Here is a 72,089-nt window from a genome sequence, read left to right as displayed (position 1 = left end):
AATTTCATACAGGAATTTCCTTGTCGTTCCACAGCTTGCATGCCCACAGATAAAGTGACCATTGCAGCATTCCAACTTCCTACACGACTTTTCATGCAAATCATCTAGTTCAACTTTATTACAGGTTTAAGATGACAACAAATCTGATGCAATCAACATTCTAAAAATTCCTTCAACCTCTATATTTCGCTACCTATATTTGAACAGTCTCCTTCTTTATTTGATATAATGCTTCACCGAAACAAGATTATGACTTTCACAAACTTCTCAGACTTTTTAGTTTTTGCTAGACGTCGAGAGTTACTAAAATGGCTTCCGCCCTATAGTTCAGCACTAAGATAGGGCTACAACTGCAGAGCAATGTTAATATGATATAAAACCCAATTGGCGCCGGCTTGGGCAGCAGCGGTCAGTGGCTTCTGAAATTATATAAAAAGTTGCTACACTAACTTTTTTTTATTTCAGTTTAAGTGTCAAAATCGCCGTTCTATACGAAGTTGCATTGCCAATGAGCATTGAGCATGTGTCGCTTGATCATCGAAAGCAAAGACCCTCGTACGAAGTTCGCTGTAACTTCACTGGCTTGGCATTTTAACGGTAAGGTAGACCAGTATGTTAAATTAAGGAGCAGAAGACGATGTAGGCTAAGTTGCTTTAACGTTAATGCTTCCCCTTCTGTTTTCTCCAAGCTGATTCTAACAAAAAATCCTCCAAGTGAAAGAACAATGTATAAACTCTGTACATCTGTAACGCATCTTAAAACTAACTCTCTGATACTGCTGTGTAGTGTGCACTGAATACCTAACGTAATGGATATAACAGTATCACGCAACCAAACTTCAATAGTGACGTGAGCAGAGGTTCATGCTTGGGAGACAAACCTGCTATAAATGAGAAACAACAAAATGAGATGATTGCTGTGGAGTCTTGTAGCCCTGCTATCCACAGACATGCGGTATTCTAAATACCCATTCAGGCATGTTTTAAACCCTTCAAGTCCTTTCACGTTCTTTGACGTGTTGGTTTAATTATCGCTTATTGCAGCTGGTACTATCTTTTTCGTCCGGAACATGTTAACGACGAAAAATAAAATTATATGATGAAAAATCTGTAGGATATTTAGACTTTAGACAAAATATATAAATAAAGTCGGGTCTATATTTACCGGGAATATTTTGTTTAACAGGGGCTGTAGTTCTATCTACCTATCTATCAGGTTAGTCGCAAACAATAAGATAAAACCTGGCAACCCAGATCAGTGACTTCTATTTAACTAATACGGTTTTGACAAACTCAATTTTACAGTACGTTGCTTTTTGAGTTTTAACATGTTTTTGCGTTTTACTTCAAGTAGCGCTCAACGAAAAAACTCGACTGGGATTTCCACAATCCACCAAGACAAAGGAATTTTGTGTTTTGAAACAAAACTTCGTTTCAAGAACTTTTTGAAGTATTTTTCTTGCAATATCTTTTCCTGATCAAATGTTGTACACGCCTAAACTACCGAATAACTTAAACTATTTTTTACAGGTCATCATAAGCCACTGCAGCTACCATCGCCAATGGAAAAATACAAGTAGGGTTGCGTAAAACCGGAATAGCAGCTGTGAAGTCGTGATAGAAAGAGTGTGCGCAGTTGAGTAGAACAAATCTATAGCCTATGCAACGATTATTTGTATATCGTATGTTTCCTAACCTACATTGTGGCTGCTGATTTAACCACCACAGTTTGACGTCCTTTATTGTTATGCAGGGGCTCCGGACACTTCCTGAGAGTGGGGGGGTAATTTAAGCAGGTGCGGGAACGATGTTTTGACATCGACAGGGGCTTATTGGATTATCGCATCACATATACTTCTGGAAGGTCGCTCACCAGACCTCGTTCGCATTACTGAAAGCTTCAGTTTCTTATACAGTGTCTTAGGCCGCATGTTTCGCGCCGAAGGCGCAAAATTTTTGCCTTTCAGCACGTTAAAGTTGAAAAATTCTTTTAACGAATCTGAAATCACGAACAAACGCTTTTTAACATTTGCCACATTTTTTTGAGGTTTTGAGACAATTTTGACTGGAAGAGGGGACTAACGCAAAATCCCTCTCTGTATTCTTCCTTGGCTCAAGTCCTCCAAATTTTGCACTTCAGTCGCTAAAAGATTAGATTTAAAAGGCCAAAAGCGTTGAGGTCAAAGCTGGAATCTATAAAACTTAATTTACAATTACATGAGTACAGCACCACAACCTGTGCCATATCATTCACAGTGAAATGAAACGTTTCAGCATCTAGGGTTAGGCCTACATTCAACTCAGAAAAAAAGAAGAAGCTAAAATGCATTAACTTTTACAAAAACTGAAAATAAGGAGACTCTTGATCGATACTACAGGAGGGCCTACCATTTGCGCCGTATAAGAAATAACAGAACTGTCAGAAGTCGCCAAAGACTTTCAATCTTTGTGCATTGTTGAAAAAAAAATTCTTTGCAGATTTCATCTACACTTAGTTCATCCAAATACACTTAATGGGCATGGCCCATGGCAATGAAATTGAGTCTTGAAGGTTGAAGCAGTCATTGTGCTTCGGAGCCATGTTTTTAAGCGGCGTAGCGAGCTAACCGATCTTTCAGCTTCTGCAGAAGAAGGGCAATTGACCAATAGCAATTTTACAAGTTTTTTCACACTGGCATAAAACTCTTTTACAATAATAGGCCTAAGTCCTATTAACTTGTTTTGAACATCGCACACATACTTGATCGGCCCAAATTTCTGATGGAAGTGGCTTAAATCTTGGCCCAAAATTTTCACGTCCAAGCCATATCGTTCCAACGCTGTAACAGCACTGTCGTTGACTGTGCCAGATACTAAAACTTCAAGCATTTGGTGAGTTTTAATTGCTTTGCCATTGAAGCGGTGGGTGAGGCCTTGCACTATGCTGTCAATAGATGCATAGAACTGCCTTCTGTAATGAAAAGCGAGGTCATGGGAAGCACTTTGCTCACAGCGCTTTCTTGAAATTTGGACTTTAGCTAAGCCTAAGCTATTTACTTGCTGCTGAAATTCCTTGTATAACTGCATAAATTGTTTTTCATTTTTAAGACTCTGGTAATTAACTTTTGAGTTTTCAACCAGCTCCATCATGTCGCTGATGGTATAAGACTTGATCTGCAACAGGCCAGTTATCTTTTCAAGTGGTTTGAATAAAACTTGGCAAAACTGCAATGCAAAGTATGTGTTGCCTTGCAATAATTGGGAATAAAGGCCTAATGATTTCACATTGTTGAAATTTTGAAGTGTGTTTAGCAAGGCTCGTAGTTTGACAACACTGAAGAAATGGCCGGTACACGTGTCAGCCATCTTGTTTGGCACAAAGTGTGCAAGCCATGGTGGGATTCTTCCTGCAGAGCGATTTTGAACTTGCCAGACTGATTTTGCAAACTACTTAGCTCCTGAACAATTCCCATAGCATTATGCAGGTCTCTATTGCATATTTGCGTTGTCTTGCGAGTCGGAGTTTCCAAGCACACAACTAAAATGTTGTGCAACAAAATAAAAAAATGGAAATAAACCATAAAAGTAGAAAAAATATAAATATTGAATTTTTATCTCTACATTAGTGGGGGGGGGGGGGTAATTTTGCATTAGTTACCCCCCCCCCCCACTCCATTTGGTGGGGGGGTAATCACCCCCGCGGCCCCCCCCTCTAACGGAGCCCATGGCTATAACTGTACTACCAAACTCCAGAGTTTCGTTATTCAACTCTACAAAACGTACATCGTATTGTCGCAAAAATAATGACAAGCATTTTCACAAGCGGGCAGTTTTAATCTTGATTTGATTGATTGAATCTTTATCTTCGGACTGGGAAAGCTTCTTTGAGAGTTTAATCCTGGCAGCTTTGCATACTTGTAGAGGCTTTGAACCACTGACGCAGGCATGGTCACGGAGTTTTGAGAGAGAAAAGTTTTCGATTGTTGAAGTGTTGTTGTCTGTGAATTATTTCATCGCAGTCCTTGAAATGCGTTGCTCAAGCGCATACCCCGAGATTCGAACCAGCTTTATTTACACGTGTGTTTGAAATGAACTATTCTTTACCCTTTGATGGAAACGCGACCGGGCTGTTTCGAAACAAAAATAGTTCGTTTTGCTTTGACTCAAAACCTTTTGGCTTTGTTTTGTTTCGAATTGTGAATTCGAAACAGAGTCATTGCAAATTATTCAAGCTAGCCTAACTAGAGTTCAGCACAAAACATTACGGAAATGAATAAAAAGTGTCTAAATTTTTTGTTTCACAAATCTTATTGTTTATATTTCGTTTTTAAGTAATGACAATTGCGAAGAATTTTGTTTAGATAAAAAAGTTGCTTTGAACTCCTAAAAAAACAGTTTTTGGTATAATTAATTCCGAAACATTTTTGAAATGGCCTATTGTTTGGCAGTTTTTTTTCTGGGTTTGGCATCATTGTTGGTCTGGACATCATTTGGAAAAATGTTCAAATTTTATTTGGCAACTCTAACTACATCTTTTGGACAGCTGCACTAAACCTGGTCTAGCAGGCTGCCTAATGCCTATATGTACCTATTAAGTCTTAATGAATAGCTATGGGTGATGGGTTTTCTTAGTGATTAAGAAATCAAAAATTATGCAGATTTTCCAGCCGATTAAACATAGATAAATAGCAACATCTTACTTTTTCAAAATTTGACAGAAATACAAAACAAGCTGCTGAGATTTTTCAGAACAAATTCTGTATCAATCTTTCGACAGTCTTGCTAACAAAAAGATTCATGGTGTATGTTAAACACGTTAGAAAAATCGAGACATTAAAATTTTGGAACAAAGTTCATATTCGTAGGTGGATAATAAGCATGTCATAGGCTTTCACTTCTTTTAAATAACACTAAATAGGCAACTTCTAATAATCCTAACATTTTGCTTTCACTGCTGATTTTTGGACTATTTGCAAAAAACTGCGCTTCCCTCCAAACGAAACGTGTTGGCTATAAACGCTACTGCCCTCAAGCTCATGCTGTCAACGCCTCAGGCACACTACAGCTCGTATGCAAGTGCGGTAGCTCTTTTGACTCTTTAAAACTATTGTTTTCTCCAACATATCTGTTGATCGGTTTCAAACGAAAACTTCCTTCTGTGTGAACTCAACAAATGAAATTTTTTGTGACGTCACAAAAAGTAATTTCCCCAAAGAAAAACTTTCCAATAACATCAGGGATTCAGGGTGGCCAATTCGCCAATCAAGAGGTTTTCCTGCGGAATGGAACTTGTTTTGTTTCGGAGTTGTGAAAACACTTTAGCAGTTACTATTTTTTGCGGATTTATTTCATTTGGTGTCGTCTAAGTTGTAATTGAAAGGAATTAGCTTACAATAGAGAAATGAATGATGGGAATGAAGTGAATGATCACTTATTTAAAACCAAATTTCACAAGGCATATATGAGATGTAGCTAAAAGTTTCTTTTTTTAACTTTAATTTGTGCAAGGTATAAGTTTTGGGCTACTTTTTAGTAGCGATTGGGATGAAAATACCTGGCAATCTTGAATAACATTCAAACGACTTGTAGGCTTAATCAGGGATGGGATGGAATAAAATATGTTTATTTCATCTTCCATCTCCATTTCATCATAGAAATCTTTCAATCCATCTTAAAAATTTCTTCCATCTGCAAATTTTGTAGGTAAATTTCAGCTAAAAATTTCGCCGCAATATTTTTCTGAGGATTGCGTTCCGTTTGGTGTTAGAAGTTAGCTTACAACTACAAGAAGAATCCAAAGCTGTGGAGTCGGGCAAAATATATAGGCTACGACTTCGACTTCTTCACAACTCTGCCGACTTCACAACTCTGACTGCACAAGTGGAACAGCCTTGGAAGAATTTATGGTCCTGTTTCTGCGCAATACCAACACTTGTTATGCATGGAGCACAGCGAGGTGGATGCGTTCTAGTGGCTCTTATTCGTGTTAATTTGTGTCAATTTATGTGAAACATCGGGTCAGGGGTATAGGTATCACGTACAGAATTGTTTGTGTTTTCGATGCTTGCAGGTGTATCGTCAATATCACATAATGTTATTGTTCCTCACTCTTTGATTAACTGTTCAAGTGTTCACAGAAATAGAATCATTCAAGACTCAAGAGCGATGTTCTTCAATGGAGTGGATTTAAATGTCTACTGTAAACTAAAGTGAATTTATGCCATTGTATTTGTCATACTCACAAAGTGTGAATATTGCCAACTTCACTTCCTTGAACAATCGTCCGCCAACAGCCGCGCTGGTTCAATACAAAAAAAAATCGACATGTTTCTGTTTAAAAAAAGTAATCAGATGGAAGCTTTTACTCAATTTACTTTACAAGGTTTGCATGTCTTGATATGGCGGTGCAAAGTTGATGATGGAATGAAGGAAGATTATTATCCTTCTCATCAACCAAATCTTCCATCCCTTTCCATCCTTGATATTTACCATTTTTCATCTCAAAATTTCCATCCCATCGCACTCCCTGCTTGTAACACGTCAAGGCCTCAGAGCACCCTAGTCGTCTAGCACGTAAAAAGTCCTTTTTAGATAAAACAAAGTTTAAATGCTCAAAAATATAACTAAGTTGAGACCAATTACTGCCTGCTGCAATAATAATACAATGGTTTAATACTGAGATTGTACTATACAGTAACTGCTGCTGCCTGTCGCGTCATTTATTTCCGTTTGCATAAATGAATAAGATCTAACATTTATACATAAACAGGTAAATCTGAAGATTTAATTTAAAACCATGCAATTTTGAGTGACGTAGGCTATGTCATGGTACGCAACATTTCCTCAAAGCGTTCACTTGTATGCCAGCTTCTTACAATGCAAATGAAAGAAAAGAAAACAACTGAGCACAAGAAATTAGTCATTCTACAAATATCTGACTCTATAGTCTGGCTCACACTGTTTCGAGCATACTCGCCACCAAATGTGTTGTTGTTTCACTTAGGCTACCGTACCACAGCACCGTAGGAGGCAAACTATAAACAGTTTGATATTGATACCCAGGCAGAAAATCTGTCCTTTTGTGGGACATTGATTCAACGTCTTCAGACGTTAAATTAAAATGTAATAAGGACTGATTTGCTGGCTGGGGTATCGGCTATGGGTGTCTTTCACTGTGTAACATCAACATGAACCTATCATTGATGGAGACATGGAAGGACCAAAAATCATTACGGATGAAATCAAAAGTGCAATCCAAAAGATGAACAGAAGAAAACTGAATGGCCCAGACGATGCTACCATAGAGATGGATGATGTAATTGAAGATGAAGTCACAGATATATAACTTTCCACAAAGTATTTATGACAATCGAAAACTACCTGACGACTTCCTAGAATCCGTTTTTTCCTTTGCCAAAGAAATCGGGTGCTTCAGCATGCAAAGACCGTCGAACTATCATTATTATGAGTCACAATGTCAGTCACAATGTTATAATTCTACTTAGAATTATCTCAGTGATATTCTACTTAGAATTATCACTGAGCAAATACGAAACTGTATCCAAAAATATTAGAGGGGCAGTTTGAATTAAATGCCAGACGAGGTAACACAAAATGCTATATTTGTTTTACATAAGTTTTACATTGTGCCTTTGTGAAGGAGCTATAGCCTAGCCTGCAACATTAACAAGAAGTTTTCTAAAAGAAGAACATAAAGATATTGTTCAGAACACGATGATATAGATATTTTTTATGTAATATGTGCTCCAGTTATAGCTTATTGAAATAAGAATTTGATATTTTCTGAACGCACTTAACAGCTTTCAAGTTTCCACTACTTATCTAGGCGTTATTGGATTGCAGGTTGTCTAAAACGAAATTGAGTATTTTGGAATTTGACGTTCCTAAAGAAACTGGTAAAGGTATACTGGAAATCACTATAAATAACTTTTCAAATAATACCCTTGATAAAATGTGTTTTAATATTTGCAGAAATCTCTATTGCTATTACTTTTAGCAGTGTTTCAGAACCACATTTACTTTTCGAACACCCCCCAAAAATACTTCGACTGTCTGCGTTGTGGAAATGTGGAAAGCAGCACATAGCTGAGGTATATACAAGGCATTATTAAAACGTGCATTCTTATTACATCAGATGATCAAGCGAGCTAAGTGTTAAAGTCGGTCCATCTCGCTCTGCGAACGACTTATCGCGACTTTTCGAGATAATTCATGGAAGAGAATATAAAACTCTCTCATATTGCAACCCTAGAAAGGAGTGCAACTACAGCAAGGTATTTTATTTCAGTTTTTTAATTTGTTTCCTGTTGCTGTTGGTACCCAAATTTCTATTTTTAATTAACTTCAAAAACAAGTGGGCCGTGCGCATTCGAATCTCCTGCTAGAAACGACTAACTCTTTCAGGTGTTGCGAAACACTTCCTTTTGTTCAGGTGGAGAGAATGCAAAACAATAAGTTGGACGATTGTTGATTCAAACCGAACTTAGACTACTACATGACGACTAAGAAGGTACTTCTAAACTATTGAAAAACTTTCTATTTCAAGGAAATTGTTTTTGGTTAAAACAAAAAACTTTTCCATGAAAGGCGATTCGAAATACAACAAAAGGAAGCTCAAAGGAAGAAACTCAATTCGAGACGAAATCAAAAGAAAAGAATTTCAGAGTATTGAGATGAAATTTTTTTTCGGTTTGAAAAAATCGAAATACTTCTACTTCAAACTCTCGTAACCCCAAATATTCCATAAATAAATTTAAATCTTCAAACAACATGACGACACACACTTTTAACCTTGTGGCGCATTTTTTGTTCCGATTGTTGTTTTTTCGAAATACTTCAACCCGCAAAAGTAGTTGGTATTTTCAAATAAAACTGAATAAAATTCATCATTTGTAAATTTGCATTGGAAATAAAAAGTTCAAAAATTTGAAAGATTTTTCCAGACCCTTCTACTCAAAAAGCACACTTTGGACGTATTTCTATTCAAAACCTCTTGGAAAGTATTTCTGTTTTTAAACTGCTCTCACGTTTTCCTCATTAGTTTCAAAATTCTAAGATCTTTCACCAAGCTCAAACCGCTTCGAAACCTGAACGTTGATCAATCAGAATCCCTGATCATATGCCAACAAACAGCGCAAAACGTGCTTTACCATTCTATCCCATTTAACGGCAGAAAGCCAAACACTTTTCTTTAAATGGCGGGTACTGCCAGTTAATTTATGCTTAACGTTTTTCACTCTTACATTCTAGAATCTACTGGTAGCCTAAAATGAATTACGATACTCTTCAGTTATGAAGCCTTTTAGTGAAAAGGTTTATCTTCTAGTCAAACGTTTTCGTTGTTTCGACGAAACCGCTGCCTATGCAACTTTAGTCAACCCAACCAAAAGGATTAGTTTCGCTTGCTGGTATATAATAATAGTGTTCCAAACGTAGCCTACATGTTGTTTTCTAACATAGCAACATCTGGCCCAGAAGAAATTTGAACTAAAAAACGGTCTTTGAGTAAGCCTGGCAATTCTACTGTATTCATACGGCTAAAACTTTATCACCCCATCGGTCAGACACCAGCCACAAAAGCCACCTCTGAAAACATGATGCACATACTGAGGCAGTGTCCAGGAAAAATAAAGGTTCGGCTAAAATTATCACCAATGACGCAAACCTTCTTTCTTTCGTTGCGAACACGCCCACAAAGCATCAGCGTTTGAAACTAGAACGTTTTGGATTGGTCAAATTGCGCTTTGAAAAGTAGGCGTCGCTAAAACGGGAATTTTTGTTTACAGGATTTTAAGGTTTACATTTTTGTAGATTTACAGCTTCATTGATGACGCACAATTGCGTGTTGTGGTGAGTGGTGGACACACTGGTGGATGGTAGACAGTCACAGATTGGATTTTTAATTCGTCCATTCAGGCCTAAGTTAAGCCGAAAACGTTTGATTGTTAAAACTATTTGTAAATATGTAAAATATATTGTTATAATGTTCAGCTCTGTTGTGTTGTTGTTCTTAGCCTGTCTGTACGGGTACAAGAACGAGAACTCTCCCAAAACTATATTAATAAGATTAATCTAAGCCGCTTCCTGGTTCTGATGAGATCTGTTACAGAAAGGCAAATGACGTTTATTAGGCATGTCCAATTGTCCATTGTCCATCGCGAGCGTGAAATAGAAAGCTTAGTAATGATGGCATTTCCAGATTATAGGTGTTAGGCCTAAAGGTTAAATCACTTGTGGGCCGACTTTACGGTGATTTTTCTCGCTTTTTCGTTTGCAAATCGTGAAATGTCACATATTTAACCTTTTCATGAGTAACTTTTTTGTTTATGGTAGGCCTATTGGTGGGCCAAATTTTTGTGAACCTAAAGCTTCAGCTTTATGGATAATCCAGCACTGAATGATGGGACGAATTCCTAGTCAGAGGAACAAGCAGCCCCCACGCCAAAATTTTTAAAAAACTTGGATACATGGTTGAGAACTTTGTAAATTTGGTGAGAGCAATGAGCGATCAATTGTCGAGGAGAATCATGGTAGCCGACGCTTTATCGTGGCAGGGCCGATGACGATGATGAATCTAAGTGTTGGATGCACTGAGGTGAATCATCTACAGATTGAGCAACTATTTCCCTGTGTTTTTTTGTGTTTATGTTTTTTTTTTATGTTGTATATAATATATATTTGCGTTAAAGTCCGACATCGTTCCATGTCATATAAGCTACGACACCACACGGGTGTGGCAGACTTGATGACCAGTTTAGTCCTTCTGCCAACTCCCATCATCATCAGCAAACAACCTAACTCACATTGTAATCTTGTATTGCTTTTTTTTTCACATGTGCTGATGATGCAAAAATATAAGAACTTCTTCCCGGACTATTGTTTCGTATGCATTAACCGTAATCCGCTGATGATTGAATTTCCAATTACTGATCCACCGATCAACTTTATCAAAATGATGTACGATTATATTATCTAATCAGACGGTTTGCTTAATCACTGCTTAAAAGATTCGTTTTTGGTCCAAATTTATCTCATTTTCTCCACACATTTGGTACGATGTACAAAAGCAGGAATACCGGTAGCTACAAATGCCTCATACGTATGGTAACTCTGCAGAAGTGTGAGTGGGGCGGTATTTGATTGCGGGTAGTCGAAAACTACTATTTTCCCTCGTTTGAGAAGTTTCTTGTTTGTTTTTTTAATGTTTTGCTGCCAATGCCCTGAGATCATCCAATGATTGGCACTGTTTTTATTTGTCGTATCCAGGCTTGCACCCGGTGGTTGAAGATTTAGATTAAGTGGACGGGAAGGCAAGGAAGGCAATCTTCTATTGATTAGCACTGAGAACCGGAAATTAGCACTGGGAACATTTCAACAACTATCGGAAACTTCATTCTGTCAATCTCGGTAACCTTTCTGCTGTCATAACCTTTCTGCTGTCATTTTCTGCTGGTAACCATTCTGCGTCAGTGAATCAAAGCCTCTACAGTCTACAAGCATGCGAAACTGCCAGGATTAATATTTCAGAGGCTTTGCCACCGCGCCGCTCAAATGGCGTGACGTCATAGCCACCACGGAAATGACGTGAGAAGTTTAGAATCTAAATTAAACGAGACAAAAGAGTCAAGCTAAGTTAAAACAAATACTCTAACTAACGTGTAGGATATTCGAAACGTCTAGTCTAAATATGAAATAAAAAGATATTATATAAAAATAAAAAGATATTCTAAATATGGAAGCTTTCTACGACAGATGTGTCTCAGATGGTAGTGCTATTTGCAAGCACGAAACACTACTATGCCATGCAGTGTGTGACGGTTATTTTTCTTTGCTTTTGCGTTGTTTTTGCGTTTCATAATGTTGACTTCTGTAATTACATCATCGTCTGAGCGTATCTTGTTTTTGTTAATGGTTTTATTGCAGGGGTTGTTAACCTTTTTGTCTCGTTTACCTCTTGCCGAATGAAAAAAGTAAAATTTACCCCACCGTTTTGGTGGCCCCTTGTGATGTCATCGTGTCCAGTCAACCATGCGAAGAAATGCAAAACATCCTTTTTTGTCTGGATTTACCTTGGCAAATATCAAAAACAAGCTGTTTATTTGCCATCCACATTTGCAATCCACTTTGTAGTTGAAGCAGTGGCGTAGCAGCCACTTGGCGGTTCTGGCTCTGCGCCAGGGGCGGCAGGCTGCAAGGGGGAGGCAAAATGAGGCAGCACAGTGCACACAGCACGAGAAATGAAGTAATGCAAAAATAAATAAAGACGACAAGGTGGACTTTTTGGAGTTAGCTGTGGAAATTGACAGATTTAAGAGGCTGGGGCGAAGCAGTGAAACCACGTTTGATTGTAATGCAACAGCGTTTGATGTTTTACAGTGGTTAGCTAAATCACACCTACTTGATTCGACACCATATTTATGCTTGGTGTCTGAAACTTTATCTTACCATTGGTGTTTCAATTGCGAGATGTGAGAGGAGTTTCTCAAAGCTCAAAATGATAAAGTCGTATTTACGTTCTACCATGAATGATGATCGGCGCTCTATCGATTCGTTCTATAGAAAGAGACTAGGCTATACGATACGTTCAAAAACTTGATTTTGAAGATATTATCGCTGATTTTGCTTCGGCAAAAGCTCGAAAAGTTCAATTTTGAGGCGGCTATTGATCTTTTATTTGCCTAATACATTTGTTGTCCATTTTTTGTCTTTTAGTTTTGGCCTTAACGCTGAGACAGTGGGGCTTCTTTCTCAAACCATATAGAACTTCTGAGACACGGCACATTATTTGTAATTATTTTTATTGAAAAGATTGCTTGAACATGAAATATTTTCAAAATTTGCTGCAGTCTACTTAGGGTGGCATTTTCAACGAAAGCCAGAGGCGGCAGCATATGCTCCTACGCCACTGGGTTGAAGTCCTAATTAGGTTGTGTACAGTAAAAACGTAGCACACATACGCTGCTGAAATGAAATCGGTAGTCTAATTGTGTGGAGATAAAAGAAAAAGACGAAAACTTACATTAAGCATAAATTTAAATCAAAATCGAGTGCAACCACTCCTGGTTTTTTAATAACTGAAAAAATGAAGTTTGCTTTTATTTATGATTCAGTAAATTTACCCCCTCGGTAGGTGAAATTTACCCCGAGGAGGTAAATTTACCCCCGGTTAAGAACCCCTGTTTTATTGGTTTTTCATTCCAGGTGTTCTTTTTCTGGTGTTCTTGTGAGCTACCTATAAGTTCATTAGAGAATCGTCAGCTGAGTGTTCATCGCTTTGGACTGCGGTAGATCTGAGATCGCTTCCAGGTCGGGTCATACCGAAGACTTTAAAAGCGGTACCGATTGTATTCTTTCTTGCGTATCGCAGTAAGGATAAGTCGGGTAATAATGCGGTGATATCATAAACAACGACGACTATCAACTAATTCGGTATTTCAACCAACCTCGGTTACCCTGTTTGTTTGAGGAGACGGTTTTCTTATTAGAACTACAATTTGGGTAGAGAGGTAACTTTTTTAAACCGTAAACAGACTTAACCCAGCAACAACACTACATTTAACATTATAAAACAAAAACAATAAGCTAACGTTTTCGGTTTTCGGCTAGTCATACAGCTCTTTTCAAGCCTATAAGAAAAATATTAAAACGTTGACTTTAAACCGAAATCGTTAGCTTATTGTTTTTGTTTTTTATAATGTCAAATGTAGTGTTGTTGCTGGGTTATGTCTGCTTATTAGAACTGGGCATAAATTATTCTCTCGACGAACAATCTTGCATGAAATCGAATCAAGTGCTCTTGGATGCATTGCATGAGAACAGCGTAAGTGGATACGAATGACTTCTCAACGCGTTGTATGGCCACTGGTAGGCTAAGTGAAAAAAACAAACAAGCTTGGTTGAGCTAAAGGCGACATTCAGTAGCTACGTGGCACAAATCAATCTGTATAGCCTACCATTAATTTATTTAATCGCTGTTTTGAAAGCTAACTAGGCTACGATAGCTTACGAATTAGGATGGAATAAAGAAAGCATGTTTCGATGCCAGCATGAATTGTAGAAGGGCAATTTATATTTACGATATAAAGAAAGAAACACTGCAAAGTGCAGCACTATACAGTCAAACAACTTCTATAAACTTAAAACATGTCGCAGATACAGATAGTTAAATTGAATATAACCTACTTCAATGATTATAGTTGCAGATGCATTTATGAGGGTAAACGTAGCGTACGTGATTAGATCACAAACGGAAAACTTCGAAAGAAACGCAAACTAGGTAATTAAGTATTTTTATAAGTTAGTGATGGAGGCCACAGCTGGTGTTGAGTTGCTGCTGACAAGCAGTTATTGCTTCGAACTGCTGCTTGCCCAAGTCTTGTTCTCGGTAATAGATTTTATTAGATTTGCTTTTGGAAACATGTGTGCAATGCCAGTTTTCCCAGCATCTGTGAAACAATTTGTCCAATAAAGAGAATCGCTTTCATTACTTACCAATTATATGGCTAATCTCGGTATCCGGTCCTGTGTCAAGAGCCTCTACAAGTATGCGAAATTACCAGGAATAACAAATTAAGGTTTTGTCAGTCCGAGGATAAAGATTCAAAACCAATCAACACAAATTTAAGACATGAATACTGAAAGGGTTGCACACAGAAAAAGTGTATGCTGTAGATTTTGTTCAAAATGCCAACAAGATGCAACAGTATGGAGCCTCTAATGGACCTACAAGAAAATAAATTGAGTTGCATGATCGCAGTGCAGCCAAAAGCGTTAGCAAGGTGGATTCAGAGGGTACCTTTAGAGACTCTGGGTGATTGTAGTGGGCTAGGATTTTTCCAAAAGTTTTGAAAACTAAAATTAAACACCGCGTATTACTGTAATGTACGCCTACGTGATTGCATTTATTTTGGACTTGTTTTTAGAAAAAGGGTTTTCATTTTTGTTGAAAACTACCTCTTTCTTTGATAATCCACTCAACCTTTGTTTTTGAAGATATCTTTGTTAGGGCCCGGGTTTTTTATTGGTTGTTTATTGCATAAATTATAATATCTTCAAATATCTTCAAAAACAAAGGTTGAGTGGATTATCAATCTCAACGGCCCAGGGTGTAGCGTTGAAAACGACCACACTTTGGGAACCACAGCGTTCTGGAGAGGATAGGCTTTAGCTACCAGTCGTCGTGCAACGAACCACTGTCGGTTGCGCAGCCAAGTGGTGAAAACGTCTGTGCGACGTTCGAAAGGACGGGGATTCGACACCGCTCCAGAGCACGTGGCTGTGTCTCGGATACAGATACATCTCGGCAAAGACACTTAATGGCAAGCCAAAATAAATGGAGAAGCTGACTCGAAGACTTAAGTCACTTCGCTGCTTCCTGTCGTCTGTTGTATCGCATCTGTGATCGCACTCGCAGTGTAGGCTACTGTATGTTATCGCAATAGGCTCAAATAGAAAAAACACGATTATTATTCATGAAAGTCAAAAAAACACTATTAACATTGTGTTTTGCATTTTTACAGAAAATGTGAGTCACTCTTGATTTTTGCAACATCAAAAAAAAGCAATTTTTCACTCACAAGCGGATGGATGGACACTTGTACTCGTATAAGCAACTGTATTTTTAGGCTCACCAAATGTTCCTTAAACATAACTGTGGTGCTTATCGTGACTATACTATTGTGTTTTTCCTCTGTCGTGTTCCTGCATATCTTGATTTTCGGTGCCAACAAAAAAGCGCTGTCCTTCGTTATTACACTTTTTGGGGCTCTTCTTGTCTTGTCAACTTTCTACATTGTATTCAAGTGGACAAGAAGCAAAGTTTCAAGACCTTTCCAAAAAGAAAAAAACTTTGCCTCCTCACAACTTCAAGCAGTCTACGTAGTCAGTAAATAACTCGCTGGACCTAGGCTACATCATTCCAGATATTTTTAAATATTATTCTGAGTAGGCTTCTATAAATATAATTGCCAAGAATAAAATCAAACTTTGGTAAGAATATGTTTCAATGGAGTATTACTACGGAGTGAAATACCGTACCAAAAAAACTAAAAGAAACACAGTACTTTTGAATTTAAATCTAATTTTTTAAGAAGCATTATGCTTCTTGGGATGGCGCAACGGATAAGGCGTTGGCTTTCCAATTATGTAAGCCTGGTTCGACTCCCGGCTTATGCTGGTTGTTGACAAACACCGCTCACCTCTACCCAGGGTGTAATAAATTGGGTGGGCATAGTTGCTGAAGGAAAGGCGGCCGAGAGAAAGGAACTGGCCACCCTACTCTCGTTAGTGCCGAAGGCTTAGTTAGTACAATGAGAACCTTATCTTCTCATCCCCCGATGCTTGAATCAAGTATGGGACCCACCTTTTTTTATGCTTCTTAAAAACTACGTAATCATTATCATGCTTCTTAAAAAATGTGTAGACCTACAGTAATCACTCCTAAAATGTATCATCTACTTATCTCTTGCATGTAGTCTTTATGTTGCTTTGTTTTTCCTGTTTTACTTTATTATATTAACTACAGGTGTTGTTCCTAAATTATTTTTGTTTTGCTAATATGTTCGGGTGGCAGCTGATTTTGGTTTTTCACTGCCATCTTTGCTGTGCGAATTATTTTTGTTTATTCGCCAGAAGAAAAAATGAATAAACTGAACTTTTATAGTCTGTCGGCTACAATGCACATGCAGGAGTGAAGTTTTTCATTTGTTGTTCAAAACTTTATTTTAGCGGCCGGAGCTTTCGACATAACACTTTTAACTTGCAATGTCTAATTCACTAAGGTTTACCTTCTGGTGACACCTAGTGGGTACAAAACGGATATGGAATACCTCACCAACTGCCATTGACTGATTGAATCTTTATCTTCGGACTGGGAAAGCTTCTTGCAGAGCTTAATCCTGGCAGTTTCGCATACTTGTAACCAAGATATATTCATTAACCCTTATTGCCAGACTGAAAAATCTTCCTTGGAGAAGTTAATCCTAGCAGTTTCGCATCCTTGTAAAGGCTTTGAACCTCACTTTGCTTCTAGCCAAACGACTCGTTTAAAATGCTGCATAGTCTGTCAAGTTGTGAGCGCATGGGAGCACCAAATTAATTCTTAGACCATCGCTTTTTAACGTTTTCTCAAGAACATATTCTTTATACAGCGTTGTATTTACCCCGGCAACAATTTGCCAATTTGAATTTTTTTACGCTTTGCTTCTGGCTTGTTTTCAACTAAAAACCTTATATTACTTTAAAACCAACTTCACTCTTCCTATATAACCCATAAAAAGTACATTATTCTGTAAATTAGAAAAAAACTTAATCCTTCTAATATTGCGGATACGCCAAAAGCGGATGTAATTTCGCATCCCTATGATCTACAATCCCTAGTTTACCATGAGGAAATTTTGACTGCAATAAGATTGTAATAGTGGCGCAATAGAGCTCCCGGAATACTAAAAATATGATAAATTAAACGAATTGACAAATCATACAATGGCGAATTAAACAAACTAGAAATTACACAAACACAGTCAGAAGATTTCTTTATGAACCTATGGAAATGCCACAAACCAGACAAGTTGTAGCCTACTGTATCACAAAAATTGTATAGACACTTGCAAAGGTATGGTTTCAGTGAGTTAGCCGCTAGGCTATTCGTTCACCATCTCAAGACTGATGGTGTTTATCTGGACGAGAATGTTAGGATATTTAACTACTATACCTCATACCATACTACTATACCATATAAAGCCTCAGAAGTTACCCAAACCAATCGGTACAAACAGATAGTCATTAAGTCGATGCGATTGCAATACATAATGTCAGAATAACGCAGAGAAAGTTAGTCCCATGTAGGTCCAGTAAGAGAACACAGTTAACCCCGTATAATAAACGACAAAAATTACACAAACAAGAAACAAACTTGATAAAATTGTTCTAATTACGCGCATTTTGGACTTAGGCACAATTATTATGCATCATCTCAGCAATGAAACGTAAAAACTTGAATAATTTAATGATAAAGCTTTCGCCACTGTGAAGGAAGCCTCTTCAAATTGCGGTAGTGAACTGGGTGCCAGTGTGGCATGTCGTGTAGGTTACCAAAGCTTATCTTAGAACTTGTGATATACATTTGAGTTTTGACTATAACCCTGTTCATTTAAGATCTTACGAATGCATGGGTCACATATTAAACTAGTATCAAAACTTGTCCTTGAAAAACTACCTAAACCTGACACTAAATGAAGACACCTCTGAAATATAGATGTGGACGGCCTCAATATGATTATAGTTAATACCCAATTAAATTTCACAGCCCTATCTGTACAGCATCCGGTATTCATCACAAGAACGCAAATATAATATAGATGCTTTTGTCGACGACAACGTCAAAATATAAATAGCAAAGACACGAACCTTGAAAATTCTAGCACAAAATGAAAAAAAACTTGGCGATTTACGGCTACATCTCCATAGCAAAATACAAGTTCATAAGTAATGAGGCGAGTGAAATAAAAACTAAACAAGCAACGGTGCTGTTTCGATTGATATACTGGTATACAAGAGTCGCTTATATTCTGCAAAGAAAATCATATTAGTCTCACCTAAAACAAATGGAATTTAACTGAAACACTTCGTGCAAATCAATGCATAGGGTACAACATTTATAAGTTAAGCCAACGATTCAAGCTGGCGGTTTGGCGTTAACAAGAAAAAGGTTATCAGAGATAAATAGTTAAATAAAGAACTTTGCAGGAACATTTCGAAGTAGAATCCTATATGAATGAAATTGGACACAAACGAAATTTGCTTCCGAATTTGGCTGCGGACAACTACGTGTTGATTAATGACACGACAGTTGACATCAGTGGACAATATAAGGATCAAAATCGACTGGAATTGCGGGGAAAAAAAAACAACGTACAATCGATCAGCAAAAAAGTGCGACCAAACTATTACAGAACTGGTAACATTTATATCGTATTTGTTTATTGCGGAATGGCCCGTTTCGGTGAGTCCGATCCCTTAACGAGGGATTTTTTCATTTTTTTTTTTTAAATTATCGGGTACCGTAGCCTAATTATCATTGCCGTTTTAGGGTTAGGGGTTAGAGGTTAGGAACTCACCAAATCGGACTCACCGAATAGTAGCAGACCCTGTTTATTGACACACAAGGCTTCAAGTTCAAATTTATAGCTTTGAGTTGATTGAAAAAATAGTACAATTTTGCATAAAACAGTTCAAAAGTAAATAAAAAAGACAAGCGCAGAGTTCACCTGATCTTCCATTCAAAAGTGTTCGCCCCGGTAGCTCAGGAAGTTAAGCTTTCGAATCATTCGTAAACGAAAAACCGCAAGATTAAGCGGACTTGGTTCGGCTATCGAGGTGTGCGTTTGAGCAAGCGCATTTCAAGGACAGCTCTCTGGCACAGCGTGGATGGAAAAATTTAAAAAAACAACACTTCAACAAAAAGGGGAAACTTTACTCTGCCAATCTCGCTGATCGGGTGTGCGTCAGTGGTTCAAAGCCTCTACAAGTGTGCAAAACTGCCAGAAATACGCTCTCAAAGAACCTTTCTCAACCCGATGATAGATCCCAACAAGCAACCATACATCAACTCATTATGGAGGAACGGCGATCATTATAACTGTCATTTGGGAATGTAAATCACTCTATTTGTCAACTAACTTTTATTCTGCAAGAAGATTTTCGTTTTGTTTCTTCACTTTCTTGTCAAGGTTGTTTTTCTGGTGTATAAGAAGAAGTTTTTTGACAGCAGTTAGTAGCCGAAGACGATATTGTTCGTCAGTTACATCAGGGGATTTTGCGGGTACCTCTTTCTCGCTTCTTTTCAAACAAGTTTCCAATTCGTTGACGTTGAAGACAGTCGCCGGGTCTAGATGATTGTTGTTTATTAGGTTGACCAGATATTCTTTATAGTGCACGTCGCACAAATCCGCGTTGTCTTTGTGAACTTCCCGACCACAAACGTCATCGTGTAATTTTTTGCCGTCTGGACCAGTCGACGTTTCCTTTTGTTCAGGAACTTGGCAAAAATTGTCGCCACGAATTGGTTTAGTGTCAAAAAGAATCTCAGCGTGAGAAAGAATTTGCTGTAAACGCTCAATCTCGAGATCTCGCAAATAAAATAAACAATCGCGGGGGTGATGGGCATGGAAGCCTTTCTTGAAGCAATCTTTGTGCACAGTGCACACTTGTCCTTGCTTGAACGGGCTCTTGCAACCGCTGCAGAACTGGAAAGAGCAGGTCAGACACTTAAAATGCATGCATCCACCTTTAGCCAACGCATAGCGATAATTACACGCAGGGCAATCGATGCCATTTTCTCTTAAATGAGCTGCAAGACCTTCAGCTTGAAAATCTGTGTCATTCATTTGTTTCCATTCAAGGAAGGCCTGACATGACAATCCCTCATGTTGAGGTTCCCAGGGTTTTTTACAATTATAGCAAGTCGCTTTTCGACATGCAGAGCAAACCATTTTTAAATTATTTTGATCGCGTTCATACACAAAACCATTCTCACAATGCGAACACCAGCGAAAGTTTGGCATTTTCATCAAAGTCTGATCGCGCAGTTTTTTCTGGAACAATGCATAAGCTTGCTCATCCAACCTCGCTTTGACAATGACGTCAATGTAGTTAAAATGGTTGATAGCGGTTTCTTCATCAACATCTATGTCAGGTAATTTGCACACCGGGCACACTAGATCCCGAACATTTCCTTCTCTGATTTCAATTTCCAGATATTTAGCAAGACAGTCGCGACAGTAAGCACACCCATTGTCACCACACGTAGTCATGCATTCGACCTTGTTCTTAGAATGCAGCTCAAGACACAAAGTACATTTATTACTGAGATACTTTAAGGTCCAATCTATGTTTTTGGGAAACGACTGTGCTGCTTCGAGGACATCTTTTATTTCAAAATCACCTAGCGCATGGAGAAACTCTTCTGAAATGTTTGATGTTGGGAGTTCCTGAAATAAAATGGTACACATCATACGAGTTACAGCAGGGTCTTCTATGTGGAGAACAGAGACCAAACAGTCGCGAATATGATCACGGTTTCCCAAAGCAAGAAAATCTTTCACTAAAACTTTATCATTGCATGGTTTGTCTATGCGGCCAAGGAAATCTTGCATAAAAGGACGCTGTATTTCAATAAGAGCTTTACCATAGTTGTGATTTGCTTTAACAAGACCATTAACGAAAGCTGTTTCATCAAAAAATTGGGAGTGTATTAATGATGCTTTTCTGGACGCAAGTTTCTTTATGACAACTTTTTCAGTTTGCTCAAAATTTCCATCACAATCACAAAAAATGGAAGTAACTTCTTTGAGGGATATTCCAGGATTTTGCTCCAAAATTGGTTGAATGTTCTGGTCAAAACTTTTAGACAACCAATCCAAAGGAGAGTCCTTCAGATTGTTTGCTCGCTCAAGCTCTTGAATTGCAATTTGCACATGATTCGGGGATAACTCTTTTGCCGCTGCAGCTCTAAGCTGATTAACAGTCTCCAAACAACTGGTACGAAACTCTTCTTGCATGATCTGATGTTTCATTTTGTCTTGTTTCACAGCAAAATCAAAGGGGGAAGTTGTTTCTATTGGTGTAGAATAGGTGGGTAAGGATGTTTTCGTTTGGACAACTGTTGGTTTTTCTGGAATCAACTCTGGACGAGCTCTGAAAGGTCCCGCATGCAATGATTGACTTTCAAAAGCATTGTGGGAATCAAGAGGATTATTGTGTTCATTGTTGAATGTGTTATCAGTATTTGTCTGAGGGAAGTCTAAAATATTCACTATAGAACTACCAGGGTCTGTACTGTCGCTTGTAGGAAGCGTTGAGCTTGGCATTGCAACATCCGTGGATGCCGCTTCATCAGATGGATGTTGCACAGTTGGTATTGAATAAAATGGAGGTACACTGCTCATTGGAAACAACTTTTGCAGCTTTTCTTTCTCTTTCTGAAGGAATTCACTTCTTTCTAACAAATGGCCTTGAATCAACGAGGAATTGCTAAATTCTTTAGCTCTATTTCTAAATCTATTGATATCATCATCTACTTCTGAACAAAACTTGCTGAGGATTCGCATGCGATGGTCAAGACTAGTGATAGAAGCAAGCTCTTGCTTTTTGAACAAAAACCTATCTTCCCACTTAACAGTTTGCTGAAGAGTTGGCATGTCCACTGATGAAGCACTTGTGACTGGCATAGCAGATGAATAAGAAGTAGGATCAAAAACAAAGCGGGGAGCATCACCACTTCCCTGCATTACTGGCTTTCTAGAAATAGAAGTAAGCAATGGTGCAGAAATAGATTCAGTTAAAACACCTGTGGAAGAATGAAGCGTTGCAGTGCCAGAAAAGTCACCATATGCGACAGGATTTTGATGAGGCATGTTTTCATTTATTGAAGAAGTATTAGTCAAAGGTCGAATGCGAGTTCTTTGGTGATCTACACGGCTGCGGTTTGAATGCCACATTTTATCACATGAATCACATCGCTGCGTTTTACAAATATGACAATGAAATTCAACTGGTTTCAGGCCACAAACCACACAAAGGTCATCCATTGATGAATGTGAAGTTTGTCTACTTGTGCTTGGTTGTGGTGTTGAAACCACAGGAGGCTTTTTAATTGGTGGTTTTGCGACTGCTGGAGGTGAGAATGTAATAGGATTATGATGATGTTTCAACAAAGACAAAACCTGTTCTGGTGAAGGATGCTGATTTTTCTGAAACATAGCCAGTTCAAACTTTAATAAGATTATTTCTGATGTAACAATGGTAACAAGTTCTCTGTTAGGAGCATTAACAGTTGGAGGAAATGCAAACCCATCATTAATTCTTTCAGTGTATCCCATCTGCACTAATATCCTTCTGCTGCCTCTGATATTATCAACCTTGGTATGGAAGATAGCATTAGATAGACGCACAATTTTCCACTGATAAGGCCGATCATGACGAATTAAATTTTTTCCATATTTTTCAAGAATTCTCAAAGCAGTTATCAGTGCAGAAGCTTCTTGAACAATATTGCTGCAACAGTTGTCTTGCACAAGCGCAACAGCATTGATGGTTCGATATCTAGAAGCAAAATTTGATGAACAGATAATTGCTTCAATATATGGAAGTAATACTTCACTTTCAGTAATTCCATTTTTGACAGAATGTGTCAGTCTTGCAAAATATTCAGGGTGAAGCATAGTTCAACACAGTATCAAAATATCTGTAAATTAAAGTTTCTTATTATGATCATAAAGAAATCATTTCAACTATAAGGTACTTTTAAAAGAACGTTTGACCTACTTTATCTTAAAAAATACAAAGTGGCTAACTTTACCCACTGGTTATGATCAAAAAGCATTGTTTTGTGGCAGCTATTGCCAGGGTTAAGGTTTTGTTCTTTGGCCAGGACTTCAAAATTTTATAAATCACAAGTTTTTGTTCTTGACAGCTTTAAACTTTTCTCAAATTAGAGCAGAATTCTTAATCTGGCAAGTGGCAACATCAATGTGGAAAATATAGTCATGTCCTTAAAAACAAATATAAAAAAGCTTGATATTGCAAAAATTATACTATTGATTGAACCTGTAAGCAATAAATCAAAGCATAAATGTGTAGTTTTTCCTGACTGTTTCAACACTTGGATGGCTTGCATCACATTAATTCTTACATCTCACCATTAAACTAAAGTCAAACAGTTTTTTCCCCAAGAACTAACATTACTTAAGATAAAAAATCTGTAGGCTAGCCTTCAAATGTTGTCTGGTATTTGAAATCACCATTGTAAGGTTACCTGGGCATTTAAAGTTTTTAAAATACAGTACGCCCCGTTTGCTGAGTGGTTACTGGTTACGCGCCGGGCTCAAGATCATGCTGCGCAAGTTTGACTCTCGGGTGTGCGCTTGAGCAACGCATTTCAAGACTGTTCTCCATTCAGCGGCACCTAGTGAATGGAATAAAATCCTGGCAACAACCGGAAAACTTCACTAGAGCTGTCAATCTCGGCAACCGGCCCTGTGTCAAGAGCCTCTACCTACAAGTATGCGAAACTACCAGGAATAACCATCAAGGCTTTGTCAGTCCGAGGATAAAGATTCAAAACCAACCAACCATATAATAGATTTGAACTCAAACTATGATTCAATTCAACCTTGGAAATAAAAGAATTTAATTACATCTTTCATGTGCACATCATAGGCTACTTAGTTTATTTGTTAAGCGGTTAAAACTATCATAATAAATAAGAAAAATTTAGCCTAGACGTGCAGGCTCTCAAAACTAAAATTAACTAACTTCCTCAACCAGTTGTCTTGCCACTTTAGTTCTCTTTTTTTAGTGCTTGGCTGCTTGCTGGAAACTGGAATTTGGAATGCTGGTTCACAATTGCCACCAGTGTTGCCAGATTTCTACCAGTGGTTTATCGAATTCTCAGCAGGCTTTGAACTATCCAAAATTTTATGCAATTTTTATACTGTAACTCACCATGCTATAAACAAAACCATTTGCTAACCTCACTTGTTTAATTTGATGGTATTTTTGTTGCGGAAGACTCATCAGTTTATCCACTAACTATACTTCAAACCTTTTAATCAGTCCAGTTGTTTTTATTTCTAATTGTCTTTTTTCATTGTTCGTGTGCTGTGTCCAGTTAGTATGTTAACTTTGTCGTTTTTACATTTTCACACCAGTAATACAAGTAAACTTGAATTAATTCTAAATGCTTAATTCTAAAAAAATAATTTAAATACTTAATTCTAAATGCTTAAATTTTACTTTCCTTGCTGCTTTGAATTTCGCCCATTTGGAAAACTCCCTATCTGGTAACAACAATTCTCATTTCTAATCAAAATTCAAAATCACTCTTTGTGCAAGGGCAAAGGGTAATTACATTTGACATGTATTATTATTATTTGATTAACGAAAAACGGAAAATTATTGAAGTTAGGGTCTTACCGATAAGCTTATTCTATTAATTCTTATTGTAATCAAGGTGAATAAGTTTTGAATAAGGTGATTAAGTGTTTAAGTTTATTAAATTTTTTAAAAGTTTAAGTTTAAAAATGTCTGGAAAAACTGCAACAAAGGACGATATCAAGCAACTAATGAATCAAATGGAAAGGCAAATATCTGAAGCAGTATCGAAGGCATTAAATAACCACCTCGGAAAATTTGAAACCAAATTAGATACAATCATGGAAAAACTAAAACAGCAGGATTCTGAAATTGAAGAAATTAAACAAAGCCAAATTTTCATTAATGATGAATTTGAAAAAATTAAACGAGAAGGAGTGGAAGACAAAAAGAACAATCAACTTAACAAATCTTTGATAGAGTCTCTGGAAATCAATAACAAAAAACTTGAGGAGCAAGTGGTAAAAACAGAAGAATCTTTAGATGAGCTAGACCAATATGGAAGAAGACAAAATTTGGAATTTCATGGAATTCCAGTCCTATCAAATGAACAACCAATTTCAGTAATCCAAGATTTATTGAGGCTCATTGGAATCGAAGTTGCCCATGAATCGATTAGCACTGCACATCGACTTCAATCAAAATACTCAGATCATCCGCCTCCGATTATTGTACGCTTCATCAATCGAAATGTACGAAACAACATCTATTCACAACGAACAAAATTTTCAACGGTCAAAAACTTTAACATAACAGGAATGTCAGGACTCTTCATTAACGAAAATCTCACACCCAAGAGGAAAGATTTGTTTGCCAAAGCTCGAAAAGCAAAACAAGAATTTCGTTATCGATATGTTTGGACCAACAATGGAGAAATTTTCTTGAGGAAAGATGGAAACTCACCACGGGTCAAAATATCCAAGCACTTAGACATGTCAAAATTAAGCTAATTTCACATTTTGTGGGATTTGTATTTTGTTTAAGATTTAATGTTTTGAAATAATGGTTCGAAATTACAAATACCCATGCTCAAATTGTAACAATGCCTGTAAAACAAACCAAAACTGCATCTGCTGTGATTTATGCAACAGGTGGTCTCATTTAAATTGCATAAGTATGACTGTCCAGCAGTTTCAAAGCCTTTCTAAATCTGCCAGTCCTTACTTTTGTATAACATGTTTGAATGAAAGCCTTCCGTTTGTTAATATATGCCCCAAGAATTTTTCTGATGAATTTGCTGTACCACTTGAAATGCACAACTGTTTTGTTGCTGATGACGGTGATGATTATTTATCAATCTCTAAAATAAAAAATATTTTTCAAAATTGTAAACTTCAAGACCTAACAATCATTCATTTCAATACCAGAAGCCTTGGCAAAAATAAAGATCGTATCGAAGAGTTCATGCTTGAAAGTAACTTTAATCCCTCAATTATAGCCATTTCAGAAACAAAAATAAGTACTAACTCAGTTGACAATCTCCATCTCCCTGATTATAACTTTCTTCATAGTGACTCAACAACGAAAGCTGGTGGGGTTGCCTTTTACATAAAAAAGAACATTCCATATGCATTGCGTATTGACCTCAACCTTAAATTGCCAGAATGTGAAGATTTGTGGATAGAAATTCCTCAAAAAACAGGTAAAGCATTTGTTATATGTGTCATGTATCGCCATCCAAACTACAGCTTCAATCAGTTTCAAGAAACACTATGTAATTCCATATCAGCCATAGAAAACTCTAAACAAGACTACTTAATTTGTGGTGACATGAACATCAATCTTCTTCTAAAAAATAACAATATAACAATCTATAAAGAGTCATTGAATTCGCTTGGGTGTAATTGTCTCATCCAAAATGCAACCAGATTTCTTGTTAACAACACTCCTTCTCTTCTTAACCATATATACTCAAACAACTGCAAACAAAACATTTCTAGTGGAATTTGTAAATATGACATATCTGACCATTTACCTGTTTTTGCAATCATAAAGAATTCTACTGTATGCTTCTCTAATGTACATACTCAATACAAAAGGTCATGGAAAAATTTTGTTCTTGAAGATTTTTTGCTAGAATTGCAAGATGGTATGCAAAATATTGAAAACAACATAGCGCTAACTGATGTTGATGTAAACAGTAACTTTTACCAATTTATTTCTCACCTACAACTTATGATCAACAAACATGCACCTCTAAGACAATTAACCAGGCGTGAAAAAAAACTAACACTTAAACCCTGGATAACTAAAGGCATTTACAAATCAATCAAAACAAAAAATAAACTTTTCAGATTGTGTTACAGGCATGATGATTCTAAACAGATTCTTTCCTACAAAGCATACTCTAATAAACTGTCACACTTAAAAAGAATTGCAAAAAAACAATATTACTACAATCTGTTTAACGTTAACAAAAATGATTCTGGAAAAATGTGGAAAGTGATTAATGATCTAACTACATACAAAAACTCTTCCTCAAAAAATAATTTACCTCAACATATAATCATTGATGACACAACGTATGAAACTGATTCTATGAATTTTACAAATCTAATCAACAAACATTTCACTGAAATAGGAACAAAAATGGCAGCTAAAATACCATCAGTACATCCACGTAGTGACATAAAAAGTCAATTAAAATCATTTGCTTTTGAAGATATTGATGAAAGCGAAATCTCTGATTGTATCAATGGCATGAAGACAAAAACAGCTCCTGGTTTGGATGGTGTCTCCACTAAAACTGTTAAATTAGCTAAATGTGTCATTACTCCTGTCCTGGTCAAACTATTCAACAAATGCATTGCTCAAGAAGTTTATCCAGATTGTCTAAAACTATCACAAATCACTCCAGTACCAAAACACCCTCATCCCAAAGCCTTAACTGATTTTCGACCAATTTCTTTACTGTCGACATTCTCTAAAATCTTTGAAAAAATTCTATATCAAAGAATTAATAAATTTCTCAACAAACATAACATTTTGTCTACATGCCAGCATGGCTTTAAAAGTAATGACTCCACTTCACTAGCCACAACAAGAATATATGATGAACTGTTATCTGCCATGAATCAAAAGGAATTCACATGCTCAATTTTTCTGGATTTAAGCAAAGCCTTTGATACTGTAGATCATAAAATCTTACTAAGCAAACTTTACAATTATGGCCTTCGAGGTAAAGTTCTGAGTCTTTTAAATTCCTACTTATCTAATAGACAACAATGTACTAAAATACTTGGAAATACATCTGACTTTGAACAGGTAAAATGTGGTGTCCCTCAAGGCTCTGTTTTAGGGCCATTACTCTTTCTGTTATATGTGAATGACTTACCAAATGCAACAAATTTTAAAACAACATTATTTGCTGATGACACCAATTTACATATGACAGATAAAGACTTAACTTGCCTTCAAAAAAGAGTAAATAAAGAAATGAAATTTGTCGATATTTGGATGAGACAAAATAAGCTGTCAATTAACTATTCAAAAACTGCATACATGATAATATGTAAAAATCCTTTCAAAGCCAAATCCTTTCAATTAAGTATTAATGGAAATCCTATTCAACAAGTAGATTCAATTAAATATCTTGGTGTTACCCTTGACAACAAGCTATCATGGAAATCACATTTAACTTGTCTTCGCACAAAGCTAAATAAAACTTGTGGAATTTTATATAAGCTCAGACATTTTGTACCACTTAGTACATTGCGTGTTGTTTATTTTGCTCTTTTTCAATCTCATTTACAATATTCATTAATAAATTGGGGTAGGGCTGATAAATCTATTTTACATCCCATAGAAGTTATTCAAAATAAAGCTCTTAGAGCATGTTTATTTTACCCTAGACATGCCTCTGTAAATTTATTATATGTTAAATTTGATGTTCCCAAGCTTAATGACTTAATTGAAATTGAGTATGCCAATTTCATGCACAAATATAAAAATGGACTTCTACCTGATTGTTTTAGTGCTTATTTTAATGATTTAAATAATATCCATCAACATAATACTCGCCACAAGATAAAATCTCAATATTTCTTACCCAGAACTAATAATAACTCCGGGCAAAAAATGCTACAGTACTTGGGACCCCAAGCATGGGGTAAGGTTCCTTCAGAAATTAAATGTTTGTCTCCCTTTTCATTCAAAAAGCAATATCAAACGCACTTGGTCGGTTGTTACTCTTGCTAAATGCAACTCTGTTGTGTATTTTTCAGTGAAATTGATCTGACATGTCTGACAACTTTTGGGATCTAATTTGTGTTTTGTTTGATTTCTCTGTTTTTGTTTTGTTTTTTTATGTTATGTTCATATACAATCTTCTCATGTTTTGGCTTGCATTTACTAACCCCCACATTGCGATTGTAACCTTATTCAACGTTTCATTATTTTCTCTAAGTGTTTTCAGTATAATTTTCATTGGTAGTATCTTTTTGTAAAATACGGTACTGCCGCCGGGGTGGAAGCTGACTTGGTGACCTCATAAGGTCTTTCGCTTCCTGCCTCTCTCACTTCTATGTAATGTACCAATGTATTTGTCGTGATAATTTGAGAAAAAAATAAACCAGTGATTGATTGATTATTGCATATTCTATAAACATCTTTCTTATAAAGAACATGACTAGAGAACTGTGTTCGGAAAGGTAGCGCAAACTGCTACTACCAAAGCGAATCCTCAGCATCAGGCTAAAACAGGTCGTTGGTATTGGTTTTATATGGATTATTTGATAGGTTGCACTTATATTGACCGTTGTATGTGTGTTTGTGCTATGCAAACATTTGTGATAAGTTGTAGTTGAATTGGTGATTTTTTGAAAGGATGGTAGAGACAGTAGTTGTTTCACGTCCTGCGTTAAGTGAAGAAAGATTTCATGATACTTATGCTGATAAACTTTCTGGAGAAGGTACATCTTTGTTTTCTCAAGTTAACAGATGGAGAAGAAGACAGTTTTCTTGCTCCCCGGCCAGGTATACCGTATAATAGCCTACTGTATTTGAAGAAATTTATCTTTTTCATGCTATTGAGTACGGTATTGACCAATGGCATATGCCTCATACCTAATGTGGTCTTAGTTGAATGAAATACCCAGTTGGAAAATCTCTCTTATGCTTTTGGTTACTTTATTCTTTTGCCCATGAAACTACATTATAAAGTTGTTTGTTGTCTGCCATAGGTATATACAATTTTAGAAAATGCTTTTAGTTAGACATGACTGCTATGTTTCATAGTTCTGCTGTCTGATGTGTCTAGATAAGTTTAAGTTTGTTTTTTTTGGCATAGCCTATACAGTATCATAATTTCTTGATCTGAATTATTTGTTTGGTTCAAAGTTTACTTCTGTATCAGTCTGGAAGCAAACTCTTCTTATCTTTTACACCCATTAAAGTTGTAAATAGGCCTACGTGTATGCTAGGACTTAGAAAAATATTCACTTTCTTGTGACAAGAATAGTTTTAAAATTACATGCAGCCATCTTGAAATTGTTACAGGTTTTGGAAGTTTGTGCTTAATTTTTTTCCTGTCCTTTATTGGTTTCCTAAATACAAAAGGAAATACATAGCTGGTGATTTGATAGCAGGATGGACGGTGGGGATCATTCGAATACCTCAAGGTGATTTCAGAAAACTTGAGTTTAATATTTTGCCTTGTTAACTGCAAGTTTTCTTTTTTCATGTTCACATTTTCTGAATCCAGAAGTTTGAATTGTGTCTCACAAGGTTTAACTAATTGTAAGTTTTATAGTATTATGTGAAGAAAGGCGTTCTTCCCGGCTATCAGCACAAGGCTGATTACTCACTAGCACAGCGAGCAGCAGTGACGCTTCGCTAACCAGAACGGTGTAGCTTCCACGCTAGCCCTAATAACCAATGACCTAGTGAGTAATCAGCCTTGTGCTGATAGCCGGGAAGAACGCCTTTCTTCACATAACCCACCCCAGGCACCTGCTGGTTTTGTTGGCTCTTTCTTTCCACAAAGATAAGAGTTAAACTGACTGGTAAAGCGGCGGTCGATTACTCAAGTGGCAAGAATACGGTGCGATACTGATGAGCCCAGCCTCATGGGCGAAACACGTGTCTATCGCTGTCTATTCGATGCTACAATCGGCTGCCAAAATAACTTAAACGTTTTATAGTATTAGTTGATAGTTTAAAAATTCTAGAAAACAATCTAATCATGTTGTGTTATACGCAGGAATGGCTTATGCATTGTTAGCTGGTGTGCAGCCGGTATATGGTTTGTACAGTTGTTTCTTTCCTGTGCTGCTCTGGTTTGTGTTTCCTACCTCTCGCCACACTTCAGTAGGTAAGATCTCGCTTTACCAGCAAAGGTATTTTGATTTTAGCAAAATTACTTTTTAATGAAGAGTAGACCAAAGTAAAACTACAAGTTTTTTTTATTCATATGGTTTTACTGAAGTTTAGATGTGGTTATTATTTTTAGCACACTCTGTAAAGTGAGACTTGAATCACATAATGTCTTAAAAACGTAACATAATGTAATAACACATCCTGAAAATGTTTTACTTTACTCTCAGAATGTTAAAGTATAAGTGTCCAAAGACTGAGGTTGTTGATGATGACCATTTAGTTGCCTTATCCTCCAGGTACCATGGCAGTTGTGTGCTTAATGATCCAGAACTTAATATCCTTGCATGTGCCAGATGTAGAAATATCTTACAGAGGAAATATAATGATGGTTAATGCCCAAGAGGTTGATATGAATTCAGTGCCAAAAGAATTCATTTTTGAAAGTAAGCACTTTAAGGATACTGGCATCAAGGCTTTAACATAACAATTAAAGTTTTGGTTTTATGAATGTTTATGTAGAAAACTAAGATTGCTTATGTGTATATGTCGTTATTGAAGATTGTGATGTTTTACTCAGCTCATGTCCAGCCATGTATGATTGATGTATATAATATATCATTGATAAGTGTTGAACAGACTGTCCAACCAGTGCCTGCCAGATGGTCTCACCACTCTCCTGTGATAGTCAACTTCTATTGCACTGATCTGATCCTCTATTGTCATTCATAATTACACAACATTCAGCTTGTAGTGGCATCATAATCTGTGTTTGCGTGCTTGTTTTGAGCACACTTCATTACAAGCGAGGTTGGTAACCAATGACCCATGCCTGATATGATGGTTTCAACAGAGGTAGGCCCTATATATTGTATTCTTATAATTATTTTTCAGCTGGAGACGAGGACTTTCCTTCCTTGAACAGCAGCAGTTATGCCTTGTACTTGCAAGAAGAGAATGAGATCAAAAAGATCCAGATCGCTTGCTCGGCCACTCTACTGGTTGGTGTCATGCAGGTGAGAGGGCCGGTAACGGTAATCTAGTTTGCAATTGTATTGATAGCAGTAGTATTGAGAAGTAAGTTCACCGCCTTTTGACAGTTCCTCTGCTCTCTTTAACACACTCATATAATCTTCTTTCGTTTTCTTTTTTTTTTTATTTCCATGTTTATTTTTTTCTTCTTTTTGCATTTTACCTTCCATGACAGCATCGATTATATCATTATTCATTACTCATTAAGCAAAAAAAAAAAACTCGAAGCAAAACATTACATTAAAATCGTGTGAAGAAAAACTGAACTCCATTTGCTAACTTCACAATTTTCCTCCCAAACTTTGTTTTGCTAACCGCCTGAAGAAATCAGTTCTGTGTTAAAGACGAAACGTGGTTTGAGGTTAACCGCATCCATTGAGGGGAATATCTCATCTTCTTTATCGTTTTATTGCCATGATGGATGGCTTTGTTCCGTGAGTTAGGCTATTATCTATTTTTTTCTTTATCACTCATCAGCGCAAATTATATCAAACCTAATCATTATATTAAATGAAACGCTCAGCTTACAACATTTTATGTTAACACTTAATTTTGATCCTATTTCAATATTGATGACAAGTAGGAAATTCCTTCCTGGTTGAAAACGTTTGATTTAAAACGAAACTTTAAACATTGAATCATGTTTCAAGTTGTGTCATTCAGCTTGCAATGGCGATACTGCGTCTGGGGTTTTTAACAACGCTTCTGTCAGACCCAGTCATTCAAGGCTTCACCACTGGTGCTGCATTCCATGTCATGACCTCACAAGTCAAGTACATATTTGGGTTGGACAAATCTATCGGCAAATACAGTGGACCACTTGCTCTGTTTAAGGTGCATGTTGATTTCGTTTGAAAAATACTATATCTATACAAAATCCCCATTCAGATATAAAAGTTTGGCATTAATATTTCTGAATTAATCAAAATTAATCTGGATCAATAATAATAGTCTAATTACCACTGTTATTTTGACATTTTTAATATTTTTTCTTGATCCTAACCCTATGTTCTGAAAATAATAGTATGTTTCTGATTTACTTTGTTACGTGTGGTTTCATAGCATCAGCATTTTTATTTTTCTGAAGCAGACATTTCAATCTAATTGATTATAAAAACATGAAACAAATTTTTCACAGCAGCGGTATTTCACAAGCTTCAATTCCACCTGCAGATCTACGGCGATATCTTCAGCAATCTTTCCCATGGCAACACTGCTGACGTCATAATCTCCTCCATCGCTCTGCCTTCTTTATTGATCGTCAAGTACTTGAATCAAAGATATAAGAAAAAGTTGAAAAACGTCCCTATCCCGATTGAGCTCATTCTCGTTGTCGTAGCAACCCTCGTCTCCTACTTTGCCTCCCTGGGCGCCCCCCCATTCAACGTGAACACTGTGAAGACCATCCCGACTGGGTGGGTAGTTGGTGCAATATGAGCGAAGGATTATTCCATAATACAGAAATTAAGTTTCAGAATTTACTTATTTGCGCGATTTAAAAAAAATTTGAAAATTTGTTTTACAGCGATTCAACAACAAACAATCGGACATGTTCGTAAAAACAAAAATATGTTTCGAAAATAAACAAAACGTCAATCTTTTGCATTTGCGCGCATTGTTTGCATATTGCAACTCTTGGGATTGGTCCAGAGCATTTATTAGATTTATAAAAAACGTATATTTGCATTTCATTTTCCATCCAGGCTTCCTGCACTATCTGCTCCTCCTTACATCAACCTGTGGCCCACAATGGTGACCGATTGCATCATCATGGCTTTCATCAGTGTTGCCATATCTTTGTCATTAACCAAGATATACGCTGACAAGCATGGTTACGAGGTGGACGCGAACCAGGTGATTGGAGATTGCTGATACACGCACCGACGTGTTCATTATAATGAAGATATGCGTTGAAAGCGGCTTCTCTATTTTAGGTCTGACCAGAAAATTCATTTTGTGTCGAAAAAGATCCAAACTCGGGTTTTGTGAATGAATAACTTAGCAAAGGCAAGCTCTCATATACGAACAGAGCAGAATTAGATTGCAAATTCGGATTCGAATGTTTTCAAACGTCACCTCAAATCCGGGTCAGTTACAACTTCGGTGAAGAGACCAAAACGACTACGTCATGCTACGGGGCAACCGTAGCTTTGAGCATGTTCTCATCAAACTATGCTGGCGATAATTCACTCGTTAACCAAGTATTTGCTCAAGTTCGCCATGGTCTGTCTCAGTGTCTCTAGAGCAAACATTAGCGACGTGACTCAAGATATAGTTTACTTGAGGTTTCGAAGTGTTTTTCAACTTACACTGTACCTGATGTTTAATTGTTTTCTTGGAGTCGTTTCAATGAAAGAGTTAATTTGTGGTACAGAACTTGGATATGGCGAGAAGGTTTGTGTTTTCTCGAAGCTGCAGTACTTAGTCCTGCCGCTTCCAGCAATGAAAAATCTTCCCGTCGCCATAAAAACTTAATTTCATCCAACACTACTTGTGTCGCTTTCATCAGGAGATCCTTGCACTGGGGATTTGCAACACCATTCCGGCCTTTCTAAGTTCCTTTGCTGTGGCTGCCTCTCTGTCTAGAACAGCCATACAGGAGTCTACCGGTACTTGAAATTATTTGATATTATTTGCCTGAAAACTATGAAAAACCAAGATGATTGCTGAAAAAGTTGCCCCATGCTTTCACTGTCGTGGACAACTTATTACAACAGAATTAAGTCGACAACTTATTACAACAGAAGCAAAGCTAGAACTCTTAGCAGATTGTCACGTGTTGTTACAATTCTTGCCATGCTGTTAACATTGGATAACTGTTAGTAAGAAGACTGACCAAGTGACCATAGATCTCTTTTTAAAGGTTGTAGTGTTTACAAAATATTGTGCCACTTTGCCATTGAATTTCCGCTGAACGATGCTTTTTTTCTTTTAGGCGGAAAAACACAGTTGGTCGGCATCCTGTCCTCCGTCTTGATGCTTGTGGTCCTTTTATGGCTCGCTCCTCTATTTCAACCTGTACCTAAATCCGTTCTAGCTTGCATCATCATTGTGGCTCTGAAGAACTTGTTTCTCCAGTTTGGCAACCTCAAGCACGTCTGGGCTATAAGCAAGTTTGACTTTGTAAGAAAAGAAACTGACATGTTTTTGTTGAGCTTTTTTTCCCAATTCTGCATTTTTAGTTTGTTGCGTTTCAATGATTAATCATAGGTAAGTTGAAACTGTGCCTATTTCGTTGCGAACAATAGTGATTTTCATAGAAGAGGGGCAGTTCAAAAGTAGATTGATTGCAGCTCTTTGGTGCTGTATTCCCCACGAAACATTTGAGGAGCCTCAAAACAAGTGCGCACAATTGCACACATTGCTACAATGTCTAAACTCATAAATTTGCTGTTTATTGCAACCCTGTTCACGGTGTATTTCAACCTTTTCTGAGCCACGGAACACTTAATGTAGCCTACTAAAATAACCTTGCAAAACACTGGTTGAAAATCACTGGGTTAGACTCTTCGCTTATTAGTACAAACTAAATAGTGATTATGGTGTGAGACCGTGATTTAATCATGGCTGCAGACAGTGTGGAGATAACAAACAAAATATCTAATAAGTCGAAACCGCAACTTACCATCAGGTGGATCTTAGTTTTCTTTGCGCAAGTAATAACCAACACCACTGTTCCAGGTCATTTGGATAGTGACCTGTGTGGCGGTCATTGTTCTTGGCGTTGATCTTGGTCTGGCTGTGGGCGTTGCTATGGCAATAGCTGGCCTCTTATATCGGATCCAGCACCCCAAGCATTTCGTTCTGGGTCGCATCGGGCACACTGGTCTCTATGCCGACCACAAGCGCTACAAGGACGCGGTAGAGATTGATCGAGTGAAGATATTTCACTTTGCAGATTCGGTTTCGTTCACGAACAAAGACGCATTCAGAAGAGCTCTATACGACGCTGTGGGGTAAGGCTGTGCTGCTCTGCATGTCCACATCTCAGCCAGCAAATTAGTTCATTTTAACGTTAATTTAACGTCTCCAGAGTCAGACGTTGAATCAATGAAAGAAAGGATTTGCTTGTTGGTTGGAATTATGTACTTAAAGGATGCCTTGGTGGCTGAGTTTTTTAGATATTTGTCCAGAAAGAGCATTTGTCTAAGTGTTTTTTTCTGGTGTACCCCGTAGATGGTTACATGACATTCTGACTCGAAACAATAGACCGTGGTGACCTGTCGCAGCAACATCTCACCGCAGAATACATTTCACCGCGAGACTATCTGCTTAGTCATTATAAGAAAGCAGAAAACCATTACTACTTTTTAATTTACTGAAATAAGTTTCGATATTCTTGTTTCTAGCACTAGTTGCTACGTTCACCAGAGGTAACTAATGCTAGAAACGATAATTGTCCTGATGAATACCCAAACTTTTAAGTATTTCGATATTCTATTATTTTTTTGGTATGTTTCATCATTTTGATGCGTAGAGTCTCAAAATAAAGTTGCTCTTGGCGGTTCGTTGATACTTGCTACGACCTATTTGCACTTTTGGTGCATTGCAAAGTCCAACTTTGACTTGCGTTGGCACTGAAGTACTGGCGTTGTGCAATTCTTGCTGCCAGTCAGCAACGCCCATCATTCGGTATAGCAACAGTAGCTAGCCGCCATTCATTCGCTTAACGAATCGTTATTGTTGAACATGATGACGAAGAAGATTTTGTTCCAGTTGCAACCCGACCACCGCCTTGAGCAAGGCGAGGAAGAACATGAAGCATGGGCGGGACTCCGAAATCAATCAGGTGTGTCATTGCGTCAATGCCTCTTATGACGTTATAACATTGTTAAGATGACTATTTTAGCTATTGATTCTAGGGACCCCCAATCTTTCTAAGGGGCCCAAGAACTTAAAGAAACCACCATGGGTCTTGATTTGGGGCCCGAGTATCTCATTGGAACTGGACCCAAATTATCCTCTCACCGGCCCTGGTTGGGGGCTTCCTGTTGAAAGTAATATTATTAGTATTAGCGGCACTGACACACACACAGATGCTTTTGCGCTGCAATTGAAGCCGTGGGCATTTTGTTTGTTTTCCATTTGCTAAAATGTCGGCGTTTAAACTTGGTTGCTTTTTCACTTCGACCTCTGCGTATTTTGATGTGAGATTATCTTGGCTGTGACGCATAAATACATCTATGATGACATGGATGTAGGAGCTATGACGTGTGATCAACTGCAGTGTTGAAAATGAAGTGCTTGATGGTGAACTACCGGTTTGTGATAAGATTAATCTGGTTATTTCTTAGTTGCTCCTCTCTGAAGACTACGCTACTACGTCGTTGTCAACAAAGCGACAGGTGAGATGGTGAAGATCTGAAATTGATTAATTCAGACAATTTTCAGTATTTGTTAAAGTTAGGTTTTGGTACCTAGTTGTGTCATGGTGTGGCAGGGTTGTCTACGCGGATCCGAATTGAAAAGCAAATTCGTCGTATTCAACGCATTTCAGGATTGCTCTCCATTCAGCGGTACTTAGTGGATGGAATAATTCCCCGGCAACAACACTTCGACGATCGGAAAACTTCACTCTGCCCATCTCAGTAACCGGCTCTGCGTCAAGAGTCTCTACAAGTATGCGAAACTACGGGGTGACCCAAAAACATGCGTACCCATGTTTTATTCGATTTTTTCACATTTGGAACACATTTTAGGAAAGCCATAAATTGACTAAAAATTGACAGAAAAAGCTGAAACTCTGGTCAATGGTCTTCCATAAACTGAAATGCAAGGAAATTTTAAGAGGAGAAATAAATTTACAAATAAAACTGAGACTTCTATCTTGTTAACATCAAACCAGTCATGTCATATGGAAGTGAAAGTTGGACCTACAGCAAAGAAATTCACAAAAAAATTAATGCTTTTCAACTCTGGTGCTACAGAAGAATATTAAAAATATCATATAAAAAACACATTACAAACGAAGCAATTAGGAAAAGAATTGGAGTGCAAGATAGATGGGCAAACGACTTGGCAAAACAAAAGATGAAATTCGCGGGACATATTTTGAGAGGATCGGCAGGACAGCTACATCAATTGGTTATTGAAGGTATGGTGGAAGGAAAGAGGTGCAGGGGAAGGAGACGAACATGGGGAGATGACGTGATACAGCGGGCTGATTTGTCAAGCATCGGAGAAACAAAAAGAGTAGCGGAAGAACGTGACTTGTGGAAGAAAGTGACAGCCAACCTCCGGATCGGAGACGGCACGTGATGATGATGATAAACTGAATAATGTGTGGTTGTAATTTGAAAAAATTAGCCTTTCAATCAAAGTCACAATTGAAATTTTCATGGGTACGCATCTTTTTGGGTCACCCTGTACAAGGAATAACCTATCAAGGCTTTGCCAGTCCGAGGATATAGATTTAAAACCAAAACATCCATAAATTCATCAATTCCCGTTCCACTATCCTCAGCCATAGAATTGCATTGTGACATCGCACTCACCGAACGACAGCAGAGATTTCATTTGTCGCTTACTCATATGGTACGCATGTCGCTGTTGTGTCCAAGAACGTCTAGAATGAACTGACGACCCCTGGTTGGCAGCTGTTGCAACTTTCATTGGTTTGATTTCCCTGAACAACAAACCTTGTAGATCTAGTTTCCCCATCACTGCAGGCAGCCACTGCTTTGACTTGCAATCCTCATCAGTGCACTTGATGGAATACATGGTAGAAGAAGCGCAGCTTGATATTATATAAAATAATCTGGCGTGGTGATGTTACATTGATAATACGCAATGACACATTTGGTGTGTCGGCTGCATAGCCGAGTGGTGAGAGCCCTGGAACGACAATCGAAAGGGCGCCGGTTCGACACCACTCAACAGCATGCGGCTGTGTCTTTGGCAGGACACTTAAAGGCATGCCTGAAGGTGGACACGAAGATTGTCTTCCTTGCCTTCCCGTTCACTTAATCTAAATCTTCAACCACCGGGTGTAAGCCTGGATACGACAAACGAAACTACATTTGGTGCTCTCATCCACTTTGCCAGAGGCTGGAACTGCATAAGTTGTATACAATGCAACAGCAAGTCCAATATATCCTTCACCAGCGATTGTCACCAATCAACCATTTATTTTTAGAAAACTTTCGAGAACATTCGGAAGCGAGGAACTACGTCACAAGACGGTGAGAGTTGCATCATCTCGACAAGTTGTTGACATTACAAAAGTTAAAGATCGTTTTATGTCTGGATGGTTCGCGACTTCGCGTTTCAATCCAAGTTTGTAATGCAATCGATCTATCAGCGACTTGATTGATTGACTGATTGTGAGCACCTTTCTCCTCAGAACGAGGGAGCTTTTTTCACATCTGGATCTTGACAGTTTGGAGGCTTTTAATCACTGGACGGTCATTGAAATTGACAGAGTGAAGTTTTCGCTTTTTAAAGTCTAGTTGGTTGTGGATTGTTCCATCCACTGGTTGCTACTAAATGTCATTGAAATACGTTGGTCAAGCGTACATCTCGAGAGTCGAACCATCGCCACTTGATCTTGGGATTTCTTGGTTCACGAAGTCTAGAACTTCACCGTGCTCCACTCATAATCCTTTAACGCAGCTGTACAACGTTAAAGCGTGGTGTTTTTTGTTTTTATTGTTATCAAAGCGGAAATGATGCATTGAACAGTGGTCAGCAACTTGGACGCGTTCATAACCTCTGCAACGTCATTTCCTGTTGCTTGTTTCCAAATTATTGTTTCCATTTGATGATGTCACAATGTCCTATGTTACGTCATAGAATGATCATGATAAATTCTCCACACCGATCAACTCTCATCATTTAGCATCCGTGAATGTTGCTCCTCTCACCGTGCTTGGATTCAACATCCTCATCCTTGATGCCACCATGTGGAGCTTCGTTGATTGGACTGGCTCCCGGGAGATCATACAGATCATTGACAAGTTCAACGCTCTGGGAGTCATCGTCCTCATAGCTGGCCTGTCACGTGAGTATTGTCATGTAAGTGGCACTTGAGGTAGTGACGTGGCTAGAGAAAAATTTCAGGGAGTCAACAGCAACTGTTGGGGGGCGAATATTTAAATGTTTGAAATAGAGTTTGTTTGTTTAAAAATACAGCGACTGCATGCACTGCAGCGATGTCTTCATGAAATGTCTTTCGATATGTAATTCAATGTCGTTAAAACGTTGTAATATTAGGCTATTAAAAACCTATTTTTGGGGGGCGATTGCTCCCCTGTGGCTACGTCACTATCATGAGGTCATGCATGTAGTCTCTGGTATTGTCGTCTTCGTGTCCAGGCTTACGCCCTGTAGTTAAAGATTTAGATTAAGTGACCAGATTGGGAAGGAAGCTAGTCTTCGTGTCCACCTTCAGGCATGTATGTGTCCACCTGCGTGCTCTGAGCGGTGTCGAGCTGACGCCCTATCGAGTGCCGTACACTGCGCAAAGTCGAACCTTGTATATTTTGTTCGTCATTAGCATCCATGATCCTTTTTTCAGAGAACGTCTTGCGGACATTAGACGGTTGCGGATTGACCTCTCGCGTCACGCATGAGCAAGTTTTCGTCACGGTCCATGATGCAGCCGTTCGTGCGGAACAAATCAACCAAGATCGAACAATCCAGAACGACTCGGATGACTCCTTCTCCGACATGCCAGGCTATCCGGGGTACGACTCGCTCGCTTTCTAACTCCAGCCAGCGAAATAAACTGTTCAACTTGCACTCGTGAACAGAGAGTCGGGCAGAGCATTATTTGACATCTTTCTTCATGTCATCGGTGATAGAACATTCCAACGATTTCCTTGTCTTATTGCTCACAGTTTATTTAATCAGCAGTAAAAGTGTGACCCCCCTGAATGTCGCAGGCTATAGGCCTTATTCAAGAATATTTTTGCACATCTTGGTTTGCTATTTTCGGGAGGGGTTTATCTGGACTTTAATATAACCCCGCACCTGTAACCGACTTAGTAGCATAGCTTGATCTACATTCTACAGTGAAGTTAAATCTAACCTGTTGCTTTGAGAGATTAAATTACCATGGTGCTATGAGATTAAATTATTATGAGTGATTAGATTAAATTATTTTGTTTTCTAACTATGTGCGAGCTGCTGTAAACATGCAAGGTTTAGGTAACAATTCATATAGCGAGCGCAGCAACTGCGGTCTGCGGATGAGCCAGTCGAAAACGAATTGATTTTGAAGTGTGTCCAGGATTAGACGTTTTGTTCAACACTGCAGCAACACTTTGCCACAGTTGTTAGTATGAATGAAAGACAAAGTTTTGCCACATCTCTGTCTTCTGTGAAGTTTCTCTTGCATGTGCTGATGTTTTGTATGCAAGTTATTTTTCATGTAGTTGAGTTGTTCGTACTAGTTGCTTGTTTTTATTTATCAATCTTGGGTGCCAATAATTATTCATGAAATGCTGTAAATATGCAAAATATGCGCGTGAAGACTTTACAGACTGTGCTACATTGCTGTTACAAATACGATTAAAAAAATAATTTTTTTGCTCATTGATTTTTAGCATTTCTCGAGGTTTTACTTCCATCTTTCCATTCCTTGTTTTTTTCTGAATTTATTTTAAAAAAATTGTGACATTCATCAATCAGTTTCTTCCGTCGTCCAATTCTGCGCATGTTAGTTTCATTTATTTGAGCGGACTTCAAACAAATAATAAACCGAATCCAAACACACGGAAGCGTTTACTCTGCCTTGCAGACATCCCCAGTCAGAACGTTTCTACATTCTATTTCTAGTTTTCGGTTTATATTTCATTGTTGTAATGTCCATATCGCGTTCGGTAGGGAAGGATCCAACAAGTTTTGGAGGAAGGTAGCCTCAACCCCCCCCCCCCCACCTGGATCTGCCACTGAATGCTGTACAGGACTAGCGAACACACAGTAAATTAAACCAACGAAAGTTTTGTTCGCTTTTATTTTCGATCATATCTCATCGACAACAATACATGGCAACATGGGAAGGACGAGGAAAGGGATAATATGGTAAACAACCTAAGAAAGGTATGATAAGGTACCTTTAAACATCCTATAGTTGTTTTACTGTGCAATAATTCAACAATTCTGTGGGTTGTGATGTGAAAATTAAATTTGACTAAATTTGAAAACCACCGTAAAACAACACGAGACAGGAGATCTACTACAATAATCGCCGTTAGTTCTTGAGCAGTCGGTAGCGGATCTAGAACGAACATTTGGCGGGCACCAAAATTTCATATCAGAGGAAAAAATATGTAAACAATGCAGAATTTTGGGACTCAAGAATGATTGAAAATGGGGCTTACTCTCCATAGCCTTTGACAAGTTTTTCCTTCTTTTGGTCTTTGGCTACTTTGTGATCCAATAATGATTCTTTGTTACTTAGCCTTTCTTCTTTAACAGATTGATCATGTTTGATCAGCTGTGATCTCCCTTATGAACTGCCTCCATTTTGTTCTGTCTTTTGTTTTCGGCATGCTTTTTATTCCTGTAATTTGCTTGATATTGTCAAAATATTTCATTTTTTGTCGTCCTTTTGTTCGTTTGCCTTGCACCATCCCAGTTAACATTGAATTTTCCAACGAGTTGCTTCTTGCAATGTGTCCGCAATATCTCAATTTTCTAAGGTTAATGTTGTTTATCAGACTCCATTTATCGTTTATTTGTTGGGAAACAAATTCATTTGTTTTTCTTTCCATCCAGCTGATACGCAATAGCCTTCTGTGACATCACATTTCAAAACTTTTTAACTTTTTAATGTCACGTTTTTTGCATGTCCAAATTTCACATCCATATGTGGCAATTGGGAAAACGAGAGTTCGCAACAATCTCAATTTTGTGTTTTTACCAATTGACCTCTGTTTCCACACCGTTGTAAGTGATGTCACAGCTGTTTTTACCATAGCAATTCGCCTTCTAATTTCCGTGTTATCATCATAAGTGTCAGTTATGACACTGCCAAGATAGCAGAAATTACTTACACTTTCAACAACATTACCACCAATGTATAAGCTTGGACAAATTTCATCTTTTTTACTTATGGCCATCACTTTTGTTTTTGTGGGATGTAATTGCAAACCATACTCTTGACTTGATCCTATTCAAAAGTTCTTGCAGTTCCGTTAGGGAACGTTCAAATATTACGTAACGCTTTTTTTCCGAATTTTTGACCCCCCCCCCCCTCCCCCATGTAACGCTTTTTCACTACGAATTCAGCACAAAAAACTACCATTCCGTACTCGAAAGCGTTACGTAACGTTTTGCTTGAACCCCCTCCCCCCCGATGTGACGCTAAACGTAACGCTTTGCATAAACCCCCCCTCCCCCTCGAAGGCGTTACGTAATATTTAAACGTTCCCTTACACTTCCACTGACCAACACTATGTCGTCAGCATATCGAAAGTTGGTTACCACTTTTCCTCCAATTTTCACAGAGCCATCAAAATTCTCCAATTCTCAAAAATCTCCAATACTTAGCCTATTTGATCACAATTATCGAAGCTCGATTTCTGCAGAAGTTGGAATTGAAAGTTTTGGTTTAAACTTGACTTTGAAGTCATTCTTGATGGCAACAGTGGAGTTTAAATAACCCTAACTGGTCTACGAAATGAGCGTCGGGTAACAACTTTCCAAAAGGTACCATTAAAAAATCCCCTTGGAGCAACAAAAGAAAAACGCAAGTAATAGCTAAATTAAGTCATCCGTTTGCTATCGGCTGATTTGGTGCAGAGGGTTAGGGCGGTGATGCAGATAGTCATTTCATCGATGTGGGTTTGATTCCCACCAGTGCTATTGCTCTTTTTTCTTCTGCAATTACCAAACAAACTTTGAAGGGGATTTTTTAATGGTACCTTTTGGAAAGTTGCCGTCGGGTAGGCTACCATACCACAGAAGTTGGTGTTGAATTTTGTTGTGGTGATAAATGTATGCTACATTAACCAATCGCACACAATTGGCAGGCTGAGCCTATTCCTCGAAACTTTACAGCAGTAAGGGAATTTCTATTTTCTGAAATGAAACTGAAAAGTTAACGTCGTCATTGTCTTCTAACGGTTGTGATGGGCATGACGAAACTCATGTTTTAGTTTTAAAGTATCGGGAATTCGGCAAAAAGTCCAAGTTATATTTAGTTTTAAATTTCCATGCCTGTTATCAATAGACCACGTGCCACATGATCAATTAACTAAACGCTTACTTTAACTAGAGATGGTGTTCCACTGTCCCTAACTTCAACTCAACAAAGCACGCGATATCTGAGAGACCTATTTACAGGCTACCGGTTTCACTCGTGAATCTTAAAACAAAATTTTCGTTTTTTAGCCAATGAGTTTTGGTTTCGTTGGAGGAAAGAATTTGTTCACAACTTGCAATTCAAAAGGAAATGGTGCTCTAGCCGACGCAGTGTAAAGCCCAGCGACATCGTGATTGTCTCCGACCACACCGCTTCTCGCAATCACTGGCCACTTGCAAAATTCTGTCTTTTCCGCAGACTTGTAGGCTGTACCGGCTTTGAATCACTGATGCAAGTCTGGTCACCGAGTTTGACGGTGAAGTCAAATGAAACTATTCGAGGGTCAGGAAAATCAACAACACAATGAGTATTTTAAAATGTTTTCTACGTTTTGCTTGAAGTAAAATCCGATCAGTATCAAATAATTTTGTTATATAGAATAGTAGAGCATGATTTGGCAAAACGCGTGTCTCACTGTCAACTCTTGCCACTGTATAATCTGCTGCAGAGGAAACGAGTCAGCGTTTCGTCATAGAACCCGTTCAAAATTTCTGTTGTTGTATATAGCCTACATTATTCAATTTTATTTTGCAATGTCGAAATACAAAGAAACGATGTTGTGAAAATAAATTAAGAAACAAAAACCACAAAAGGAAAATATGGCAACACCGTAATGGTTTAAATTGCAAACAAGATTTTAAAATGCCGTTATTTTTTGGTCACTGCAGGCCACGACAGTTCAACTTTTTACGGCCACAACCGCTACTTTGTATCATATTCACAAAAACCAGATCATGAATTTTCCTGAACCAGATTATCCACTCGCATTGTATTAAAATGCGAGTGGATAACTCGCAGTGACAAGTGGTTAGCGCCCGATTCAATATCAAGCGGCGCTGATTGGGCTCTCAGGATTTGCGCTTGAGCAAAGTATTTCAGGACTGCTACCCATTCAGCGGCACCTAGTGAATGGAATAATTCCCCGGCAACAACATTTCAACAATCGGAAAACTTCACTCTGCCAATCTCGGTAACCGGCTCTGCGTCAAAAGTCTTTACAAGTATGCGAAACTACCACCGAAACTGCTACCACTTTACAAGTATGCAAAACTACTATACCACCAATCAAGGCTTTGACACTCCAAGATAAACATTGAAACTAACAAACCAAACATCAGCAAAGAGTACGCTACAACAAAAAAAGGCGATGTAGCCTACAATTCCAATATGTAGCCACCCTACTTCATAAATGGTTACGAGGAGTCCGGGGAGTTAATTGAGTTTATAAATTTATTGTGTCGGTTTCTTTGCATTTTCCAGCTGATGATTGACGTCCATGCTTCTAAGTCATCGCTAGATCCTGCAGAAAAATACCAAGTTCTGTTTGGAAACCGCAAATAAAAACAGTTTTGCTTTCCCTGGAGTTGGCACCGTTTCAGCACGCAACATTCTTCCAAGTTGATTGTCCGAATTGGTTTTTCACTTGTTCTTTCTGCATAATAACTCAACTCATTTCGAACAAGAACAAACCAGCGAAGCTTCCAAGTTTTAATGCTTCCGCCTTGCTTTGTCAAAAAGCCTGACTTTGAAGCAAGTGGAAGCGCGTTTATTTGCTGCTTCATGTCGTCTAGGGTAGCGTTCGCCCGAATGGTGGAATGAAACTTCATTGTTTCCTCGTATATATCAGGTTCTTCCACTTGTGTTGGATACGGATACTTCAACGTGATGAGGGTACCTGACTCAAAGTTCTTCGATAAATCTCCAGCTTGACTACACAAAATAATTTGATTGGCCAAGACCTGCAACAGCTGTTCAACGTTATCAAACACAGAATGAGCAAAACAAATTCCCTCTTGGGTTACTTCCATTTTAAAATGCTTCACTGCATCCTTGCCTCGCACAGACAAGCAGTATGCTTCAGGTACACTTCTTAATAAATAACTTCCTTCTTTTCCGTTTGCTATCAAAAGTGCCTCTGCAATATGTCGGCTGATGTTACCATGGTACCAATCCAAGGCTTCCATTGCTGACAGAAGTAAAACTGTTCTGAACAAAACAAAGACAACTCTCTGCATAAATAGACACAAAAGTTTAAAAAAGTTACATCACATGACTGTTTTTTCATTCTACAGTGTGTTGTGGCTTCAATGAGTCAAAGGCGACATCCGCAATTGCATTCAGTTAGTTAGTCAGTGGAGTGAAAATATTAGGCGACGTTGGCCGGAAAACGTGACGTGAGTGGCACAGCAAGCAGAAACTGAGCCTTTTACATTAATGTAAGTTAGCCATTAGTTGAACATTATCGGCTTCGACATTTATTGTAAAGCTTTTTCTGAAATAAGGTTCAAAATGTGCAGAGTGAAACTAATACTATTACACTAAAGTTGGACAATCACTTTCAACAAGTAGCCTATTCCTACAACCCTTAAGGTCCCTATTTTCAAAATTATAAACTTTTGTGGCCTTTTCTGAAATGGCTTTCGCGGCCAATTTGTAACTTTGCCGTGCTCTTACTTCTGCTGCAATCAGGTTTCGCGGTTGGCTACATCCTTTGAGAAGTGAAGTTATCGACTGAACAAGTGCTCAGTGAACCTTATTTCAAGTTAAGGTTTTTTTTCACATGAAGCTGATTTGAACACACGTTGGGAGTTGCGATTATTTTGAATATCACGAGAACTATCGCTCTCCATTCCAAAACAATGCAACAGAACCATCTTACCACAGCTTTACCAATGATTTATTTGGGTGATTTTACATCTTTGCAACAATGCGTCATAAAAAGTTATTTTTTTGTCCAAACAAACATATGAAAAATAAAGGTGATTTAACCGCAATCTCCAACACAAATCTCCAGCACTGTGAATTCGGCCTGCACAAATCGCGGTAGGAAAGAGCGTCAGCCACGCGATGAAAATGACGCAGCTTGTCATCGCTTCGAGAATGTGACGTCACAATTGAATGGCGGTGGTGGCAAAAAATGTTGTAAACCTACTTTGGCGAGAGATAATAAGAAAACTACCCAGTCAGCAAAGGTTGCAAGACATTGAAACGGTGAAAAATATTGCAACTTTTACTAGCTGGGTAAGCTGTCAATTTCGAGTCAGTGACTAAACGCGAGTGCTATGATACTAAGAGGCATGGAAACAAACAAGAATGCACATATAATAGCTGGGTTTAAAGCGATAGGTATGCGATCCACAGCTTCTGCGGTCACTAGCACTTCAGTGAATAAGTTCACGTTTAAAATAAAAACTTTTAATACTTGTCACAAAAATCGAGCTAAGGTAGAGTGCACGAACAATCAATGAAAAACAAAAAAATAAATTCTCTATAAAAAATTGATTACAGCAAGGCAAAAGATATAAAACATAAACCCAGTGTAAAAGCAGGTCAGCTCTCAGTCATACAGTAATTCGTCACACCAGATGCTTGTTCCTTCAAAGGCCCAAATCGTAAACTATCTGCTTGGATTTGCATCATTCTAGAAGTAACTTTTGTACGACAGAACCGCTTTGAAGCGGAATACAGTTGGACTTTGCAGTTTAGGAATTTCCCGCTACCCCACCAAATCTTCTACGGAAGCTCACAAAAAATATTTTTTTACCTTTCAATCGAGCAATCTCGCTATCACATTATTAAACAAAAGAAAGTCAAGTAAGCCTTAGCTGACTACATGTCGTTATCCATTGCACATGGAAAGCAGTATACATAACACTGGTACCAGCGTCGTTGGCGGATTCTAAATGTTCATTGCTGAAACAAAAAGCCCCTAGTCCGGTGTTGTTGCGCCAACAAGTCCTTGTATAATAACCCTTCAGCCGTGAAAACACAGGAATCTCTAAAACACCGGTGCAGTATATGAAAGAACCAGGGATATCTAGAACAACTAGTTGTTCTAGATATCCCTGGAAAGAACACAACACAAACATGAAGATTGTTGGCATTTTGAATTCCATTCACATGTTAATACAAAAGAAAAATATTACAACTTTAGACAAAATTTGTGATAAATGGTTTTTCAAATTTTCAGATTAAAAAATTCATCTTTATGAAATGTGTTCACACTCAGCGACACCATGCGGTTCTGCGCTCGTTAAATTCATTAAATTTAGTTTTAAAATTTTTTTATTGCCTCATGATGGCAAATGCTAGAAACGAATCGGCTTCAAAACAAAAATATAGAAGACGACACCGATACCATCGTTATGTGGCCTGCTTTGAAAATCTCTCAACTAGCTTTCACAGGTCACGTGACTCCTTCAACCAATGAACTATCTCGCATGTGAAAGGGACGTGGCCTTAAATCCACGCTGAAGAGTCAAAAGTTTTTAAAAACAATTAGCAAACGATTTCTTGAAATGAATGAATATCAATTTAAATAATCATAAACGAAATGTGGAAATACTTCTTACTCCTTTTGGTCATCTTAAACGCACCACTCGCAGTGACAAGAGTTTAAGCATTGCCACATTTTCGTAAACCGTTTGCAACTTTGCATCCACAAAACGTTTTAGGAGTAAAAAATACATTTACTACATGGTTCCCTGTATAGTGAGCAATGATTTGCTACCAAAGCTCAGTACAGGAAGCATTATTTTAAAAACCTTAGTCGGGCAGTCTAGCACCGCATATCGTTGAGGTAAAACCAAACTGGGTTATGTCCATTTTTAGTTTTATTGCAGTGTCTCGGTTTTTGAGCGTAGTTCTTTCCAGCACTCCAGGTTTGCAAAACAAGGTTGTAAGTATTGTGGCACTGGTTGGTTTGATCCATTTGAGATATCAAAAACATTCAAACAACTTTTTTGCGGTTATTTCAGTTTGATGATTTTGGACATAACTCCATTTGGTTTTACCCCAACGATATGAAAAGTAACATGAATACATGCTTTTGAAAGGTTGCTAGGGCTAGGTAAGAAAATTGCTGTGAAACAACTACATGTTTTAATTAGTTGGGCAATTCGAAATAAATGCAAAAGAATTTTGCTACAAAAAAAAAATCAAATTAAACACTAGCAAGCCAAAACCGTTTCAAAACCCAAAGAAATTGCCTTTTTTTTCTGAACAAAAACGAAACAAACGAGTTTGCGTGTGGAAAAGATAGTTTTTTTTTCTTATAGCACCAGAAGTTGGCAATAGTCGAGCCGCACAGTTTGTTTGTGTATGAACATTTAAGGAGAACTATGCTACATTGAAATTCAGACTAATTTATTACATATAAAGTTTTTCTATAATAATCTAAAATTATCGACATATTTAGGTTTAGCTCTATTAAGCCGGTTGGTGGGGCAAAGAGAGGCTGCCAATCTCTGAATATAATCCTGGTTTGATGGCAGTGCTCAACCAGATGAACCCGGACAAGAGTTTCAAACCAAGTCATTCGTCACGATGACGTCAAAGCGGAATAAGCATATCTGTCATCACGTCATCAAAATGTCATGGTAACAAAGCACAGTCGTTGAGCAGGCAAGTATAAAATTTCATTTCTACAACTCGTTGACATTTGAAAGGCAGTCGACCTTAGATCGACATTCAAAGGTATTCTGAAGGATTTAAATACGATCGACAAGCAGTAACACACCAAACAGGCAAAACGTTATTTGTTACGTCACAGTACAGCACATCCATGATGACAGTGACGAATGATACACGTCATTATCATAATACAAACAGGAAAAACCGTTACGCCAAAAATACTGATAAATTTTGTGCAAAGAGACAAAAATCGACTTGATTCTGGTCGATGGGCAGCACTGGCTGATCTGTGACGATACAGTGTCGTCACTTGTGACGTCATGTCGACTAAAACAACATCGATTGTCTGCGTCCCTTTTGGCCATTTATATGGTAGGATCGACTTCCAGGGTTCTTTGTGATAAAGATATCGGGAAGTGTAAAGATGGATGTTGCTGCAAGACAAGGTATCGTGTGACGGCCGACGCGTAACGAGAGGATACAGATGTGTCTTTCGCAAGGCACTTAAACATACGCTTGGAGATGGACGTCAAGATGAGCGTTCTCACATCATCGTTTACATAACTTAAACCTTCAACTGTCAGGCATTAACCTGGGTATGACAGGAACAGATACTTGAACACCTAGTGTGTGATTAGCTTGTTGTTAACTGTTAAAGTGTCGCCAAACCTCGTTCAGTGTAGAATGAAAACATAACAAAAGCGTAGTGGCGCTAAACATCTGCTAAAAAGTCGTCAACCGCTTCCGCTCGGCTTTTGACGCTGCTCAAAAGGTGTTTCATATTTTCACCATTTACGATTTTCAAACAGCCTGGGGTCTGATGTGGTTTTGGGTAAAAACTCGACCCATCCATTTTCTTAGCTCATTATGATGTTACAAGGATATAGGACACAACCCTTAAAGTTTCCAAAACAAGGAAAAGTGCAGGAAAAAGTAATTGGGGTAAATATTAATATTGTGAACTTACTGTCTGGCAGTTTGTGAATGTTAGGTCCTAAACACTGAAAGAAGTTGTGATGCAGAGCAAGATCAGCTCTTGTCCTGTCGTCCGGGTTAAACTGAAAGCAACGTTTGAAAATATGAAAACCATAAACAACATTGCTGGATATGATATCTAGATTGTTTTTGTAAAGTTCAAATCATGACTTTGCTGCATTTACGTAAACTGCAGCCATTAACATCATAGTAACGTAAACTGAAGTATTCAAACAAAAAGAAACTAACAGCCGTGGTATTACATCACAATTACGGGATTATTACAAACAGTTGGTCACCTCAAGCAAGCCTGACAGCAATTCCGCTCCATCTTGTTCCAACCTTGGAACGATGCTACGTATGGACTCCCCACGATATAACCGGGAGGAGTTGCTTCTGTGGAAGGAAACAAGTTTTCTCGGCAACAAGGATTGGTATGAGACGTGAAGAAATTCAAAGACCAACACTCGTAACGCATCGCTGCTTGACTGACGTTTCGCATATGTCAGAGTAGTTACAAATTCAAAAAAGAAAACTACATAGAAACAAATTACGTTGCTCGGCTTCGTGTGGCCATTGTTCAACAAGACAAACTCTCTACCAAAATTCTATGTCAGAGCGCATCCTCACAAAAAGATGTTAAGAAAAGCACATACCAATTGCTAAAACTATCTTTAGTTTGCTAAAATTCGACATCTTCTAAAGATTTTCCCTTTAATTCACGCAAAACAATCATTCGATGTACATTAGGCTACTTTAGATGCGAAAATGCTGTGACACGTTAATTTACTGTCTTTGAAAAACAAAAAGTTCCAACGATAAGCTTTACTTGTAGTTGGGGAGTTGTGATACTCCCTTCCAGGATGCTTCGGTGGGGGTACCCAAGGTTTTAAAGATTAATTGCAACTGATCCTCCACCGCTGAACCAGGAAACAGGGGTCGTCCAGACCCCATTTCAAAGAAGATGCATCCCACGCCCCTACATGACGTATTTCAAATCGTTAAAGACCTAAAGTGGTCAAATAATTTCCGTGGTAATTAAATTGATTGATTGTATTGTATCACATTAAAACACAACCACTACACCTACACTATGAGTATCTCAGACAGCAAAATCTGTCATTTTCACATTGATGCAACGTCTGCAAACGGCAAATTAATGTAAAAATGACGAATTTTGCTGTCTGGGTTTCCTATTGTCTTATTAATGCTATTTTTTGAGCCCCAGACTTTGCCATTGCGCTGCTGTTGTCACGTGACTCACCACATGTCGATGGAGGCGTTGTACTCGGTAGAGCCCAGCAGCACATCAGGAGGTCGATACCACAACGTCACTACTTCATTTGAATACGTCTTTGTTGGAACCGACTTCGCTCTAGCGAGTCCGAAATCGGCGAGTTTTAATTCTCCTCTGTCATTGATCAATAGATTCTGCGGCTTCAAGTCACTAAAAGACAAAAATACTTCATTTTTAATTTCTGATATCACATACGTACTTATAGATGCAACATCCCCAGCAACCTGTCCAATATTGAGTGTTCTAACATTTGTTAGACTTGAAAATTTTTACCTTTTATGAAATGTACTCCTCCCAACTTACCGATGCAGTACTCTCCGCTTGTGGCAATAAGATATTCCTCTAAGCAATTGGAAGAGGAAGAGCTGAAAGTGACAAAAACACATTAAGACACCGTTCCTTCAATCTTTAAACTACACCAACGAGATTTCCCAGTTATCCGGTTGGAAAACAACTGCGGCAAACCAACGAGTTGGATGCTCCTGGTAATGGGAAACTGCCACTTATTCTGTTGGTTCTCTGCATATGGTGCAGACTTGGACTGAATTCGATGAATTAGAGCAAAATGTCGGTAATTCGTATCTAACTTGATAAAAACATGTTTACTCTAATTGTAGTTCTAATCAAATCTCAGGTTTTGCCAAAAATCTAGTTTCTCTAACAGTATTTTTCAGCAAATGTAACTGCGAAAAAAAATAGGGCACAAATAGAAATTTCTACGAATTGGTTCTGTCGTAATCTAGCTCACACACCCGTATGTTGTTCATGCTGAGGATATTCCCGCAGTTTTCCATGTATTGTTTCAAGTCTCTGTCCTGCAGATAAATTCACCACAGTTGTCAATATCAAAACTATTCGGTCGTACTTTTGAATATTAACATCAAAGCCTACGATCTAATGCTACAAGAGCAGCTTGTGATATTCATTCCTATCAACCTGCTAATCTGATGGACAGGGTTGCCCACTCTTGAATCGGTTAACGCGAGTTCAATACCCGTCTTATCGAGTCATTAACAGGTGGCTACGATACAGCGCACTAATGCAGAAATACCTTTTGAAACTGGCTTCAAAAACCCGAGCTGGATGTATGGAACATCCACATTAAAGTACGACAATGTACTAATTGCGATGCCAGAAACCTTAGATCTACAAAGATGTGATTAGCTTGTTGTCAATTGAATCTCATTCCTCTTTACCACACAACATGAAGAGAAAGGATTTAGAAAAATAATGCATTCGGCAGCACTGAAACTGTCTGCTACATTGCAAACCAGTGACATAAACGCATATCTACGACCAATACAACAGTATCATACAAGCGCACATACCGCATTTCTTTTACTATACTAGAGACACCAGTATGCAAGATAATTCTTGTGCAAACAATTCCCACACAAAATGTAATCATGGTGTCAGTATGATAGTCAATTTCGCTTAATAGGACCACCCGCTTGTTCCGACCACTTTTCGATAGCTCAAAATCCAAATCTTTTATTCTGTACAGTTTTCCCCACTTGATTGGACCACGAGCCCACTTGATTGGACCACGAGCCCGCTTAAGTGGACCAATCTCCCGCAAAAAGCTACGCTGCAAAACTGGCTGCAAAAATAGCGTAGATCAAACACTTGAAAAAAAATTCAATACGAAAATTCTTAACAAAACAAAAAAATCAGCCGTCGGAAAAATCAGATAGGAGGTTAGCTGGCTGAGACTACTAGGCTACTGCAGCTAACCCAATACCAAATTCGTAGAAATTTGTTTTCCCCATTTAATCGAACCATCCGCTTAATCGGACCAATTTGGCGTTGTTCCAATGTGCTCCGATTAAACTTGGCAGACTAGATGTTCATGCTTCAAAAGGTAGCGAGGTGAACGTCTATTTATTGGTCGCAAAACCAAATTGAGACGCTCCCTAATTAACCTCTCCTCTAAGATAACACAGTCTTTCACAACATCATGCAACGAAATGAGCCTCTACAAGCAAAACGATCCCACACTAGCAAGGTTGGCTCTTGTTAAATTGATTCAACATCCGCGAACGTTCAACCAATATACAAAGAACAGTTTAAGTGCTGGGACTGCCATGCAGGGAAACAGAAAAGCCACTTGTCGCTCCCAGGTACGTGACTGATATTGTAAAGCAAATAAATCAATACATTGAAGATATTGATTGGCTGAAATTCCTTATGGGCGTGTACAAACATTATAGTCTGGGAGCCTACGACAGAAGATTTCACCCCATAAGGTACAAAAGGTTTGACCCCTTGAAGTTACTGGGGTCAACCATGTCACTCACAAAAAGTATGGAAGATTGACCGCACCGGGTGGATCTGGACCCTAGAGCCCCCTAAAAAGCCCAAAAAGGGGGTTAATTTCACCCCATAAGGTACATGGACCAAACTTGGTGAAAACGAAGTTCTATGTCAGGACATCACAAAAATATCAAATCTAACAATATTTTCGGGTGGAAAGGTGATGTAAAACTCCCCCCAAAGTGACCCCCCAGAGGGTTAATTTCACCCCATAAGGTACATGGACCAAAGTTGGTCAAAACGAAGTCTTATGTCAGGACATCACAAAAATATCAAATCTAACAATATTTTCGGGTGGAAAGGTGATGTAAGATGCCTTCAAAGTGACTTCCCTTAATGTGACCCCCTCGGAAGGTTTATTCCACCCCATAAGGTACATGGACCAAACTTGGTCAAAATGAAGTCTTATGTCAGGACATCACAAAAATATCAAATCTAACAATATTTTCGGGTGGAAAGGTGGTGTAAGATGATTTCAAAGTGACTTTCCTTAATGTGACCCCCTCGGAAGGTGTATTTCACCCCGTAAAGTACATGGACCAAACTTGGTCAAAACGAAGTCTTATGTCAGGACATCACAAAAATATCAAATCTAACAATATTTTCGGGTGGAAAGGTGGTGTAAGATGTCATCAAAGTGACCCCCAGAGGGTTTATTTCACCATAGAGTACATGGACCAAACGTGGTCAAAACGAAGTCTTCTAGGGCACCACAAAATATCAAATCTAACAATACTCTCAGTTGGAAAGGTGATAAAAGACCTACCCAAAAGTGAATCTCCTCCTATAGTTTAATTTACTTCATCCCTTTCTCGAACCAACCTTGGTGTAACGAAAGTGCTATGCCAGGACAGTACGAATGGATTAAATTTAAAAATATTTTTATATAGGTTTTGATGAAATACATTCACAAGCTGTCCCATGATGCATGAAATGGAACTATAGCCTACTTTACAAAAAGTTTTTGTATAAATCATATTAAGTCAATCGAAAAAAGGCAACAGGACATGACAATACATGGCTTTGTAACACCAAAAACAGAAAGTACGTAAGAAGCATATAGGCTACAGTAGCCAGAAAATTGATCCAAGATCTTGATACCACCACTAAATGTGGACTTAATCGAACAACTGACTATCCAAATCAAAACGTTTCGAAATGAATCATTTGGAACGTTAATTTAGGCAGTAATGAACATTTTCCAGCTGCTACAATAAATAACCCAATAAACCCAATGCAGTAAGTTTTTATTTAATGCCATTTGCTTCATGTCTCCAATCAGTTATCGTAACTGTTCATTCATAAACAGAGATTGTTCGTGTAAATGTAAACGGTCGTTTCTTTATTCTTCATTGTCACTGCTGTCGCTTTCACTTTCTTCATCTTATTCTTCAGATTCATACAATTCTCCTGTTATATACAGAGATAAAGCAAGCTGTCTGCGATGTACCAGCCCCAAGCAATGTGGTTATCCGCACGTCTGACACTGACTGTCTTGTAATTGGCTTAGGTTGCTATGGAACTTTTGATCCTTCATTAAAGATATGGATAGAAGCTGGCTTGCAAAGCAATAACACGCAGCGGTACATCAACATCAACCAGCTGCATAGGCCTACCGCACTTGGAGTGACGATTTGCAAGTGTTTACCTGCATATCATGCCTTTACAGATTCTGATTACACCTCGTCATTTAGCAGGAAAGGGAAAGTGCGGCCGCTGAAATTACTCCAAGGAAACCACGAAGCGCAGGCAGCTTTTAGCCAACTCGGACACGACAAAGAAATTAGTGAAGACACTATCATCGCCATAGAGAACTTTGTGTGTAACATGTACAAAAACAAGAAAATTAATTATGTCAACGAAGTCCGTTTACAAATGTTTTTAGACGGCTACAAACCCAAAAAAGAAAATGAAAGGATATCATGCATACCAGAAGCTACTGTAGATAGTAGTACTCTACCACTTTGTTTACGAGTACTTCTCCAGAAGACAAGGCGCACACATCTCATCACAAGATGGTGGTTATCTTCAACTAGAAGTGAACAAGCAGCAACGTTGCTGCTAGAGTATGGCTGGAAAGAAGAAGGAGGTTCTTATAAAGTGGTGTGGTTTGAAGGTAAAGGTATAAAGCATCTTTAGATGTCTCTGCGTGGAATCTGATCTCATCCAGGAAAGTCAAGAAGAAGGTAAACAGCATTGGATGTCGCTTGGGTTACCCTTTATAAATATAAAACTTTCTCCTGGTCTATCAGTCGTTTACTTTCTTACTGTAAACATTAGCCAATAACTGGCTGTAAAGTTTCGTTTTAGGAACCTATAACCAATAGTTTCTGCAATCTTGAGAAAAATGCCTGGGTGCACTAAATAACAAATAAATGTTGAACTTTTTCCAGTTAATAGTAAGTTGCAATGTTGCATTATTCGAAGAAAAATAGACGTCTGTAAAAGATAATAAAATTACTATTGTATGTTACGCATATCTGTAGTGCATAATAGCAATTGTTTCGTACAGTCTTTATTTCTCTGTATATAACAGGAGAATTGTATGAATCTGAAGAATAAGACGAAGAAAGTAAAAGCGACACCAGTGATTGATTGATTGATTGAATCTTTATCCTCGGACTGGGAAAGCTTCTTGCAGAGCTTAATCCTGGCAGCTTCGCATACTTGTAGAGGCTTTGAATCACTGGCGCAGGCCCGGTCACCGAGATTGACAGAGTGAAGTTTCCGATTGTTGAAGGCTTGTTGTCGGGGAATTATTCCATCCATTAGATGCCGCTGAATGGAGAGCAGCCCTTAACGTGCGTTGCTCAAGCGCACACCCCGAGAGTCGAACCAGCGCCGCTATTGATCTTGAAGCTTCTTCGTTCCAGAAGTGACGCGCTAACCAATTGAGTTACCGTTTACATTTACACAAACAATCTCTGTTTATGAATGAACAGTTACAATAACTGATTGGAGACATGAAGCAAATGGCATTAAACAAAAATTTACTACATTGGGTTTATTGGGTTATTTATTGTAGCAGCTGGAAAATGTTCATTACTGCCTAAATTAACGTTCCAAATGATTCATTTCGAAACGTTTTGATTTGGATAGTCAGTTGTTTGATTAAGTCCACATTTAGTGGTGGTATCAAGATCTTGGATCAATTTTCTGGCTACTGTAGCCTATATGCTTCTTACGTACTTTCTGTTTTTGGTGTTACAAAGCCATGTATTGTCATGTCCTGTTGCCTTTTTTCGATTGACTTAATATGATTTATACAAAAACTTTTTGTAAAGTAGGCTATAGTTCCATTTCATGCATCATGGGACAGCTTGTGAATGTATTTCATCAAAACCTATATAAAAATATTTTTAAATTTAATCCATTCGTACTGTCCTGGCATAGCACTTTCGTTACACCAAGGTTGGTTCGAGAAAGGGATGAAGTAAATTAAACTATAGGAGGAGATTCACTTTTGGGTAGGTCTTTTATCACCTTTCCAACTGAAAATATTGTTAGATTTGATATTTTGTGGTGCCCTAGAAGACTTCGTTTTGACCACGTTTGGTCCATGTACTCTATGGTGAAATAAACCCTCTGGGGGTCACTTTGATGACATCTTACATCACCTTTCCACCCGAAAATATTGTTAGATTTGATATTTTTGTGATGTCCTGACATAAGACTTCGTTTTGACCAAGTTTGGTCCATGTACTTTACGGGGTGAAATACACCTTCCGAGGGGGTCACATTAAGGAAAGTCACTTTGAAGTCATCTTACACCACCTTTCCACCCGAAAATATTGTTAGATTTGATATTTTTGTGATGTCCTGACATAAGACTTCATTTTGACCAAGTTTGGTCCATGTACCTTATGGGGTGGAATAAACCTTCCGAGGGGGTCACATTAAGGGAAGTCACTTTGAAGGCATCTTACATCACCTTTCCACCCGAAAATATTGTTAGATTTGATATTTTTGTGATGTCCTGACATAAGACTTCATTTTGACCAAGTTTGGTCCATGTACCTTATGGGGTGGAATAAACCTTCCGAGGGGGTCACATTAAGGGAAGTCACTTTGAAGGCATCTTACATCACCTTTCCACCCGAAAATATTGTTAGATTTGATATTTTTGTGATGTCCTGAAATAAGACTTCGTTTTGACCAACTTTGGTCCATGTACCTTATGGGGTGAAATTAACCCTCTGGGGGGTCACTTTGGGGGGAGTCTTACATCACCTTTCCACTCGAAAATATTGTTAGATTTGATATTTTTGTGATGTCCTGACATAGAACTTCGTTTTCACCAAGTTTGGTCCATGTACCTTATGGGGTGAAATTAACCCCCTTTTTGGGCTTTTTAGGGGGCTCTAGGGTCCAGATCCACCCGGTGCGGTCAATCTTCCATACTTTTTGTGAGTGACATGGTTGACCCCAGTAACTTCAAGGGCTCAAACCTTTTGTACCTTATGGGGTGAAATCTTCTGTCGTAGGCTCTCGGTCTATTATTTTATCATAAATAAAAAACTTATGGTACAATTTATATCCTTGGGAAAGCCTAAGAACATGCAATCAAGAAACTGCTGTGTAATCGACCAACGACATTACACTTTGATTAATCAGTGACTAAGTTTTACCTGCTAGTAGTGACTAAAGCTGCTAAAGGTAGCATTCATGCTGACGACACGGTAGCAAAGATGGATACGTTAGTTTAGCGTTGTTGCAATATTCCGTTCTAAATGTCACAATTCCAATAATATCGATTTTATAACCGCAGTAGCGATCAAGCAGCAACCTTCATGGCGCTAACCAAGTCTGGCTAAATAGAAAATCCAGTTAAATGAATTTTTGGTTGTAAATGCACGGCGCATTCATCTTTATATTGCAAGCGAGGCGGATCGTTTGGAAGATGGTACTTTGTGTACACTGTACAGATGAATAAAAGTTGTATTGAGTGGAACCGTCGATTGCGGAGTTGGCGCACTTTCCACTATACCCCTTGATTTCTCTCATGATTATAAGTAACAGTACGATGCTCCAGAGAAAAATGCCTATGCCCTTCTTAGGGCCATGGCTTAATGAACTGAGTGGACTCTCTATCTACAAATAAATGTTTAACTTCATATCTATCATTACCCAGTGCACAAGCTCTATGGCAGCCCTGGATGTCTAAGGTCCAGCCCGTGAGATATTTTTGTATGGGCCGCACCTGCTGTTGCTCAATGTGTTGGTTTTGGTTCGCAGACAAACAGAAATCATACCAATCCAACTTGCATTTTTTATTATCATATCTGGCCCACCTGGGGAAAGGTTTGGACACCACTGCTTTATAGATACCTTGAAACTTCAGCTACAATACCAACCTACGGTTCTCAAAAAAGTGTAATGTTTAGAAGCGTGTGTAATATCTTTCACTCCTTGTTATGTATCATGATCTGTAACCCTGAACGCTTTAACCATTGTTATGCCTGTTATGGCTTACATTGGCTGTGGTATATGTACGTGGTATTGTACGGCAATGTATTAAGAAAACAATGCATTCCAGAGATCGCTTCTACAAAAGGACGATCGACAGCATACGTCACAAAGGGGTGGCAGACGATCAACTTCATGACGTTTGTTTCATGTGAATATAAAGCACAACGAACAAGAACTTAGCATAATTTAAGAGTTAATTGAAACAAATTATCGTCGTCCCTTGAAGCTATACACAACTGAGCAAAGCACTAACAGTATGAAAACTGACGGACAGTATTTAAAAAGTGTGATTCATGCTTACCAGGTATTCAAAGATGAGAGTTAAAGTTTTCTCCGTGTGAACTATATCGTGCAAGGTTACTATGTTGGCTTGCTTCAAGTCTTTCAACAGGGAAACTAAAAAACAATATTGTTACAACACCTCAGACAGCAAATCAAGCGTTTTTCACATTGATTCAACGTCTGCAGACGCCAGCTTTCCAACGTACGTCACCAACGAGTGCCGAGTAAGTCGAAACGATAACTTGAACAATAAGTACATAAAGACCAACGAAAAGGCTGTATATCAATGAGTGGATAATAGGTTATTGTGTGTCTACAGACAGGCCTGTCTCTTTGATAAACCTTTCAAAACTAAAATTAAATCTATTCAGCCAATAGCAAATATTTGATGAAAAAAACAAAAACATGACAAATTTTGAAAACTGCTTCAATGTCAAACGAAGCAATCTGAGCTTTTAACTGAACTTCATTTCAGTGGGTGCGACATGATGAAAGAAGACGTCATCCAAAAGCAAGGCAGCAACCAGCTACAATTACTAGCCTATTGCTTATACTGATCGATTTAGTGTGGTTTGCAAGCTGTTAATCAAGAAACTAAAGATTAAATGTTGCTGTGTGTAATTTCGCTTTTATCTTTTGGACATAGATAAATTATAACATAGGAAAAAGATCTGTGATGATATTCCTGAAATAAAAGAAAGCATCTGATTTCATGGCACTTGAACAATGAACAATAAAATACTCTTCACCATAGCCTCACAACATGGCCCCGAACTTAGTGTACCACCGGCATACCAGTGCTTTCTTACATTGTTTTAACATCCGCAAACATTGAATCAAGGTAAAGAGCAGCTGGGGAGTGGGAAGATGACAACTCCACCTGAGCATTCCACTGCCACTTATGGTTTCCCAGGCAGCAAAATCCATCGTTGAGTCAATGCAAAAATGATGTATTTTGCTGTCTAGGTTGCGGTTAAATAAAAACTTAAAACTGCAATTTTATATTTGACAGTTTGTTTTAAAGAAAAACATTATGAAACACAAGGCAAGAGCAATAAAAATTATAGAAACTGCACGGAAGTTATGGAAACTTTCAGCCTTTGAATTGGTTTTCGTATCCGGTTTCTGTCAAGTTGAGTCTAGTTTTTCCACGCAACATTCCAGCCAATGAAATACATTACTTTATATACAAACACTGTAAACTATGTCACAAAGTTTTGTAACAGCTTCGAACTTCGAAAAGCGTATAATAAATAAAGCATACATGAATTGAAAAAACAGGTTATGCTAAGTAACGCCAAATGGTTTGTGTGATAAAAAATTAGCAAAAAAACTGTAATCTGATTTCATCGAGCTTGTTATAAGACAATGACATTATGTTTACCTAAGGCGAAAACCACTTTTCAAAGCTTTTTTATTAGAAATCAACGTACGGTACTTTAATTGAGTAACTGCAATATGTCGTTGTTGTATCTGGTTTCAGGCTCAGCTGTGCAATCAGCGAGGCCATAAAACAAAGTTTCAAAGGCCGAAGTTTTGATTTAGATTTTCGTGAAAAAGTTAAAGAATTATGTCTTCTATGTCACACAAATAAAGCCCTAAAATTTAGCTTTCAATCTGTCTGGCAGAACATATTTATGTGCTTGACCTGTCTCAAAAGAGACCAAGGACCGCAAACATAACAAACTCACGGTAGCGGTAGAAATATGTTTATTTTGAGGCAAACCCACCAAACCCACAAGCAATTATTCAATGTACTAATTGTACTATAAATGCGTTTACTTGGACGAATGGACGTGGGATAAAAATTGTTGTCTTTAAGAATTAACATGAAAATAAAAACGAAAGTTAACATTAACATTTGTAATGTGGCAGTCTTCAGAAAAATCAAGGCTTTCTATTTGCTTGTGACAAACATGTCAAGCCAAAGAAGTTTGTCTTACAAATTAAAGCAAAACAAACACTGACAGGAATTACTGACAGACTCAAGTTGATCTTGATGAGCGTCATAAGGAATAGCCTCTAGTTAGCAATCGGCATACAGGGAGATGGTATGTTGCAAAGCAGCAACAGAGCATGGGGACACAACCATAACATAAAAGATGTGTATGTCTCAAACGCAGTCTGACAAAAGGCGACCAACAAAATCAATGACACAATGAGCACGGTGAGCTGCTGTGGCGTATGACTGGAGTGTCTGTAAAACATTGAACTGGGATGACATTAATTGTCTTCTGTCAAGGCTCGGCCAGGGCTCAACTCACCTTCTCTTATAGCAGTGCACGGGGCACCTTCTTCATGTTCAAGCCGTATTTCCTTCAACGCCACGAGACTATCGGTCAGTTTACTTCGACCCTTAAAGACAGTTGCATATGTCCCCTTCAAAATAAAATAAATTTTATTAACGAATTTGAGTGATGTGTGCTGTAAACTTCATGAGATGTGTGGATTCAGTTGATAACGTTTATTTCTGAGCATATGGTGTGACATGTTCATGGCTTGGATCCAAAGACATAATAAAAATTCAAATATGTAATAATAAGATGAAAGAACATACTGTAACGCGTAAAATTTCAAAATAAAGGGACAAGCAACAATTTGTATAGAAGGAGAATACAAAGATGCTGTTACCCTATGGATTGGAATAATTGTTTTGAATAACGCAAATCCCTTATCTTGTCATTATATTTTTCATTACACTACCTACCCTACAATAAAAAAAAAACAAAAAAAACATTAGCATGCCAGTTAAGAGAAAAAAGCGGACGTTTTAAAACTTTTACATGTGCATGAAATCATGAATTGTTGTTTAGGTAATAAGACATAGCCAATGCCTACAGCTTGGGAGCTACAAAACTCAAAATGAAACAGCAAATATATATAACTAAAACAAAGCAATATGATTAAACCACAAATGAAAGAAAGCCATACAATAAACAGATATGCTGCTGCACACTAAAATTAAGAACTTATTAATTTAAAAGTACCTCTCCCAGTTTATCTAATTTGACGTAGGATTCCAACTTCCCAAAGCCAATGTCTGACTGAAAGCAGAAGTGTAGTTGCCATGAAGGGTTCATAATAATGATATATGGTCAAAGTGTATTTTTAATTTGTATAAACAATGAAACTCTTATTAAAACTTATATATATACATATAATGTAAAATATTGTAGCCTATGCACTAACAATCCAACATCCTATTATTTACAGGGGTCGGGAACCAGGAACCTATTTAGATAAGTGAGGCATAAAAGCTACATATTTGGAAATGCACTTCCTGGAGAACCATATATTATAATGTATATATTAATAACATTTAATGCAATTAATATGTAATGGCGACTGGTGAGCTGTGAAGTAGGGCTGCATCTTTAGTAAAGACAAAAAAAACAGCGGGGCCAGGGTGTGGGGACTGGGCACCTTCCCAGAAAAATTACATTTCATTTGGTGCATTCTGAGCGTATTTTCAGCTCTAAATTGTGATGAAAGGTTAAAATAAAACTTTAGAAGGTTAGATTTATCTGTGAGCCAAATGCCGTCGTCAAAAAACCTGTACATATAGTGGGTCTGCTACTATTCGGTGAGTCCGATTCGGTGAGTCTGATTCGGTGAGTTCCTAACCTCTAACCCTAACTCCTAACCCCTAACCCTAAAACGGCAATGATAATTAGGCCACGGTACCCGATAATTAAAAAAAAAAATTAAAAAAATCCCCCGTTAAGGGATCGGACTCACCGAATCGGACTCACCGAATCGAACTCACCGAATCGGGCCATTCCGACATATAGCATATATGGCTCGTGAGTCATGCGTTCCCGACTCCTACCTTACATATATACAAATAAACACTATCTCATAATTCACAAACTACACAATAGGTGCTGTCGCTTGTATGACGTCATCATGACAATTTTTTATGACATATATTGAAAATTTATTTATTCAAAAGTTTAAGATTTAAGTATCGTCCAACCAATTGCATGTGCAGAACATAGCAGGCACATTGTCTCTTTTCTTTCAACACAACATAGAAAAATCGAAAATGTAAAATTACTTACCAAAGATTGCCGGCGCAATCTTCGAGACATTGGTTGCTCCATTGAAGGAGATACTTTATGCAAAAAATATGCTGGAAGTGGCATAGTGGATGGAAGAGATAACCGTTTACTGACTTGTTTTTTGTGATTATGACGCAGTTTAACAGTGGGAGTAACAATTTCATCAGAAGACACAGGTTCACTCTCTCCATCAGAGCCGATGCCAACTACACCAGAACCTTGATATACAATTTCTAGTAAGAATATTTTTGTAAAAAAATCATTAAACCTCTTCAGTTTTTCTGCAACTTCACCAGCTGCTTGCCTGAGTGGTGAGAATGCCTGTGCAAAGTTCAAAAAGACATCGATTGGACACCATTTCAAAGCAGGCATCTATATATTCCTAAAAAACATATATATATACTTAAAACAAAATAATGGGAGCAGCTGATTCAATAAGTATGCTACATGCCAGTTTTCTGCTTATGTTTGTCAGTTGTAGTGTGTCTGTGATCACAGTGTACTGTATTATATGTTGTCGCAATGGGTGCAGAATAAAACATGACTAATTTACTGTTATTAATTCATTAACCTATGTATACGAATAACACTTTTAGTTAAATTATATATATAAATATTTCAAAAGATAAATTTAGGAGCTGGTATACAAGACTGCAAGTCCCCCCCCCCCCCCCTTGGTAACTCATGACAAAGACAGGACTCAACCAAACATATAGGGTGAAACTACTTTATCTTTGCTTTACTGTTCACACACTTCAATCCACATGTTTTGGTCAATTCCTCTTTGTCATGAGTTGCCAAGGGGGGGGGGGGGGACTTGTATACCAGCTCCTAAACTTATTATCCAACCATGAACAATTTGGGTCACTGCACAACATTGAGACCACTATGGACTATGGTGCCTACAATGCCTACCTTTTTAATCCAAATTTGGTGATTTATCAACTACAAATCACAGAAAAATACACAAAAAAGTAGAAGCTCTAACACACAAAAAATTATACAAAGGTATAAAAATCGCCAGAATTACATCAATTTAAGAAAAAAGTATATCTTACTATTGCCTCCCTCCGACAAATGTTCTGTATGCTCAGATATTACTTCCTCCACCAGACTACTGCCACTTTTTCGAAGAGACAATGAAAATCTTCTTTTAATGCTCTTCATTGTGGCAAAAAAACAAGTGAAAAATAAAGAAAAAACAACACAGTGGATCTAACACATTTTTCTGGAAAGATTCATAAAATTAATTCTACAGCACTTCTTGTTTGAACCTGTAAGGATAAGAATCTTTCCTTTTAACACCCAGAACCTAAACAATACCATACTGAGACTACTACAGAGCAACCAATCTTTATCTTGATATTGCATAGCTGTTTAATTGACCACTACAGACATCAATGCTGTTATTATTTTCGTTATAGCTTGTGTAGGCTACTGTGTGTGATTGGAAGATGAATAAATGAGCACCCTGCTTTACAACATCTCATACATTCTTCTTCAATTGCCTTGCCTGAACCAGGCATCGACGGCCTCAGATGAATAATTAGACCAAATATTTCTATTATATGTTGCATGGATGATTGTTTCTGTCTTGTCGTTAAATTGTTTCAGATGTGTTTGTCTTTGTCTGCCAGGTGTCCGCTATCCAAAAATTTTACCAGTTAAAGAGAGATGCTCCAGTTTTTGCTTTCTTATTACATGGCCGAAATATTGTCTAGTTTTCGTACTTTTTAACAGAGTTCTGGTTTGGTTCACTTGGTGTAAAATTTCTTTAATTCTCATACATTACTGTATTAAATTATCAATTTATCAGACAAGACAATCACACCGCTTGTTGATTAGTTCTATTGGTTGGAAAAAGAGATTGCAAATAGTCAAGTGTGTTACTTTATCCTCAAATTGAGGAAGCCCTGTCAGAAGCTTGATCTTAGCAGCTTTGCATTTGCACTTGTGAATGCTTTGAACCACTGACAATTGACATACGGTAGGCTATCTGGGGTCCTTAAAGCATGTTGGTCAAGTGCATACGATATCTCAAGAATGGACAATGCAACTGCTTATTTTTCTTTTTCTTCATTTGCAGAGTCAAGTTTTTATTCACTCAGCACAGAAATCTCTTTCTGATTGCAAACATTAATATGATATGTTTAGAGCAGAAAATAAACCAATAAAACAACTGCTAGCCAATATCTATAGGGTGGGGTGAAATGAGTATATTTTTTGTATATTTTGGGCTGTGCAATCTTGCTATTGGTGGATCAACTAAATATTTTTTTGGGTTGTTATATTGGGTCTTTGGTGTAACCAAAGCTATTGGCTAATTTTCCTAAAATTGAATATTAAAGCTGTAGTAACCATTTTTTTTGTTCCCCTTTATACCCATTTCACCCCAAAAAGTTGAGGTAAAATGGGTATACAAGCAGTTTCCTGTAGTAAAACTATTATAAACCCTAATATACCTATTTTATGCATTCTAGTGGTTGAAAGGGGTACAACAAAACCATAAAAAAAGAGCTTTAGGAAGAAACAAATTTTTCAGAAGGAAATTTTATACACACAGGAAATTGGCACCGGCAGTTATGATAACTCAAAATTAACACAAAACATTTGTACAAGACATGCATGTAGGAGATAGCTACAACAATGTGTAGGTCTACAACAATGTGTAGGTCTACAACAATGTGTAGGTCTACACCAAAATCAAATCAAAATCTTAGTTAATTTTGTCTCTGAGATGATACTTCAATTTTGAAAAAGAAAATTTCGGTATACCCATCTCACCCCACGTTTTTAATAGCTTATAAAATATGTTTTATAAAAGTCACAGAAATTAACTTTCTTGTGTACTGATAACCTATTACAGGTATGTTACATTAGAACAGAAAGATCCTTCCCACTGGCTTCCTGTAAAAAGAAAATCAAAAGTTTTTTAAAAATAAAAAATTCAGAAATAATTTTTTTCCAAATATTTTTTACAATATCACCATGAAAAAAGCATGATATAAATCAAATTTTTGATCATTAATTGGATAATGCAATGTGGTATTTTATGGCAAAAAAAGATCGTTGTCCCATCCTTACAAAAAGTACAATAGAGAAATTTGTATAGCATACCGTACCCATTCCACCCCACACCACCCTACATTTCTAGTATCAGGCTGAGCTGCATTACCAGAAGTTTAAATTCTGCACAAATCAAGCTTGAATCCCATTCAACACTGCTTGCATTTGTAACCTAATTGCAGAAAAATTTGCTAGAAGCGGTTACACCAATAATTGCTTCTTGTAATTTTAAGTGACTTTATATGCTCCAGAAGCAAGGTACACTACAGTATAACCCAAGATACTTTTGATCAACTGTACCAAACACTTCGGCATTCGCTAGCCTAAGAAGAGGTGCTACAGAAATCAAAAATTTTCAAAGCGTGTGCTGTGTTCTTTTACAAGTTAAAAAATTGCTCATTGTTGGTTGATAGTACTTGTGGCACCCAAGCACCATGCTGCAGATGTTGCAAAAAATACAAATGCACTGTGAGTAGACCACAATAATTGAAGAGCTTGTTTCCAAAACCGCTTACATCCACTTTCGGTGATTCGAGAAAACCACGAAAAACGTGATGGCGCGTAAGTGGTTTTATAAGAAAACGCAATTTTTAGTGTCAAATTTGAAGCAGAAAGAGAAGGTTTTGGAAAAAAAGGAATGGATAGTACGTACCTATGGTAATACTCTACCTAATGACACTCTAAACTCAATTTTGGTAAAAGTGGCGCCTAAGCGGTTTTGGAAACAAGCTCTTCAATTGCAGATAGCCAATCTCCAAATATCAGCATAAAGATTGGTTGGTTTTGAATCTTTATCCCCGGACTGACAAAGCCTTTAATAGGTTATTCCTGGTAGTTTTGCATACTTTTAGAGGCGTTTGACACAGGGCCAGCTTCTGAGAATCGAGATTGACTGAGTGAAGCCTTCAATTGTTGAAATGTTGTTGCTGAGAAATTATTCCATCTGCTAGTTGCTGCAGAATGGAGAGTAGTCTTCAACGTGCGTTGCTCAACTGGATAGATCGATTTAGAAACATCTCAACAATCGGAGAAACTTCACTCTGCTAACCTTGGTTCTCAGTCCGAGGATAAAAATTCACATTTACAAACCGGTAAAGTTACAGGAGTACCTGCAAATTCTCATTTTCAGGGACAGGGGTTGCCAGTTCGAAACAGACCAACTTTGCGGATTCCAGTTTGGTTTTTGAATCTTTATCCTCGGACTGACAAAGCCTTGATAGCAGGGGCTCCGGACACTTCCTGAGAGTGGGGGGGTAATTTAAGCAGGGGCGGGAACGATGTTTTGACATCGACAGGGGGGATTATTGGATTATCGCATCACATATACTTCTGGGAGGTCTCCCCCAGACCTCCCTCGCAATACTGAAAGCTTCAATTTCTTATACAGCGTCTTAGGCGGCATGTTATGCGCCGAAGGCGCAAAATTTTTGCTTTTCAGCACAATTTAAAATCAAAAAATTATTTTAACGAATCTAAAATCGCGAGCAAAAGCTCTTTAACATTTGCCACATTTTTGAGGTTTTGAGACAATTTTGACTGGAAGAGGGGACGTACGCAAAAATTCCTCTCTGTATTCTTCCTTGGCTCAAGCCATCCAAGTTTTGCACTTCAGACGCTAAAAGGTTAGATTTAAAAGGTCAAAAGCGTCAAGGTCAAAGCTTTCTATAACTTAATTTACAATTACATGAATACAACACGATAACCTGTGCCATAACATCTACATTCTACAGTGTAAGGAAAAGTTTCAACATCTGGAGTCTAGGCCTACATTCAATTGTGAAAAAAATAAAATAAAAGCTAAAATGCATTAACTTTTACAACAACTGAAAATAGAAAAACATTGAAACAGCGCAACTGTAGTGGGTTTCGTTCGTGAGTGGTAAAAGCGAAATTAAACAGTTTGTAGCAGTGAAAAACTACGACGTCACACATAGCGCATTGTGATGCGTATGTATTTGACAGGATACGCAGTTCGGCGTTGTCTTGCGAGTCAAACTTTCCAAGCAAAAACCTCAAAAGTTGTGCATCAAAATAAAAACATGAAAATAAAACACAAAAGTAAAAAAATAATTAAAAATATAATTTTTATCTGTAGGCTACATTGGTGGGGGGGGGGTAATTTTGCATTAGTTACCCCCCCACTCCAATTGGTGGGGGAGTAATCACCCCCGCGGCCCCCCTTCTAACGGAGCCCATGCTTGATAGGTTATTCCTATTTCCTGGTAGTTTCGCTTTCGCACACTTGTAGAGCAGGGTTGTCAGACAGCTTTTGAGAAAAAGAGCCAAACAATGTCGAAAAAAGGGCCAAACTGGGTAAAAAACAGCCAAATTGTTTAATGACGTTGTTAATAATACATAATAACGTTAACAACGTCAATAACGTTACAACAACACAGTCTACATTCTGCAAGAACAATTCCAAATCTTCATCTTCTACAGTGTTTCCACTCGAATCTTTGGCATTGGCATAAACATTGTCAGCTAAACACTGTCTAAATCAGTGGTTCTCAACCTTTTTGTCATGGTGGACCCCTTTTGGGGGAGCAAGTCTTTTAGGCGCCGACAGTTAGGCGCTGGTCTAATAGGCGCGCACACTGTGGCGTCTGGATATTTAGGCGCGGAGCACTGTGGCGCCCGGTCATTTAGGTGCTATTCCTAGTAAAGTCTGCAGATTGTATCAGGTTTGTATCAGCTTGGCAGGTAGGGGCGTAGGGCAATGCTTTTCACACAAAATATTGATTTATTATTGTTTTATTTGTTGTTATTCCAGGTTTGCGTTGGTGAAAGCTTTATCAATAAATTTTATTGAGTTCATTTTTAGCTAACTCTTTCGCGACCACGGACGTAGGTTATACACACGTCTTGAGATTTTTGCAATGATGACCAAGGAAGTATCCTTACGTCCAAGGTTAAAAGGTAGCCTAATTCAAGCAAAAAACATTTAAATGATGGCAGATCCATAGTCTTTGCCTGACCTTTTTTGGCTAATCAAAAAAAAAATTATTTTAGAGGTGCAGTTATCAGATGAGGACTTCTTAAAGATGGGGACATAGTGGATTTTTTTTTTCTTTCACTCGTTGGAATTGGCAGTCAAAACAGGCTAGGCAACCCCTTACTTTGGAATTTCTCGATCAAAAAGACTGTAGGCTGAATTACGTAAACTTTTTGCTTAGAATTTTCCAAATTTCTCCATAATCATTCTGCTGTACCTCCTAAAGCATTGCGCGCAGAAACAAAGTACAATTTTTCTCATGTGCAGAATTGTTTTGGCATACGATTAAACTACATATATTTTCATATTATTGTATCATGCTTGGGTAGTAAAGATTATAATGAAGTACACTTTTCTGCCAATTTTTTTAGAAATTAGAAAAAATACCGTTTGGAAAGTTGCTAGTTGTACATTGAACGTTTTAAATTTTATTGCAAAGCTTTGCATCTTCGGATAGCTGAAGATGTATGCTTTCATTTGATGTCAAGATTGTGCGTCTACGTCGATCACATGAGATGTTTTTACGGCGTAAATACAACAGATTTGTGTGAAAAATGTCTGGTTATTTAGATTAAACGTCTTGACCTCGGTGGTTGCGAAACAATTAAGTCAAATAATAACTACACTAAACATCAGTAAAATCATACCGTAGCCTATATTGAAGCGGGTGGTTAAAATTTTGGTGTGCAGTGCCTGATTTTGCAAGTAGCCTAGGCTACAGCAAAGAACCCACAGCAAGTTCTTTTGTTTGAGAAGGTAGGCTACACGAGGTGGAAGGATAAAGATTTTTATTAAACAATTAATAAATACTGAAAATGCGCAATCAAACACTGCAAATAAATATAAAACACAATGAACATAAAAAAGGTAATTTGAAATGTTAAGGTCCCATGTGGAAGTTGTGGCTCACTCCTCTTAGAAACTCCCACATTGTTTGACTGGGGCCGCCACTTCTCCCGATGAACCGATTCACCAAAGTTAACAGCCTTTCGTCTGCATCTCTGTACTTTCTACGCTGTGCTGGCGGAGCATATCCAGCAATCATTTGCTCGTACTCCAGGTCACGAGATTTTTGCACCTTCCGCAAACTGTCAATCAATTTCCAAAGTGTTGGGTGGTCCATTCCCAGCTCACTTTGGATTCTCCTGTGTGCGGCTTCGGCATGGTTGTTTGTTCGATCCTAAAAACCAACACTGCATTACCATATTGTTACAGACGGTTGTTCGCCTGGTCAAACGTCATGTAGAAACCGTTCGGGTCTACTGAATATTACGTCATGGAAATTCCTAAAACATGAGCCAAAATTGCACCATCGTCCGTAAGACTCGTGTCAGACCGGTTTAAACCTGTTTCAGTTTGAGACCTGTTTGGACATGAAATATTGCGTCACGAACTGCTCTCGTGTCTTTGAGTTATCACAAATTTTTCTGATTCATTCTCGAAGTTGTTTGTTGGAAGTCGGTCGCACATTTAACTGGTTTATTTGGTGCTTGCTAGCTGGACAAATTCTCCGTCTTTTATCCAAGTAATCTGTATCGTAGTGACAGTTTTAGAGGTGTAGGCATTGCATACCCATTTCGATAGCCGCGGGCTAATTTTACAGAAATAGGCTACACTGTTTGAAAAGATTGACTGAATCTT

General features: G+C 38.0%; 4 protein-coding genes, 2 long non-coding RNA genes and 1 pseudogene across 7 annotated transcripts in view; 3 read left to right on the top strand and 4 right to left on the bottom strand.

Moving 5' to 3' along the window:
• LOC145778111 (uncharacterized) overlaps positions 1-1,624 on the top strand; it is a 1,855-nt gene extending 231 nt beyond the window's left edge. Inside the window, exons 2-3 of the long non-coding RNA XR_014290416.1 lie at positions 466-597; positions 1,531-1,624. This is a non-coding gene — a long non-coding RNA (uncharacterized LOC145778111). The remainder of the gene's footprint in view (positions 1-465; positions 598-1,530) is intronic.
• Positions 1,625-7,570: 5,946 nt separating this feature from the next.
• LOC145779152 (uncharacterized) lies at positions 7,571-11,916 on the top strand. The gene is made up of 4 exons (XR_014290513.1): positions 7,571-7,901; positions 8,135-8,273; positions 8,432-8,509; positions 11,266-11,916. It is a non-coding gene; the product is annotated as an uncharacterized LOC145779152 (long non-coding RNA).
• A 5,487-nt stretch (positions 11,917-17,403) lies between these two features.
• LOC145778409 (E3 ubiquitin-protein ligase RNF31-like) lies at positions 17,404-23,219 on the bottom strand. The gene has a single exon (XM_082589887.1). The coding sequence runs from the start codon at positions 23,217-23,219 to the stop codon at positions 19,680-19,682; it is 3,540 nt and encodes a 1,179-aa protein (XP_082446013.1). The 3' UTR covers positions 17,404-19,679.
• Positions 23,220-26,519: 3,300 nt separating this feature from the next.
• On the top strand, positions 26,520-41,977 carry LOC145778660 (prestin-like). Of its 2 annotated transcripts, XM_082590195.1 has the most exons (17): positions 26,520-26,572; positions 29,154-29,904; positions 30,427-30,548; positions 31,130-31,240; positions 31,542-31,688; positions 32,137-32,258; positions 32,938-33,108; positions 33,448-33,689; positions 33,978-34,128; positions 34,784-34,883; positions 35,210-35,397; positions 35,956-36,230; positions 36,991-37,063; positions 37,569-37,619; positions 39,410-39,455; positions 40,112-40,273; positions 40,790-41,977. In XM_082590195.1, exons 2-17 carry the CDS (start codon positions 29,756-29,758, stop codon positions 40,978-40,980), a joined length of 2,301 nt encoding a protein of 766 aa, XP_082446321.1. In that variant the 5' UTR covers positions 26,520-26,572; positions 29,154-29,755; the 3' UTR covers positions 40,981-41,977. The 2 variants fall into 2 exon arrangements, with proteins under 2 accessions (XP_082446321.1, XP_082446322.1); XM_082590196.1 differs by lacking the exons at positions 26,520-26,572; positions 40,790-41,977 and having other exon boundaries at positions 28,307-29,904; positions 40,066-40,204.
• Positions 41,978-45,774: 3,797 nt separating this feature from the next.
• LOC145778407 (dual adapter for phosphotyrosine and 3-phosphotyrosine and 3-phosphoinositide pseudogene) lies at positions 45,775-46,389 on the bottom strand (annotated as a pseudogene).
• Positions 46,390-47,242: 853 nt separating this feature from the next.
• LOC145778771 (cyclin-dependent kinase 17-like) lies at positions 47,243-65,611 on the bottom strand. The gene is made up of 12 exons (XM_082590348.1): positions 65,449-65,611; positions 64,391-64,608; positions 63,317-63,373; positions 62,594-62,708; positions 60,349-60,443; positions 53,018-53,080; positions 52,569-52,630; positions 52,233-52,415; positions 51,798-51,947; positions 51,268-51,364; positions 50,961-51,051; positions 47,243-50,427 (listed from the first exon to the last, which is right to left on the bottom strand). The coding sequence occupies exons 1-12, from the start codon at positions 65,555-65,557 to the stop codon at positions 50,321-50,323; spliced, it is 1,347 nt and encodes a 448-aa protein (XP_082446474.1). The 5' UTR covers positions 65,558-65,611; the 3' UTR covers positions 47,243-50,320.
• Positions 65,612-71,231: 5,620 nt separating this feature from the next.
• The window catches only part of LOC145778772 (uncharacterized), a 2,370-nt gene continuing 1,512 nt past the window's right edge, over positions 71,232-72,089 (bottom strand). The window contains exon 4 of the mRNA XM_082590349.1: positions 71,232-71,628. Coding sequence (XP_082446475.1) covers positions 71,329-71,628 — 300 coding nt within the window. The 3' untranslated portion in view covers positions 71,232-71,328. The remainder of the gene's footprint in view (positions 71,629-72,089) is intronic.

Source organism: Aplidium turbinatum, chromosome 10 (genome assembly GCF_918807975.1).
Source record: "Aplidium turbinatum chromosome 10, kaAplTurb1.1, whole genome shotgun sequence".
In the NCBI taxonomy this organism is placed as follows: domain Eukaryota; kingdom Metazoa; phylum Chordata; class Ascidiacea; order Aplousobranchia; family Polyclinidae; genus Aplidium; species Aplidium turbinatum.
The sequence above is the reverse complement of the archived record's forward strand: the minus strand, read 5'-3'. Positions and strand labels throughout refer to the sequence as shown.

Bases quoted from the DNA above. Each gene is read 5' to 3' on its own strand.
- LOC145778771 (XM_082590348.1), bottom strand. From the start codon at position 65,557: ATGAAGAGCATTAAAAGAAGATTTTCATTGTCTCTTCGAAAAAGTGGC. The intron at 53,081-60,348 runs GTAAGCATGAAT...ATTTATCTGCAG, and splicing joins CTCTCATCTTTGAATACCTG to GACAGAGACTTGAAACAATA. The intron at 50,428-50,960 runs GTAAGTTCACAA...CTTGTCTTGCAG, and splicing joins CATTCACAAACTGCCAGACA to CAACATCCATCTTTACACTT.
- LOC145778409 (XM_082589887.1), bottom strand. From the start codon at position 23,219: ATGCTTCACCCTGAATATTTTGCAAGACTGACACATTCTGTCAAAAAT.
- LOC145778660 (XM_082590195.1), top strand. From the start codon at position 29,756: ATGGTAGAGACAGTAGTTGTTTCACGTCCTGCGTTAAGTGAAGAAAGA. The intron at 31,689-32,136 runs GTAAGCACTTTA...ATTATTTTTCAG, and splicing joins AAAAGAATTCATTTTTGAAA to CTGGAGACGAGGACTTTCCT. The intron at 32,259-32,937 runs GTGAGAGGGCCG...TGTGTCATTCAG, and splicing joins TACTGGTTGGTGTCATGCAG to CTTGCAATGGCGATACTGCG.